The 72,089-nt window shown below is 41.3% G+C and overlaps 1 protein-coding gene across 1 annotated transcript; it reads left to right on the top strand.

The window, feature by feature from the left end:
• The first annotated feature begins 15,648 nt into the window (after nucleotides 1-15,648).
• SAMD5 (sterile alpha motif domain containing 5) lies at nucleotides 15,649-68,319 on the top strand. Its single transcript, XM_065889221.1, has 2 exons — nucleotides 15,649-16,113; nucleotides 68,257-68,319. Exons 1-2 carry the CDS (start codon nucleotides 15,649-15,651, stop codon nucleotides 68,317-68,319), a joined length of 528 nt encoding a protein of 175 aa, XP_065745293.1.
• The last annotated feature ends 3,770 nt before the right edge of the window (nucleotides 68,320-72,089 follow it).

Below are 72,089 nucleotides of genomic sequence, written 5' to 3'. Positions count from 1 at the left end.
GCTTCCCATCGTGTGCAGGGGCTCCGGGCAGTGAGTGAGTGTCTTTTACGTCCAGAGGGCCTTTCACAGCCCCTGGCACAGGGGTACTGAGTACAGTGTTGTTGACTCAAATAAACGGAGAACAGAGCATGAAGAACCAGTTTGGGAGGAAAGATGGTTCTACTGGGGGCAGATGGAACTACATGATCAATTTGATTGGTAGTGAGACATTCATGTACACTTGTCCTTCAGGAAATCTAGAACTTTGGATTTAAAACACAACAGAGAGTGTGGGAGCCAAGCTGCCGCTGTAGCTGTTGAGTCATGACCAGTGCTTCAGGGAACTGCGCGTAGAGAAGTATATTGAGAGGACATGGAATACCGGTTTATTTAGCAATCGGTGAAAGATGGTCGTCTGCAAAACTGGGGCAAGAGGACGAGGCTCAGTAAGACAAGTTTAGCAGCCGGAAGAAATCGGTGCAGTGTTAGCAAGGTCACGGGAATGACAGGAAGGACCGGTGTCCCATACTGCAAGGTACTAGGGTTAAAATGAGACTAAGCAGGGGCTGCTGGATCTGAAAATTCGTGTTTTACTGGGGTCTTTAAAGCCCATTATTTTGTACTGTTATGAAGAAGCATAAGACATTTTTTCTTCTAATCTACAGAGCATATTTTGAACTTCCTCTTGTCTTAACTTGATTATAGGATACTTGAGAAATCTATATGAAAGGGAAATTTAGAATGGGATATTATTACAGAAAAAGTGGAATTTTACTAAAAGAAGTCATGTTAAAATATTTTGCTTATAGATTACTCTGTACTGTATGAGATGCTTTTTAAAAAACCACTAGCTGATTCCTGTGGCTCATAATACCAGGTAAGAATTCCCTTGAAAGTGTTGGAGCTCTGTGTATTTCCGTACGCGGGCCTCTCACTGTCGTGGCCTCTCCCGTTGCGGAGCACAGGCTCCGGACGCACAGGCTCAGCGGCCATGGCTCACGGGCCCAGCCGCTCCGCGGCATGTGGGATCTTCCCAGACTGGGGCACGAACCCGCATCCCCTGAATCGGCAGGCGGACTCTCTACTACTGCGCCACCAGGGAAGCACCGCTGTGTATTTTTTTTTTTTTTCGCTGTGTATTTTTTAAAAAGGCACAACGCTGCGTCTTTCTACCACACACTAACATTGACACCATTTGCTTCAAAGAAATCTGCCCTTACCTAGAAATTCCATAAGGAACTAGGAGATACATAGACATAAGTCCCTGTAAAGATACATAATTTATCATTTTGTTCTTACTTATCATCTAGTATTTTCTTCATGGAATTTCCATTTTAATGGACACCCTAAGTATTTTGTCAAAAAAATTTAAACACTTTTTTCCCATTAATCTCACAGAACTTCTTGGAGAACATAGTTCTAAAGATCTTCTATTTCGATGTCTTCAGAAAAAGTCTACTTTTGCTTTTATATTTTATAAATCTTTCATGGTGACTTTTGTAAATTATTCCCACCTTCCTTCTACCAATCCAAAGCATAATCTTTCAGAATTCTCTGGAAAAAAATATTTGCCTTAAGTCATTTTCCATTATTTCTAGGTATAGAATTAAATTAATGCAATAAAATTTAAAGAAGAAACTCTTCCATTCATGTACCTTTTATACTCGCTTCTTTTATTTCCTTTGTACCTGAAATTTATGTCTTTTTGTGCTCACAGTGACTTGTAAATTGTCTTTTCCCATCTACACCACTGAACTCAGGCCCTGGAAAAAGGTTTTTGAGTCCTGATTTCCTTTCCTGCAGCATTTTCAGGGCAGTAGGTTATGCTAAGGTAATTTCAGTTAGAATGTAAAGTGGGTAATCTGGAATTCTATCAAATATAGTCATTCTTTCCTCTTCTCTCTAATATCAAGTTTAGTACTTCTTTCACTAGCACAATAACTGATGCTCATCATTATAATCCCAAGGTACCACGCTGTCCTCTGAGTCAAGAAGGTTTCCAGTATAGTTTTATTAGGTGTACTCATCCTTTAAAAATGTATAATCTTATGTAACATAGTTTTTTGTTAGTCAGATTATTTGATTAACTAACTCAATTCTTTCTTTGCTTTATGCAGGATAACAGAAAGACTGTCAAACTTCTAAGTTTGTTTGTTGGATTGTTTCAGGTTTCCATTTCCTATGTGTAAATCCTCTCTTGCATTGTTTTCTGGGTTTTTTTTTCTAAGTCAAGGTTTGGTTAAAGTGAATCCTCTGCCAGCTCTGCACATGCGCTGGAGCAGCTCCATGCTGCTGAAGGATAGCATACAATCCTGCTGACTGGCCTCATTCAGTTTATGACCATAAGCTGCAAATACGACCCCAGGGTTACCGGCATCCCTGCTCTAGTCGATTCAGTCTCCCACTCCCTAGGATGGCTGCTTCTACACCATCTCATACCTGCATGGCTTCCTCCTCTTTCTCATCAGATGACCTTGCCTTTGGTCATCAATCAGAACAGAACTTCCACGTCCTCCCATCCCCACATCTACTCATCTACCTGTGTCTGTCCCTACAGACTTGCTCTCCCACCTGTTAGAAATGAAACGAACCAGCTGGACTCCTACCTGAGGCCAGAGCCTCCACGCATGTCCCCATTCCATCCCCTCCCAGCCACCCAGGGGCTCTGTTTCTGCATCACCTGTTCCGCCCCTTCCTGGATCCTTCCCTTCTGCGGCCCCACATACAGAAATTTCTCTTGTTACTAAAAAAAGACCCTTCCTTTACCACGTACCGTTCTCTAGCCCTCACCCCATTTTTCTGATCCCTTATGGCTACACTCCCTGTACTGTCACCTCCACTTTCTCCCCTCAGTCTCTCTTGAGCCCACCCCTGGGCTGAGACTGTTCTGGGCAAGGCCAGAAACTGACCTCCCTGCTCTCAATCCAAAGTCAGTCTGGATCCCTCGGCAGCAATGGACACAGTTGCTCGTTGCCTTCTTGGAGTGGCTTTATTCACAGGTCCCGTCCCCACCTCACGGCCTGATCCTTCTGCTTCTCTCCTGTGCTTTTTCAGAGTGCCTTTCAGATGCTCCATGTCGCGGTGCCCTAAATTTTCATTTCTTGCCTGCTTTAATCTAATCTCACTTCATCCTGTGACTTTAAATACCAACTACATGCTGAAATGGCCAAGCTTATACTTCTGCCCTACTGTTCTCCCCTAGCTGCAGACGCCCCTTGACGACTCCACTTAGATAACTTTTAGGCGTCTGAAACTTGATATGTCTGAATGGGGACTCTTGCTTCCTTTCTATCCCCACTCCCCAAATCACTCCTGTCTCTCCATTATAATAGAATATGGCGACCCCATCCCTCAGTTGCTCATGCCAAACATTTAGGAGTCAACCTTGGTTTCTCTCTTTTTCACAGTCCACACCCAGCAAGCTCTACTAGTGTAATGGCATTCTTTGGGGATATGGCAGGGTTGAGTTCCAGACCACCACAATAAAGCGAATATCAAAATAAAGGGAGTCACACGAATTTTGGGCTTTCCCAGTGTATATAACAGTTATGTTCACACTACACTGTAGTCTGTTAAGTGTGCAATAGCATTGTGTCTTTAAAAACAATGTACACATCTTAATTAAAAGATAATGCTGTTGGAGAAATGGTACTGATAGACTTATTCAGAGCAGGGTTGCCACAGACCTCCAATTTGTAAAAAACGCAGTATCTGTGAAACTCAATAAATAAGACGAAGCACAATAAAGCGAGGTATGCCTGTATCAGACGTTCTGGATGCTCCTCACCACGTTTGCCACTATAGGTGCCAAGTCCAAGGCCTTGCTAGACCTACTAAAGTAGCTTTCTAAGTGGTCTCACTGCTTCTACGCTTGGTCCCTGTGGTCTCTCCTCCATGCAGCAGCCAGAATAGTCCTGTTAAATTACGAATTAGCTCACGTTCCCCTGCCAGGAATCTGAAGAGATGGTTTTCTATCACACTTGGAACAAGCTCCAACGCCCTCAAGGTGATTCGGCCCTGCCCCCCTCTCTGATTCCAATTGTTCCAACTCTCCCTCACTCTTACTTTTCTCCAAAACACAGGCCTTCTTACTTCTCCCCAAATGCACCACGCTTGGTGCTGCCTCAGTACCTTTGCATTTGCTGTTCCCTCTACCCAGAACATTCCTTCCCCCAGGTATTTCATGACATTTATTCTTCCTTTTAGACTTTATTTTTCTTAATATTTTTTATCTTCATCTGAAATGATACAGTTATTTATTTAAGCCCTATGAGGAAAGAAACTGTCTCTCTTGGGCACTGCTGTATCTCCACTCTTAGAACAGTCCTTGAAATATGACAGGCACTCAATAAATATTAAATGACAAAGAACTAATCAGTGACATACGCTATTTTCCAATTTTTTGGTTCTGTTTCCACCCTACTAACGCAATAGCCATTGATCATATTCTTTATATAGATATTTTTTTCACAGTTCTAGTTCTAGCCATCTGCAACTCCGGCCTCTACATAATCTCTCTGATCTCTGTCATTGGCAATCTCACCTCCTGTTCTAATTACGGTAGGCCACCTTGTGCCCATCTACAGGGTTGCAAGCCATCCCACAGAACAATGTGGAGCTCGCATCGCCTATATATTTGTTTAACTTGTTATTACGAAAATTTGAAAACGGGTACAATAGTAAAGAAAATAATATAATGAACCCTATTTAATATAATCCAGCTTCAATAATTAACTCAAGGTTAGGCTTGTTTCGTGTATTACTACCTCTTACTTCTCCAAATTACTCTGGAGCAAATCCCAGGCATTATATATTTCACCTGCAAAAATTGCATCTCTATGGAATTGTTACATTAAAAAAAAAAAAGAAAGAAAACACACATAACTACAATATTGGTATCACCCCCCCCAAATGATCAATTTCTTAATATCAACAAATATTTAGTCAGTATTTACATTTTTCTCATTTTCTTATAACAGTATTTAACAATGTCTGTTCAAATCAGGTTCCAGGAAAAGTCCATATTTTAAAATTGTTTGATCTGCCTTTTGTTTCTCTTGTCAAAGTCTCTGTCTCCCAATTCCTCTCCGCACCCACACCCTGACTTTGCCATTTTTGTTCAAGAAAAATGGTGCATTTCTTGTAATCTCATTTAGTCTGGATTTTGCTGATTGCATCTCCCACATGTTCATCTGTTGTATTCCCTATAAATTGGTAGTTTCTCATAGAACTTTGTTCAGTCAGGTTCAATATAACTTTTAGCAAGACTTCTTCATAGGTAGTGTCTACTTCCAATGGAAGTAATAATAATGTCTGGATGTCTCTCTTTTAGTGATGCTGTCAACCATTGACATACTACTAAGATCAACGGTTATCAAACTTTTTGCCTTATGAGTACATTACGCTCAAAAATTATTGAGGATCCCGCAGAGCTTTTGCTTTTGTGGATTTTATCTACTGGTATTTACTATATTAAAAATTAAAACTGAGAAAACTTTAAAATATTTATTTGTTTAAAATAACAATAATAAAACATTATATGTTAACATAAATAGCATATTTTATGGGAGAAACTATATTTTCCAAAATAAAAAATTCACAAGAAGAAGAGAATTGTTTTTCATTTTTACAAGTCTCTTTACCGTCTGGTTTAATGGAATAGAAGAGCACTGGATTTTTCTTTCTGCTTCTGTATTCAATCTGTTGCAATATGTTGCTTTAATTGAAGTGCATAAAAAAATCCATCTTCACAAAGATGTGTTGTTAGAAGTGGAAGAATTATTTTAATACCCTTTTCAGATAACTGTAGATATTCTCCTTGGACACTATACAGAACCTTGATGAATGGTAGTTTTCTAAAGGTTAGTTGTAGTGTGAAATCTAAAACCATGTCAGTGGACTTTTCCTATTCAATTAAGAATAGGCTTATCTTCCTCTTTGAATGGATCTCTCACCAGGCATGATTTTGTGACAATATTTGGAAAATATACTGATATATGTAGAACTTCCAAATGTGGACATATTTCATTATTCAATATCAAAAAACTACATTTATTAATAACCATTGGTTATTTTTTAAAAATCTGTAGGTGTTGGGAAGCTGTCGAGCTCATGGTGGCAAACTCAAGTTTTCCCAAATTCAGATTTTTATCGGAAAATCGGAATTTTACCACTGGCAACAGATACTGTCAGTTGTTTACTTGACGTGTCAGTGTCACTTCATTCATTTTCAGGAAAATACCTGCCAAATACCCAACTCTGAATAACCATAATTTTTCTGTCAATCATTCCTTGAAGTGAAAATTATGTTCCGTGGAAAAAGCAGTTAGTTCAGGGGCAACTCAATCACACAAGTGATTTTTAAGGAGATGACCACCAGAGGTCAGTAGTCAGCATAAGGGCTCTATGTGTATTTCTACCTTCTTTTAACATGGAAAAAAAAATTTTTTTTTTTGTAATCGGTCAAGATTTAATACAATTAATTACTTTTACTGCTTCATTAGGAAATTCTGAGGTGAAGTTGGCTTGTTTTTGTCTTGCAGTGTGTGTTGGTAGAAATACAACGGCTGCTAGTAAGACGGTTTGTGCCACCACCTTGACAGGTATTGAGGCCCCAGCAGTTTTGCCCACCATTACTTTTGTACCATTATTGTAAAAGTTAACACAGGGGGAAAGGCCAATAATGTCTTCATAGTGCCATGAATATAATATTGAACTTGTGGTCTCCCTAAAAGCTTCTTAGGGATTCCTATTTTGAAGTCTACTGGTAGATATATTACCTTAATAGGAGTCGCATTAGTGACATTTTAATTTTCGTAGCTGGGATGCTTCTATGAAGAAATTTCTCCTCATCAATGATTTTGTTTCCTGAGTTACAAATCATATAGGAAAAGCAGGAAAAGCGCTTGATTCATTCTCTTTAGGTACCAGTCTTTAAAATAATGAAGTGGTTCTCTAATATCCTCTAAAGGTTACCAAGTAGGGTCTTATTAAAATATCATAGGAACTTATGAGTTTAAACATATTTGATCAGTTTTCATTCATTACATTTATGATCCTAATTGATAATGCTCAAATTATTCCATCTTTGTCTGGTGGGAACTTGTTCAGGTTGGTGCCTGAGCCCTTTGGCATGCCTAGCAGTCTTTGATAGATACCTTGTCTTCTGCTATGACAACATTTCCCAGACTAATCTTGTTCATTTCCTTCCCCAAACCTGGAACCGGGCATTTTTTTAAGGAAGTAGTTCCCTTTAGTGGGAAATAGTATTTGAGATCAGAATTTGGGTTCTAGAGGTCTCATTACTATTGGGTCAATCATTTTTTCTAAACCTTTTTGTAGACAAAGCTAAGAAAAGGTGTTTTTTTAAGATAAAATATATTATGAGTTCATATTATTTCAAATTAAAATTTAGGACTACGGAGTTTTATTTTTAACTCATTGATCTTACAACTCTAGCTCCTTTTCAATAGTGCTTTCAAAAATCTTGGATCTCAACACCACCAACAATTATTATTTGATTTATACCACATTATACATGTAACAATGTCTTCCTAACAATCCAAATACTATTAACAACAGTCTCATTAGTAAACAAATAGTTTACTGTTTGTTGTTGCTGTTCTTTTTTCCTTAGGGTGATCCCATTGGGTTTGTATGGTCAAATTGCCCTTTTAAGTCCCTTAGATAGCTCTTCTCTGTGAGGTTATGCCACTACAGGGCAAATAGGTTTCTTTGTTTTGTTTTATTTCTAATTTGGGGAGGTTGATTTTAAAATTTAATTTAATTTTATGATTATTTAAAACTTTTTCATTGTTCCACAGCCAAATCGACAAAATATGTTTTAAAAAAAAAAGTCTAGGTCCTAACCCCATCTCTTCCACCCTATGCCATCTATCTCTTTTTGAATAATCATTTCTCAAATTGTAGGACATATATTCACACCTCCTCCTCCTTAAATTAAGTATAGAATACTAAATGTAAGTATTGAATACTTTCCTCCATCTTGCTTTTTTTTTTTCAAATAGTGGTATAGCCTGGAGCTCATTCCATGCTCATGTACAGAGGGAGTCCTCATTCCTTTTAACAGTTGCCAAGTACTTCACTGTGTCGTTTAACCAGAGCTTACTCCATCAGTCCCTTACTGATGGACATTTGGGCTGGTGCTAATATTTAGCTGTTACAAAAAGAACTGTGATTAACAGTCTTATGCATACTTAAACAGTTTAAAAAATTTTTTGCTAGTATATCTTTGCGATAGATTCACAGAAGTGGGAATGTGAAATTGAAGGATAAATGAACATGAAACTTTCTGGCTATCACCAAATCCCCCTCCATAGGTGTTATGCTGATTATTTGTTCATTTTTTCTCATCTCTCTACCCACCATTTCATCCTCCACTTTGAGATGCAGGTGCTGGGACTCAGCATTCCACCTTTCTGCTTTACCAGCTGGCTTTCTGCTAAGTTCTGGCAAAAGTGTGCTAGATGTAGGCTGCAAAGCAGGAAAAAGAATGAGGGACTTGCTGCTTTCTGCTTTGTTCCCTCTTCCTGTCAGAGTCACCCCTGCAATGGTGTTTCATCCAGTAGGGACAGGTTACGGTTTCCAGTTTTCTACACTCTTAGAACCCTCCCTAAGATTTCAGCCCCAGCTAGTAAGCAGCCTTCCTTAGAAACCTCAGCTCTGCAGGGGGACCTCCTTGGAACTCCTGAGGTACCTCTACCAGCCAGATGGTGTTCCTTCCTCAGAAGTCTGACCCCAGCTCCATGGGGTCCTTCCTCCTAACCAATCAGGCAGCACACCTTCCTCAGAATTCTGGGTCCCCGCTCAGCAGGGCTGCTTCTTGAAGTTTTTATATTCTAATAATTCCAACCTCTTTCCTTTGTTCCCTCAATTTTTAAGGATAAATAGCTTCTTCCTAAAGTTACTACATCTGGTATACTGCAGGGTTTACTTTTTGTCTTTTAGATTCAATACTTGGTTAAATTCTCTTTCAATTAAATAGATACTGTGAGTTTTATTTTCCGGAGTCTGAGCAACACAGAGGTTGTACCATTTTGCCTTTTTATTCTCAATTTTGAGAATGTTTGTTTCTCTGCGGTCTTGCCAACTGAGTTCGTTGCTAAACTTTTTTGCTAATCTGATAGGTAAGTTGTCGTCTCTAAGTATATTTTGAAAGTGCATTTCTTTTACCTTGAGGAAGGTAGAGAATGGTTTCAGATGAATATCCATTTGCATTTTTACTGGGAACTCTGGCCAATTTTCGTTTAGGTCTATTGCCTTTTTCCTTTTCTATTTTGAGATGCTTTTTTTGGTATTAGCTTTTCCAATCCTTGATTGCCACGTAAGTTCTAAATGTTTTCCCAGAGGGTGTCATTTGCCTTTTTACTTTGCTAATGGCAGTTTCAATTTTAATTTTATTTGTTTGCCATGCAAAGGCTTTTTATATTTATGTAATCGAAGGCATCAATCTTTTTTCCCATTGCTTCTAGAAGTGGATTCAAAATTAAGAAAGTCTTCCCTACTCCCAAGTTACAGAGGAATATACCCATATTTTCTTTTAGTATGTATATTGTTTCACCTTTATCTTTAAATTGTTGATCCATCTGGAATTTATCCTGATGTACAGTATAAGGAATGTATCATTTATATTTTTTCTGAGCAGGTCCCTGAAGATCCCGCTCTCCTTGCTCATGAAACCAGCAAGTCCTCGGAAGTCAGGACACATTGGCAGAGAGCATGCTGCCAAGACCATGGCCATGGTCCAAGCTGTGAGGGTCTGGGTTCACTCGGACAAGACAGATGAACAACCCCAAGAGTCTGAAATTTGGCTTTGGTGAAACTGATAGGCTGAAAAGGTTTAAAGATGTATTCAAAACATCTACTATTCCCGGGTTTGTCCAACACACTTCTAGGAACAGGGCTTTGCTGGTTTAAGAATCTGGTGCTGCACTCAGATAGGATGTTAACACACCCATAAATGAGGTCTGAGTTTGCATATGTATATCCAAAGTGACCTCAAAGGTCACAGACAGTCCACCTGCCTCTCTCTAAAGCTGGAAAAGGAACAAGGCCTCAGGTTTCCATAGGAGCCCCAATTACTGCGGGTTTCCTATAAGTTAAGGGTTCAAGAGTTTTAGAGTGTATATTCCAATAGCAAATTTGAACCAAATAAGGAGGAAGGAAGATTTGAAAACAAACACATAAAATTACTTTGTCTCAAAAGAGACCACGTACAACCTCTCACTCATGGGAGCCAAATGGATCTCAGGAAGTAGCCTCACCAAATCATTTGTCCTAACACCTGAATGGAAATGAACCGTTAGATGGGAACAGCTAGTATGTGTTCAGTTTTGACACCTGGTCATAAATGGAATGATTTCATTTTTGTGATTAGGTAGATAACTTGCACTTATCTGAAATAGTTTTTATCAATATCATTTCACTTGTATGAGATTATGTAACCTAACTTTCAGGTGGTAAGTTAACTTTGCTGATTTAGATTAAAAAAAAAAAAAGGTATTCCTAAGAGCTGCCTATCATTTAACAAAATACTTCACCTACCATCTTTACTTTAAGAAACACTGAACTAACCAATCCTTTCCTCCTCTTCTTGAGTGAATTTTAAAATACAGCATGTTTCGGGCTTACCAGAGGTAAGAGCGTAGATTTATTATTTTTTTAATGGATCTCATTTTATTTTCTATCACTATTAGTCTCTTGCTTGGCTTTTTCTGTTAGTGATCTCCAGGTCTCTGACTTTTTTGAACATTTTTTTTTTTTTACCCTTTCTTCCTTCTTTAAAGAAAGAAAGGGTTGTTATAATAGAAATGAATAAGCTAATGGAATCCTGCTGCTACTCTCTACTGCTTCGTGTCTCTCCTTCTTTCATATACGTGTTGTCACACACAAGTATAATGTACACAGCTCAGACATATTAACAGGTGCCCCCGCCCAGCCTGCCCCCAATTAAGTTGCCAACCCAACGTCTGACTCCCAGCCACCAGAGAACACATTGCCTATTACATCACTCAAGTCCATTATTCTCCTTTCTCCCTATGGCATCCGCTCCTCCTAGATGCTTTTTAGCTCATAGTTTAAACAGAGGCAAGACATATTCTGCATTTTAAGATTAATATTATATATCCTTGACTTCTACAAGCCTAGACACAATGGGGACTGATGTTTAATAGATGTTAATGGAAATTAATTTTTACACACCCTACGTGCAAACAATTTATTCCGAAAAAAAATGGTATGAAACCTTAAGTGGCACCGAGAAAATTTCAAAACAAATTGTTTTTCACTCTATATCCTTAGATCAGGTTACAGAGTCTGAGCAAAGTAGAAAAGCTGTCTTTTGAGATTTAGAATTTAAAACTTGAATATAATTATCATTAATTTATTACACTGAGTATCAACAGGCATTTTGCCATAGTTATTACCGTTACAGAACAGTTCTCAAAGAATGCCTACAAAGAAACGTTGTCTACAACCTATTTTCCCATTAATTTTCATCAGGCAAGGAGTCCTCTCTGCAGAAAAACATCTGGCTCCAAACATATTAAATAATAATCAGCATCATAAATGTTTTGAACATTTTTATAAAAAGAAAAAGATTCTAATAAAGCAATACCACTTGAAAATACTTGTAAAATTATAGGTACTCGACAATGTGTGTTGAGTAAATTAATTTGGTGTTCCAAGGCTGTGCCTAGAAGCATAATAGCCACTTGTTTTTTTAAATACATTTCTGTCTGGATGTAAAATAGTTTAATTACACATTTTGGCTAGTGTAAAGATTCATGGAATTTGAATAATTAATTAAAGATAGAAGAAAATATCACCTTTGTAATCTTCTTAATTCATGAACTCACATACAAAAAACTATGGGTTTATTCTCTACATATTTAGAATGCTGAAATCTTTCCAGTTCCAATTAATGAAGGAAATCTCATCTCTTTTTGCTTCAGTGCCTGGCACTGAAATGCCTACTTAATAATCGTTCGATGAGTAAATGAATGTTTTTGACAGTAGCCAGGCGCTTACAGCAAAAATGAGGTAATGCAGTGCATTGTGAAGAACATAGGAAGAAACAGATCTGGGTTCCTGTCCTAGATCTGTCACAAACTAGTGGTGTGACCTTAGGTAAGTAATTTGACCTTCCTGAGCTTCAACTTCCTTCATGTAAATATGGATGTTTGAGATGACCTTGAATGGCCTTCTAGCTCCAGAACAATACAGTTCTAAATCTTAAAACTGCCTGTTGTACTTTGGACTTTAGCCTTGTGTCTCTCCCTCCTGTTTAGCCTATAAAACTTTTGTATTTGCGATTATATGTAGTTGCCTCTGCAACTAAATCTATTAAGAGGTTCAGTATGCTAAGGCAAAGCAGAAGAAAGTAGCCTTGAGGGCTCACAAATAAAAGACTAGAGCAAGTGTAGGAAATAAGAGAAGTAGAAGGGAAAAAGTGTCTCAGTAGTTCAGACTAGTGAAGTCTCCACATAGCAGGCTTTCTCTACAGGTAACAGTAAGTTTTATTTATGACTGATTAACAACGATTGATTTATAAAAGCCTTCCATTTCAAAGAGAGCACCAGGATGCTTTATTTCCTAATTGGATAGTGGCTTTGCACATAAATAAAGGGAGAATCCCAGCCACCGGTTGGGAAGACACTTTGACATGGCAGGTTTCTTCTTGTCTCTGCCCTGATTTACTGTATGACCTTGGACAAGTAGTTTATCTTCCCCCAAACAAGTTTCCCTAATTATAAAACGGAAATGCAAATACTTGCTGCCGTCACTGAGGATTAATGAGCAAGGTGAGTGTCTTCAAGCTCCCAGAGGGGAAAAAGCTGTATATAACTAAGCAAAGAACCCCTCGGTAACACTGTTGGACTTTTCACACAACTGGGGAAAGAAAAAAGCCACAGCACTAAAAAACCCTGCAGCTTTCAGTTTCACAGTCTAAACACAAAAGGCGCTCCCCTCTTACAACCAGACCAATTTTTCCTGCACGTTACCCAGCACACTCTGGAGACGAGGAAGTTTCCTGGCTGGAAGACAGGCGCTGAATTTATTCCTCCAGGGTTCTGGCCCTTGCTCTATCGTGAACAGTGACATCTTTGGGGTGGGGTGGGTGGGCAAATTGGTGTTTCGGTGCCTCCATTTCTTCTTCTGTAAGATGCTGGATAATAATACGGCTTGCCATATATAAGGAGATATGTGTAAGTGCCTGGCGTATGGTAAATTACAAATAAATAACCTGCTGTAACTTCTGTTCTTAGCAGCATAGTTCAAACTGCTGGAGTCTTTTCCTCCTAAAAGTCAAAGGTCTTTATGAAACAGTGTCGGGGTACAAAGGTAAACCTGCTGTAAACATTTGTATTTTAAAAGGGGGCCGGGGAACTAATATAAAGCCTTGAAGCTCACTTCTTTGGCTGAGTAAGTTTGGGGGTAGGGGTGCTTGAACAACTCGTTAAAATTCGGCCGCGCGATCGATAGGGGGCACTGTGAGCCTGCTTTGGCGAGAGAGAGACGGCGAGCTGCGCCGGGCGGAAAGGGCTTGGTGCTTTCAGCACCCAAGCGCGCGGGAGAAACGCAACCTAGCATTGCCGGCGACCCTAGGGCGAGCTCCGTCAGGCGTGACCCGGGCGACCCAGCGGGGGTGGGGGACGGGCTACATGCAGCCCCACAGCTCTTCGCGCTCGACTCCCCACGCCCACCAGGCTCCTTCCTGGCAGATCCTTCCTGGCAACTGTTCTTAATGTGGTATCCGCGAGTCCGGAGGCTTGGGAACCCGGCCCACCCTCTGCCCCTGCCCCCAGCTATAGGCAATATTTTGGGTGCACCTAGGTGGGTTGTTTTGCCCGCCCAAAGGGCCAAAACTGTCATTTGATTCTTTAAGGGCTCTACGTCCCCAAAGGGGTTCAGCTCTTTTGATTTAGGAACGAGGACCCCCTCCCTGCCCTGAAGGCTAAATGAGCAGGTCTGGAAACGACACTGAAATCATCGTCGGGTCGGGGCTAGCGGCTGGCACGCCCCACGGCGACTCCAGGAAAAGTGTCCAGTTCAGGTCCTGAAATGGCTCAGGTGCGAAGTTGAAACGCCCTTCCGCGAAAAGAGTGGAGGCAGTGAACCTGCCTCACTGAGTACCTAGACCAAAATTCCCTTAGCCCCAAGAAGAGGTCAAGACACTTAAGGAAACTCCGGCGAGGCACTCGGCGGTTCCACCTGCTCCTCGGGTCCCCGCCCCAGGCGCCTGTTCAGGCATTGGGCACGAAAGGGAAAATTGGTAGATTGTGTTCTTCCCTAGAGAGAAAGTGTGGCGGGCGGAGGTTGGTGCGTCTCCTCTAACGCGAGCTGGGTGCTGGTGTATGGATGTCCACGCGATCCCGGGGCGGGAGGCGTAAACTCTGCTCCCCAGGCTCCTGGACTGAACGCCTCGAAGTGTCATCCCTGGGGGGCAGAGCACCCGAAGAGGCAGGGCAGAATGCTGGGTGTGTGTGGGGGGGGACCGGAAAGAAAGCACAGTGGAGACGAGGGTGAGAGGACCCGACAGAAAGTCGCCGGGGTGGGGGGTGCGGGGCGGCAGGGAATGCGCCAGCCGAGGGGAAATTTCGTACAACCCGTCCCAAACTTTCGCAGACCCGGGGGCCTAGGAAGGGAGAGCCAGGCAGAAGCACCAGCCTCTCCCGCCGCCCAGAGTGCCCAGCTGCAGCGAGGAGGGGCCGCACGCAGCGCCGGCTGAAACGGGCGGTCCCAGCGTCGCGCCCACCCGCCGAGCCAAAGCGCCGCGGCCGGGCGCCGAGCGGCCGTCCCTGGGAGAAGCCAGAACGCCGGGCTCCGGCCTTGCGCGCGGGCTCCGAGCAAAGGGAATCCAACGCGGATCGGGAAAGGAGAAGGGAAACTTAACCTCCCAGCCTCTCCCAGTCTGGGGAAGTGCCCGTGGGCGACCGGCGAGCGCGCAGGCTGCAGCCAGAGAGGTTCGGTAAGAAGTGAGCGCAGAGATTTCCACGAGCTAGAGAAAGCGGATTAAAAACAAATGTGAAAAGCAATCCAAGGCTTCCGCGGGAGCCCGGCAGTTTAGGAGAGACACCCCCTCTCCGCTAGGAGGACGACAGTGACTCGCACTCGCGAAGACGAGGCGCTCCTGGGCGGCCGCGGATCTGCGCCGAGGAGCTGCCTCCGCAGCGTGGGGCGCGCGTTCAGACGCCAACGGCGGCGGCCAGAAACTGAGATGCGGCGCGCAGCCCCAGGACGGTCCGGGCTGCGGAAAGTCCTGGGCGGCGCGACGCGCCGCTGACCCCGCGCGGGTCCGAGGGGTGTGCCCGGGCCCCGCCCGCCTCCGCCCCCTCGCGCGCCCCTCCCCTAGGCGCCGGCGGCGGCGGCGGCGGAGAATCTAGGGGCGGCGCGGAGCGGCTCCCCCAGCCGCCAGTGCCTGCGAGCTCCAGGCTGCTTGGGGAATTCACTTTGCCGCTTTTCCGCTTCTCCCTCTTCAGGCTTCTGATGGCTTTCTATCTCCGGCCCTATCCTTTTCTTTAAAAGGAAAACTTCACTGAGATTTTTTCTTTCCCTTTGGAGGAGAGGATTAAAAGTTCTCAGAACTGGTGCCGCCCGTGCCGCTCGGGCGCTGGGACGCCGTTTGCCGGCGGGGGTTCTAGTCCCACCATGTGCACCAACATAGTTTACGAGTGGCTGAAAGCGCTGCAGCTCCAGCAGTACGCGGAGTCCTTCGTGGATAACGGCTACGATGACCTGGAGGTGTGCAAGCAGATCGGGGACCCGGACCTGGACGCCATCGGGGTGCTGGCGCCCGCGCACCGGCGTCGCATCCTGGAGGCCGTGCGCCGGCTGCGGGAGCAGGACGCCGCCGCCGCCGGCCTCTACTTCACGCTGGAGCCGCAGCCGCCGCCTGCGCCACCCGGGCCGCCTGCGGTCGCCGTCCCCACTCGCCGCCGGGGGGAGCCTTGCGGCGGCCAGGCCCAGGGTCCCCGCGGGGACCCCCGCAGCCTGACGACCGCCCCTCGCGGCAGGGAGCTGGTGAGCTACCCGAAACTGAAGCTGAAGATCATGATCAGGGATAAGCTCGTCCGCGACGGCATCCACCTGAGCAAGCCCCCGTACTCCCGCAAGGTAAGGAGGCGGCGTGGGCGCGCGGCGGGAGGGACGCGGCCCGGCCGCTCCTGCCCAGGCTTGGCAGCCCGCTTTTGCCAGGAAACGACGGGAGACGAGGAGGCTCTGGGTATTTGGTATTCTCTTCTGGGTTCTTTCTGTGTTCGCTTTTTATTCCTTGCTTCCCGGTGCCACCAACGGTTGATAAGACAGGATCCCTCATCCAGGTGTTACTTCTAAACTGGGACCAAGTGTCCGCGTAGTCTCGGTCAGGAACTGGGTGCGCGGTGCTTCTCCAGGAGCACAGGACAGTCATGATATCCTCCGTGGGAGTGTTTGGGTCGGAAGGTACCAGAAGACTGGTTAAAACCCACATTGTTCTCGACCTTTCTTTTTCTCACCTTTCTGAGAAGCTCCCAAGGGAAATTGGCCGACCCTTTCCTTCAAAGAGTGAGAAATGATGCCCTGTTGCTCTCAATTCCATAGTCAAATCCCAGCTGCAGATTTGAAAAGTGAACGATTGACATGAGCAGTCTAGGGGAAAAGTTAACAAAACACAAGTCAGTCCGCTTGGGATAAGTTCCTTCAGCTTAAGTGTAGGGAGGTAATGGGTGCCAAGGACATTGGTGGTAATGGGGTCACTGAGGGCGTGCTGCTGTACTGGGTCACCGGTTTGGTTGATTGTTAATCCAGATGAGATGAAGCAGGTACAGCTGTGACTTCTAGAAAGCCTGAGTGGATTCTCATGTAGGAAAGGAGAGCACAGCACAAGGAAGTGAGATTTTCCGTCACCAGTGAGGACTTCCCTGGGGAGAAGCTGGGAACGTATGGCAGCTGATCTGTGAGGAAGGCTGAACTGTGGATTTGGGCCTTTAATAATTAACTACAGAAAGTCTTAATTTCTTACAAGAGCTCGGCCACCAGCTGAGTCTGTTCAGTTCAGGCTTCTGCAGCCATCCAGGTAGAGGGTCCTGACTTGAAAGGGAGAAGTAAACAGTATATGTAATCCTCAAGCTTGCCTGGAGTTGCCCAGGAAAAGGAGCACCTCAGCGGGAAAGTCAAGACATAGAGAGAAGCCCAGCGGTGAATGTGGCAAGGATGCTGTAGCTGGAGGGGCGTAGACACAGCACCGCAGCAGAGACATGCGGGTAATCCGAATGTTGTGTGCTTGTCTAGGGCACTTGCGTTGCTTTATAGTCCTAAATTGCGGTCATAACGTCTGGATTTAAGGAAGTTCAAGAGAAAACTTTGTAAAAAGTAGATAAAAATATCTAGGGTAGATGAGAATATAAGGTTTAATATTATCCATAGGTTATCTTGTAAGACAGGCAACTGAGATAACCTGCTTAAGAGTATAAATTTGTTTTGTATGAGCTATATAAAGAGGGCAAGTCCGGAGGACAGTTTGCCTCAAGTTAAACACATGTCCCAGTTACCCACTCTGACTGTGTTTCTGCAGTGTGCCCCAAACAGGGCGATGAAGGGGAGAACACAGTTTTCCCAGGCAGGTAGAGGTGGAGATACGTGTATACAGTGACTCTGACATCAGTGTAAAATAAAGGCTCGTTCCTGGAGATGGCAGGTCAAAGGAGTTCAAGGCCAGTCAGACTTTCGTGATTACATCCTGGGAAGTGAGGCGGGCTTAGGCTGAGAGAGTGTGAGCTCCTGGGCACCTGGTGAGGGCAGAGGTCAAGTCCTGGCCAGAAAGGGATGCCGGGTACAAGTTCATATCACTAGGGCTTGCTGCTTCTTCAGAAGAGCTGAGTACGGGGCTGGGTGGGTAGAGGAGAGTGTGGGCTGCGGGTGGGGATGATGTAACACATTTTGATTCTGATGCTTAAAAAGGCCTCGATATCAAAGTCAGAAGCTGAAAAGGATAAGTGGAAGAGGGTTCTAAGGACATGAATGTCTGGGCATTGGCTTTGGACTACGCATTCCTGCCTAGATCAGTGTGTGAGTTGGTAGTAGTGCATTTGAGTAAGTGCATTTTATCGAAGAAAATTTCGACTTACATTGTAGTACTGTTTACTTTTGTAAATAATACTTTCTGTCAACTTCTATATAAATCCCATAACAATAACGTTTGATAGTAAAAATATACCCTCATTCACTTTCTACACATATGTAATTTCTCAAAGTGATGAAGAATAAAATGGGGCCAGAAGTGTTTGTGTACCTCCCTTCATCGATGTTCCAAGTGGGGACCAAAAAAATGGAGCTGACGGATTTAAGTGTAAAAAAAATTCTGTCACTTCATGCATTTGTTACAAGAAAAGCACACACTGAAATAGAAACTAAGATACAAGTAATGTACCCCAAACTGAGCGTGCACATGTATAGTGCCAGATCATGTTGGTTTTTCTGAATCTGTTGCCTACGTATGCATTGCTTCTTAAATTTTGGATTTTAAATGCTCTAAGAAGTTGTTTTCTGCAACAGTGTTAGGACTCTTTTTTTAAAATTAATTAATTAATTTATTTATTTTTGGCTGCATTGGGTCTTCGTTGCTGCACATGGGCTTTCTCTAGCTGCAGCGAGCAGGGGCTACTCTTCGTTGTGGTGCGCGGGCTTCTTATTGCGGTGGCTTCTCTTGTTGCGGAGCCCGGGCTCTAGGCACGCGGGCTTCAGTAGTTGTGCCTCACGGGCTCTAGAGCACAGGCTCAGTCGTTGTGGCTCACAAGTAGCTGTGGGCTTAGTTGCTCTGCGGCATGTGGGATCTTCCCGGACCACGGCTTGAACCCGTGTCCCCTGCATTGGCAGGCGGATTCTTAACCACTGCGCCACCAGGGAAGCCCAGGACTCTTCTTTAAAGTGTGGTCCACTTTTTAATTTCTCCAGATTCCTTGGCTCTGTCATGATCAGAACACAGTGTTCGTTCTGTGCATTTGGAACTCTGCTTGTTAGAGAGGCCTCACGTCTCCTTTATAGTCTTTGCATGGCTGATCCTTGTAATTTTTTTGTACTTTGGTGAGAATATTAGATGGTTTGAAAGTGGATTTTACGTAGAGTGATCAAGGCAGGAATAGTGAATCTTTACAGAGGAAAGTAAGTTGAGGAATTTTCCCAGGAATTGCTTGAAAGGACTGCAGGATTGTGGTATTTGCCCCAATAACAGTTAATGTTACCAGGAACTGTGCTGCAGTGCTGTGTTCATTGTCTTATCAACAGTTGCCACTTTCCTCTTTTACATGAGTTAAAATGTAAGAAAAGTAAGTTTCCCTTTGTACCAAGGCAATCCAGCTTTGGAGAACCAAGAGCTTGGAAAGAGCGCTGCTTGAAATCTAAAAACATTGGATGAATCCCTCTTCTGCTCTGTCCTTGGCTTCTCCGACTGCTGTGATTTCTACCTTAATGAAGTGGGGGTATGTTTTCACAGAGTAAGGATTAGGAAAAGCTTTGTGTACATGTTCTCGATACTTTATCAAGCTTCTCTATGGTGAGGCTCTGCCAGGTTCCAGGTTACTGTGATTGGCAGGATGCAGAAGTCCTGCCTTCAAGGAACTTGGGATGTAGCGGGGAAGACATAAAATGGGATGAACAACAATGATAAAGTATAGTGATTGCTTCCAACCTAGTTTGCGGGGAGGGGGGATCATGGCAGACTTTCTAGAACTGGCCTTTGGTCTGAGAACTGAAGGATGGAGGGTTTAGCCTGAAGGAGAGGAGGGTCCTAAGGGAACAAGTGTTCTAGGTATAGAGAACAGTGTGTGCAAAGGGCCAGAAAGGGAAGAAGTGCAGCAGGGCACCGGGAATTTAAAGGAATTCAGTCTGGCTGGAGCACGGAATGCTTGGAAGAAGTGGCAAGAGATGGCGAGACAGGCAGGGGCTGGTCCTGGATGGCCTTGGAGTAATATGTAGGCGCTGGAGTGTATCTCGAGAGGGGAGCTATTGATGGATCCTGACCAGAGATAGAGGAAATGATTAGGACGAGGTTGCAGTGTCAGGAGAGATTTGCCGTCAGCCTGGACTGTGTGGCGACAGGCTGGGAGGCGCCATGGAGGTAACTGAGGGGTAGAATTGCCAGAACTGGATGATTGTTTGGATGACAGGGATGAGGGGAGAGAGGTTAGGATGACGTGTAGATTTCTGATTTAGGATTGCAATGCCCTTTCCTGAGCAGGAGACCCAGGAGAAGAGCAAGTTTGGAAACAGAGATGTTGCCTTCAGGTTTAAATATACTGATGCCGGAGGCATATTTGAACATATTTATCTAGTTGGCAGTTGGAAATACAGTTGTGGAGCAGAGGAGAGATGCTGGGACAAAAGATACAGATTTGGGAGTAGTCTGCACATTGAAGCCACAAATACGAGTGATCTGTAGAGGGAGAAGGGAGAAGGGACCAGGACAGAACCTTGGGGAACACCAGGATTTGGGAGATGGGCAGAGGATGAAGAACCTTCGAGGGAGGCAGAAAGGGTGAGTCAGTGGAAGCAGTGATGCTTCAAGGAGGAGGGACTGGTCAGGAGGTCAGAGACCGGTCAAGCAGGACAAGAACTGAATGTATCCATGCCATGGGAAGTAGCAGCCATGCCAGTGGGGACTTCTGAAATAGCAGGTTCAAGTGATGGACCAATGAGAAGACGTGGAAACAGGGAGCATAGACAACTTTTTTTTTAAGATTTAATTTTTTTTAAAGAGCAGTTTCAGGTTTGCAGAAAAATTGAGAGGATGGTCCAGAGAGTTCCTATATACCCCTGTCCCACACATGCACAGTGTTCCTCGCTCCCACCAGAAGTGGGACATTTGTTACAATTGGTGAACCTACCTTGATACATTATAATCACCTAAAGTTCATAGCTTACATTAGGGGGTCTCTCTTGGTGGTGTGCATTCTTGACTTTGAACAAATCTATAATGAATGACATGTAGCCATCATTATGGTATCGTGCAGAGTATATTCATTGCCCTAAAAATCCTCTGTGCTCTCCCCATTCATTCTTCTTTTCCCCCAACTCCTGGCAAGCAATGATTTTTTGCTCTCTCCACAGTATTGCCTTTTCTAGAACGTCACATATTTGGAAAGGCTACATAGTATATAACCTTTTCAGATTGGTTTCTTTCACTTGGTGATAGGCATCTATGATTCCCTTGTGTCTTTTCATGGCTTGATAGCTCATTTGTTTTTAGTGCTGAGTAATAGTCCATTGTCTGGATGTACTATAGGCAACTTTTTAATGAAGTCAGACTGAGAAGATAGAATTAAAGCTATAGCTGGAGGAAGAAGGGAGAATTTGAGTCAAGGGAAGAGTTTTGTGAATTTGTATTTTTTAAGGATGAGAGAAGCTACAGCATGTCTAAGTGTTGGTGGGAGGCAGCCAGAGAGAAGGAGCAGGTGAAGATGTGGGAGAAGGGAGACCACCCAAGAGATCAAGGAGGTGGGAGGGAATTGTGTCCAGAGCACTGGAAAAAAAAGGGGGACACACTTCCAGTGTGCGGGGGGGATGCCTTCTCCATGACAGAGGGGCGGAGAGGAAGGGTGGATGAGGAGACTGGGAACTTTGTGGGGATGGTGTTGAAGAGCCCTCATTTCTCTGTCTGCTCACATGATACCAGTGAGGGGGGAGGTGGAGAGATTAGAGGTTTACGGAGCGTATTGCGTTAATATACAAATACTAGGTATTATGCATCTGGTGTTTATAGCTATGCCTAAATGTAAACGTTATACAATAATGCTTGTAGGATATATATAGCTATACGTGAATAGAAAGTACTCTCACCATTCCTATGTTTGCGCTGCAGGTTACAAGCTATGTGTGATGTTGTATTGCGTCCTGTAAGTTTGGCAATGCTTGTGCATGGGGGTTGTGGTAGATGTGGATTTTATGGGACTGTAGAAATATCCTGTTTTCTAGCAGACTTGGAAAAGCGGAAGGCAGGCTCTAGGGTAGATGGTGGATGGGGAAGGTGTATAGACTTCTTCACTGAAAAATATCTCCTTGCCACACACTACCAAGTAGAGCTGAGTTAATATAATGTTATTTTAAAAATGCTGTAGGAGTGTTAAGCTTCATTCACGCCTCAGTGTGAATTTAATTACCGTAAGTAATAAGACTTTCATGGTAACAGGGTTATTCATGGATTTTGGGGAGAGATGGCTTGGGATGGAGGTGTTTGGAGAGACAGGTGGCATGAGGGCTTCTGTTTTTTGGGGCTGAAGGATATAGAAAGAATATTTAGAAAGGAAAGAGAGGTTGGCAGAGAACATGCTTACGTCCTTTGGAGCTGTGCCTTGGGTCCTGGCAGAAGCTGAAATGACAGTAAATATTCCTTCTCCCAAGAATGCCTCTGGCTTCATGGTGCTAATATCATTGTTTATTTTCAGTCTGTTGTTTAACTGATTCATGTAGTACCATGGGAGACATGACAACCTCTACAAACTTATTTTAGAAAATGACTCTTATAACCAAGTTTGTGGATATTAGCAGGCATTGAGCAAACAACATTTGCCAGAGGGGTAGCCTGGCTCCTGCCACCCCGTACCTGTCCTTGCCTGGACATTTCAGCCACCATCATAGTGGTCATGTCTTGGCTGTGTACAGAAAAGCCTGTTGGCCCAGGTTTTACTCCTGAGAATAGGGGGATTTGGTAATTAATCAGCAGTAAATTTTTAGTACCAGTGATACGCAGTCATTTCTGCAGGCCTGAGGATACAATAGTGAAAATTATTTGTAAAAACTTCAAAAATTAGATTTTCAAAGTTCGGTTGGAATGTTCAGAACTGTCACCTGGTAGTGAGAGATTGACATATATACTATTGATATTGTGTATAAAATAGATAACTAATGAGAACCTACTGTATAGCACAGGGACCTCTACTCAGTGCTCTGTGGTGATCTAAATGGGAAGGAAATCCAAAAAAGAGGGGATATACATATATATACACACATATATAAAAAAAAAAAATATATATATATATATATACACGTATAGCTGACCCACTTTGCTGTACAGTAGAAACTAACACAACATTGTAAAGCAAATATACTGCAATGAAAATTTTTTTTAAAAAGGAAGGTAAAGGGCTTCCCTGGTGGCGCAGTGGTTGAGAGTCCGCCTGCCAATGCCAATGCAGGGGACGCGGGTTCGTGCTCCGGTCCGGGAAGATCCCACATGCCGCAGAGCGGCTGGGCCCGTGAGCCATGGCCGCTGAGCCTGCGCGTCTGGAGCCTGTGCTCCGCGACAGGAGAGGCCACAGCAGTGAGAGGCCCGTGTACCGCAAAAAAAAAAAAAAGGAAGATAAAAAAGGAGCAAAAAAAAGAGAGAGGTTAAGCAACCTGCCCAAGGTCATACAACTTGCCCAAGGTCACACTCTTAACTACTGCCTCTGTGGATGGGAAGAAAAATATAGCTATTCCTTCTTGGTACGTATTATTATTTTCATATTTTTATTAAAATTAAAAAGGTCAAAAAAAAAGCAAGCTCTTTTCTCTGCAGTGGCATCTCCAGTCTTAAAGAGGCCTCAGTTGTGCTTCTTCTTCCGTCCTCACTGTTCAATGAGGAAAAGATGCTCAGGGCAGGGTTAGCAGTGCTAAGGGTGGCCTCATGCACCTTGGCTGCTCTTAGGTAGTTGTCTAACGCATGCCATGAAAAATAAGAAAGAAATTTTGATAAAAAAGCACATTTTTTCAGATTATGTAAGTAATTAGATTCCAGTTCACTAGAAATATGTTCTGAAATGAATTTTCTTGAAGTAAGGTAAGTCAGATGACACAGACTCAACCAACGCTGGTGCTTGAAATTAACAAGGGATATCCTAAGGTATTTGGAAGAACATTGCCCATGGTGAGGGAAAGTACACCCAGGACCGTGATCAGTATAACTTTTCAAGGTTATAGTCTGTGTAGAGCTAGAAACAGCATCGAGTCCTTAGCTATAGCTAAGGCTTATTATACTATTGCTAACACTTGAGTTAAAAAGTTTTTAACAGTTATTTTCTAAGTTTTATGAAAAATGCTATTTCAGATCAACAGCTGATTTGGACTTGAGGACGCCTAGGAGAAGTAGGAAGGGAATCCTTGTTTTCAGTCAATATAAAAAGTATTAAGGGCAAATAATTGTGGATCATGCCAAAAGACATTAAGCATACAATCCATCTTACATAGAGACTAAGTGACATCTAATAGTTTAAAGAGATTTCATTACTGCTTCTAATTGAAATAAATGGTCTGATGAGCTCTTAAAACCTTACTGTTATGTTTCCATAAAGTTATAAATACAAACAAAATAAGACCTACTTCATTTGGAACATGTCCGAAAGATGAGGAAAACAATCAGCATGTATTCTTTACCAAAATCCGAATTTTAAGATATTTTCCCTAGAGCATACCATAATTTTATAATAAGACTAGAAGTGTACCTGTTGTATTTGACACCCATGTTTTTTTAACACCCTACCTCTATTTGACAAAGCTATTTTAAGTAAAAGTCATGGAATAATACACAGCAATTATTTTCTTGATTTCTTCTGTAGTTTTAAACAGTTAACAGTTAAAATAAGGAATATATTTCAGTTTTAAAGAATTCAAATTTAATAAAAACATTTCATCTATAAAATAGAATTTGCACTTAACCAAACTAACATATTGCACCATGCAGTTTGTACTCTGTTTCACTGTATTGAGTTTTCAACACATATAAAAACTCTTAAGTGGTCATAATAATAATGGAATTGAACTAACTCAAGTTTCACGTTTTTCTGTTTTGTTTTTACAAATCACGAAGCTATCATTGTTTATTTTCAATCTACAGTTTAACTTATTCATGTAGTACCGTGGGAGAGACATGACAACTTTTACAAACTTATTTTATTTATTTATTTTTAAGTGTTTTTAAAAAATTAATTAATTTACTTTTGGCTATGTTAGGTCTTCGTTGCTGCACCCGGGCTTTCTTTAGTTGCAGCGAGCGGTGGCTACTGCTCGTTGTGGTGTACCGGCTTCTCCTTGCGGTGGCTTCTCTTGTTGCGGAGCACGGGCTCTAGGCGCATGGGCTTCAGTAGTTGTGGCGCACAGGCTTAGTTGCTCCACGGCATGTGGGATCTTCCTGGACCAGGGATTGAACCCGTGTCCCCTGCATTGGCAGGCGGATTCTTAACCACTGCACCACCAGGGAAGTCCTACAAACTTATTTTAGAAAGGACTCTTATAACAAAATTCGTGGGTTGGTGCCAACCATATAACCAGGAGTTCTGTGAATTAACTCCCAGGTAGGACACAATGCCTATAAAAGGACAGGTAATAAAAGATGCTAATTTGGGCTTCCCTGGTGGCGCAGTGGTTGAGAGTCCACTTGCCGATGGAGGGGACACGGGTTCATGCCCTGGTCTGGGAGGATCCCACATGTCGCGAAGCGGCTGGGCCCGTGAACCATGGCCGCTGAGCCTGCGCGTCCGGAGCCTGTGCTCCGCAACAGGAGAGGCCACAACAGTGAGAGGCCCGCTAATTTGAAGCGAATGTAAATGCCATTGAAACTCAACAGTAACTGTGACAGCTAGAAGTTAGGCCAACAAAAGGTTTTTTTCAGGGAGAAGTGTTTTATCACTGACATTGTTTAGAGTTTCTATAGGTCTTGTTCATAATTTAAAATTTCATTTTGTTTTAAGGGCCCCTTCTTTGCCTGCCCTTTCTCTCTGCCCTGTCCTTGGAAGACATAAGGAAATGTGATCTTTTTAGTTTAAGAAACGTTATTTCTTCTGTAAAATAATGCCAGTATTTATCTCAAAAGGTTGTAGTGTGAATTAAATGGGATAATATTTATGAGGTTGTTTTGTAAATTCTAAAAGAACTTCACAAATTTGAAGGGTTCTTACTGATAGTGAATAAATCATTGTTTCTAATACAATTTTGAAAATATTTCTGATTGAAAAGTAAATAGACTGAATTGAGAAAATTTGGAGAACACTGAAGCAGACTGAGAAGAAATTTAAAATGGTCTGTTTTACAGTTTTTAACACTACAGTGTATTTCTTTAAAAATCACCTATGAATTAGAATTTCTGTCTTGTACACATGCATAAATCTGGTATTGGATAAGAGTAAGGATAAGGCTAGTCCTATGTTGGCAGATATCATTTGAAAAATGATTTTAATGCTAAGACATATTCCATCTTAGTTTAGCACCATAATTAATTTAACCATTTTCTTATTGGGTTGAAACCTCACCCATGTTATTATTGATTATTTACATTTCTTCATAATTTGAAAATGTCATGTTTGAGAAATAATATTTCATCATTCTTTGAATGACATTTCTTAGATTATTGATTTACATAATTTCATGTTTGTGGCTTTTATAATTATGTATTGATTATTCACTGTACTTGCCTGTTTTTTCTGTTGGTCTTAGACCACTTCCAGTTGCTTGGCAAGAACTCTTTATATATTAAGGAAAATAATCATTGTTGCATAGAGGTTGCAGAGATTTTTCAGAGTGTGGTTTACCTTAGACTTTAATGATTTATTTTTGGATGTCGAAAAATTTTAAACTCCTATGTATTCCACCTTATCAATAATTTTAGTTGTTTCTTCCAGACTGGAGGAATATAGAGGGTACAGACTTGGATAGAATTGAAGTTACATTCTTTTTTACCATTTACTTGGACAAATTATTTAATCTTTCTAAAACTCAGTTGTCTCATCTATAAATGGGTATAATATTACCTACTTCTTAAGGGTGTTGAATCAGAGAGACAGTATATGAAAAGTGCCTCAAAGAATAACTGACAGTAATCAAAACATCTGGCTAATCTTTGTTGTATAATACAAAATCTTGTGATTATAAAGTTATTTTCAATATGAAGACCTATATTAAATTATTAGTTCATGTCCTTATGATTCTGTTGAGGCTAAATGTTCTTTCCATAATTTCAGAAAGCTGTTTAAATAACAATAACGTACATAATTTGTTTGTTATAATAATTGAAAATATTTTACTCAATATACCATTTGCCTTTTAGGTTTTCCTTTCTCTTTTTTTCAATTAATTTTTAATTGGAGAATGGTTGCTTTACACTGCTGTGTTAGCCTCCACTGCACAACAAAATGAATCAGCCATGCACATACAGATATCCCCTCCCTTTTGGACTTCCCTTCCATTTGTTACCACAGTGCATTAGGTAGAGTTCCCTGTGCTATACAGTATGTTCCCATCAGCTCTCTATTTTATACATAGTACCAATAATGTATATGTGTCTATCCTAGTCTCCCAATTCCTCCCACCGCATCCCTTTCCCCCTTGGTATCCATACATTTGTTCTCTATGTCTGTGTCTCTATTTCTGCTTGCAAATAAGATCATCTATACCATTTTTCTAGATTCCACATATATGCTTTATTATATGATATTTGCTTTTCTCCTTCTGATTTACTTCACTGTGTATGACACTCTCTAGGTCCACCCATGTCTCTACAAATGACCCAATTTCATTCCTTTTTATGGCTGAGTAATACTCCACTGTATATATGTACCACATCTTTATGCATTCATCTGTCGATGGACACTTAGGTTGCTTCCATGTCCTGGCTATTGTAAATAGAGCTGCAATGAACATTGTGGTACATGACTCTTTCTGAATTGTGGTTTTCTCTGGGTATATGCCCAGTAGTGGGATTGCTGGGTCATATGGTAGTTCTATTTTTAGTTTTTTAAGGAACCTCCACTCTGTTCTCCATAGTGGCTATATCAATTTACATTCCTCCCACAGTGCAAGAGGGTTCCCTTTTCTCCACACGCTCTCCAGCATTTATTGTTTCTAGATTTTTTGAGGATGGCCATTCTGACTGGTATGAGGTGATGACCCATTGTAGTTTTGATTTGAATTTCTGTAATAATTAGTGATGTCGAGCATCGTTTCATGTGTTTGTTGGCCATCTGTATGTCTTCTTTGGAGAAATGTCTAAGTCTTCTGCCCATTTTTTGATCGGATTGTTTGTTTTTTATGTATTGCACTGTATGAGCTGTTTGTATATTTTGGAGATTAATCCTTTGTCAGTTGCTTTGTCTGCAGATATTTTCTCCCATTCTGAGGGTTGTCTTTTCATTTTGTTTATGGTTTCCTTTGCTGTGCAAAAGCTTTTAAGTTTCATTAGATCCCATTTGTTTATTTTTATTTCCATTTCTCTAGGAGGTGGTCAAAAAGGATCTTGCTGTGATTAATGTCAAAGAGTGTTCTGCCTATGTTTTCCTCTAAGAGTTTTATAGTGTCTGGCCTTAACATTTAGGTCTTTAATCCATTTTGAGTTTATTTTTGTGTCTGGCGTTAGGGAGTGCTCTAATTTCATTCTTTTACATGTAGCTGCCCAGTTTTCCCAGCACCACTTATTGAAGGGACTGTCTTTTCTCCCTTGTATATTTTTGCCTCCTTTGTCATTGTTTAGGTGACCACAGGTGCGTGGTATCTCTGGGCTTTCTATCCTGTACCATTGACCTATATTTCTGGTTTTGTGCCAGTACTATACTGTCTTGATTACTGTTGCTTTGTAGTATAGTATGAAGTCAGGGAGCCTGGTTCCTCCAGCTCCGTTTTTCTTTCTCAAGATTGCTTTGGGGACTTCCCTGGTGGCACAGTGGTTAAGAATCCACCTGTCAATGCAGGGGACACAGGTTCGATCCCTGGTCCGAGAAGGTCCCACATGTCGTGGAGCAACTAAGCACGTGCACCACAACTACTGAGCTTGTGCTCTAGAGCCTGCGAGCCACAACTACTGAGCCCGCATGCCACAACTACTGAAGCCTGCATACCTAGAGCCTGTACTGGGCAACAAGAGAAGGTACCACGATGAGAAGCCCACGCACTGCGACGAAGAGTAGCCCCCACTTGCCACAGCTGGAGAAAGCTGGTGCTCAGTAATGAAGACCCAACGCAGCCATAAACAAATAATTTAATTAAAAAATTTAAACAACCTAAACTCACACCTAAAGCAACTAGAGAAAGAAGAACAAACAAAACCCAAAGTTAGTAAAAGGAAAGAAATAATAAAGATCAGAGCAGAAATAAATGAAATAGAAACAAAGAAAACAATGGCAAAGATCAATAAAACTAAAAGCTCGTTCTTTGAGAAGATAAACAAAATTGATAAACCTTTAGCCAGACTCATCAAGAAAAAAGGGAGAGGGCTCAAATCAATCTAAAAAAAAAAAAGATTGCTTTGGCTATTCGGGGTCTTTTGTGTTTCCACACAAATTGTAAAATTTTTTGTTCTAGTTCTGTGAAAAATGCCATTGGTTATTTGATAGGGATTGTATTGAACCTTTTTTTTTTAATGGAGAAGTGTAATCAATCTATTTTTGTGATTACTTTTATTCTTATAATAAATCCCTTCTTTAGTCCAGGATCAGTTAATATTTACCTACATCTCTAATTAATTTATTTGGTTTTAGGTTTACATTTAACTCTAATCATCTGAAATTTATTTTGGGACATGATATAAGATGGAGTTCTGGGCTTCCCTGGTGGCGCAGTGGTTGAGAGCCCACCTGCCAATGCAGGGGACGCGGGTTCGTGCCCCGGTCAGGGAAGATCCCACATGCTGCGGAGCGGCTGGGCCCGTGAGCCATGGCTGCTGAGCCTGCGTGTCCAGAGCCTGTGCTCCGCAACGGGAGAGGCCACAACAGTGAGAGGCCCACGTACCGCAAAAAAAAAAAAAAAAAGATGGAGTTCTAATGTTATATGTAATCATACACAGGTGATAATTTTATCACCTACTTTACAGGAATTACAGCTTTTATTTCTGTGTTCTGGTCCTACTGCATTGGCTAGAATTTATGTAGCATTGTTAAATAATAGTGATAATTAGATGTTCTTGTCTTATTCCAAATTTTAATGGACATGCTACAAGTATTTTGTTATTATTCTGCCATCGGCTCTCAGCTTAAGATACTCTTCATGAGGGAGACGCAAGAGGGAAGAGATATGGGAACATATGTATATGTATAACTGATTCACTTTGTTATAAAGCAGAAACTAACACACCATTGTAAAGCAATTATACCCCAATAAAGATGTTAAAAAAAAACAACCCCCCCCCAAAAAAAGATACTCTTCATGATGTTGAAAAGCATCTTTGTTTTCCTAATTTTGTAGGCATTTTTATTGGGAATGGATATTTGATTCTATTAAATATCTTTGTAGCAACTTAAAAATAATCGAAAGTCTTTTTCTTCCTGGGCCTAATGTTGTGATGTATTGCATGAACAAATTTCCTAATATGAAACCACCCTTAAGTGTTCTCTTTTGAAGCCACCTGAGTGTGAGAGGAGGAATTTTGTGATCTTACTCCCAGATTATTGTGACATCCTTTTCCATTACATAGCTTTTCTTTCATGAACGATGTTTGACATTTACCTTCAGTTTGGTAACTACTATGGCAGTTGTTGTCATGATGTTGTTACAGTTGACTTCCTGCCAGTAGCTTTTTGGAAGTTGCCGTCTCTGTCTAGACCAGCAAGAGAGGCAGCGACAGCAGTGAGATGTGGGGACCAGCCCCGCACACTTCTTGCTCAAAAGACAACAGCCACATAGTCGTGGGTAACGATTGAATTTTCTGGTTTTGCAGACATTTTGTTTTTGAACCAGAGGGCAGAGACTCTGAGGGGGGTGAGGGGTTAACTTGAATCTTTATTGATTTTACTGTTTTTACAGCCGAAATGGGCTTTTTTTCCCCCCTAAGTGTAGTTCGGGAAATTGCTCCCAGATTCTAGAATTATATTCTTTTCCTTCATCCTCCCACTCTCCCACTGCCCCCACCCCCTTGTACTCCCTCGTCAACTAGTCTGCTCCCTTCCTGCCCTCACCCTACCCAAGGCCTATTGGTGGACAATACAGATGGGGGCTGCTTGCCAGATGCCATGTTAAACTGAAAACCCTTACAAAAGAAATTGAAGTGGCGTTCATTTTAATTTGAATGTTTGGCTTTGCATAGAAGCAATAGCCCAATTGTAACAAAGATGAAGTTGGAAAACTCTGTAAGAAATATTGTTATAACAAATCCTTGATTTACATTTAAACATGTGTTGACAGGTCAAAAAGAATTACTTTTTTAAAAGGTCGTTGAAGCAAGGATTAAAGATGGGATACAGAATGGTATGTTTCTGGAAGAAATACCTACCTCAGGTGCTGAATTCAGCTCAGTGTGTAGAAATGGATGCACCCAACGCTTCCCAAGCTGGCCATCAGTCATGCAATAAATATATAGGCACTTTAAAGTAACCATATATCAATGCAGAATGGAACACTGCTGGATTAGGAGGTGCTCCTTTGGGAAACTCTTGATTGACAAAAGTAGTACTGCATTAAGTAGCAGCAATATTTTCATGGCCAGAAAGTCATGAAGCAGTAGATAATCTTTATGAAGAGGAAAATATTTTACATAAAAAACCGTTGAGCAATTCTTAGAACTTGCTAACTACAGGATCCAGTTAAGGTGAAAAATAGTTCTACCTAAATGTGAAAGAAAAAAACGATAATTCAGTGAATTGTTAATTGCATCCAAGTTCAGTGCTCTAGTCCCTGTCATTGATAAGGCATCTAAAGAAAAGAGGGAATTCGTTGCTATCTGGGATTGCACGAACCCCCTGTATCTCTGGTTTGCACAGGAGAAAAATTCAGGATATGTATATTGCATCCATTATAGATTAGAATGGAGCCAGAGGGTATGCAAAATAGTTTGCTCTTTTGAGACCTACTTCATTACGGAGAGGTGGTGGAGAGTTGGAGTTAGGTTGGTGACATTAACTTTGAGTTTTATTGTTGTGTCATTTTATTTTATTTATTTATTTATTTTGCAGTACATAGGCCTCTCACTGTTGTGGCCTCTCCCGCTGCGGAGCACAGGCTCCGGATGCGCAGGCTCAGCGGCCACGGCTCACGGGCCCAGCCGCTCCGCGGCATGTGGGATCTTCCCAGACCGGGGCACGAACCCGTGTCCCCTGCATCGGCAGGCGGACTCTCAACCACTGCACCACCAGGAAAGCCCTTTATTTATTTTAAAATATATTTATTTATTTTATCTATGTTTATTTTTGGCTGCACTGGGTCTTCATTGCGGTCCGTGGGCTTCTCATTGTGGTGGCTGGCTTTATCTTGTTGCGGAGCGTGGGCTCTAGGAGCGTGGGCTTCAGTTGTTGTGGCTCTCAGGCTCTAGAGCGCAGGCTCAGTAGTTGTGGCTCATGGGCTTAGTTGCTCCGCGGCATGTGGGATCTTCCCAGACCAGGGCTCGATCCCGTGCCCCCTGCATTGGCAGGCAGACTCTTAACCACTGCGCCACCAGGGAAGCCTCTTGCTGTATCATTTTAAATCAGAGTTTTCACCGGCACTTCTTGGCACAGCAGTTTGGGCCATATGTTTATCTCTGTTAATATGGTTCCTTGTATTGATATACTTACCTTGAAAATGGGGGTGAATTGAATCTTCTGATGGTTTATTAAAACATTGTGACAGTGACATGCTTGACCTGCTGAGGCATATTAGTCCTGCTCCCTGACAGGAAGCATGATCTTCTTTGTTATCCCCAAGATTGCTGTTTGGGGATGCACATGCTAAATTATATTAAGAGTGATTTGTAGGGCAATGGGGAGAGGGATGGTGTTCTTTTGAAAGCAGGCAAATTGAAAAAGCAAGAGCTTCCAAGAGTAGGGAACTCACCCTGTAGTCTGAACACCTTTCACTGTGCTTTGATTTCATTCACTGTGAAATTTAGACTTATTCTTGATTCAACCTTATATGAATTATTTATGGATACGTCTGATTTTCCTCTTCGCATCAGGGGAGGACTTCTTCCTCGAACCACCTCCCTTGTGCAGGATAATAATAGTGATAACAGTCTATATTATTTGCTAAGAGTGCTTTATCACATTATTTCATTGAATCCTCATCACAGGTCTCTGAGGAAGATGCTATTTTTGCTATCCTTGTTTTATATGTGGGAAAAATGAGGCATAGTTGTGGGGTAGGGAGTGGATATGTCCTAGAGATTTTTACTTTATTTTAAAAATTTAATCGCATACTAGTAAGTGTAAATTTCACAGACTTACAGTAGAATGAATCCATATTTCGTGTTTGATTTAAGATAAGGAGAATTCCTTCATTCTTTCCACATGCATTACAAATACTGATTGGCAAAAGGAGACTGGAAAGAAAGTCATATATAAATTAAATCACACCAGTTTGGTGACAAAAGTCCCTGTTAACCTTGAGCATCCACTGATGAAGTGAGTAGCCATCATTAACTATGTATGATTGTTACTGTGGTACATACACTGCAAAGCAAATATTGGTTTTCTTTGGTTCTGCTTTTCAGGAGTTTTTACTGAATTAATGTCTTTGCTAATAAACACATAACTTGTGATTTTAGTTTAAGATAAGTTCTTAAGATCGGGGCTTTTCTTCTTTTAGACAAAGTGGAGAATAGTATTGGAAGCAGGCATTTAATCAAATGATTCTTTTCTTTCTTGGAACACTTCTTGAAGTTAATTTGAGTTGCTTTCTTAGCCTCCAGCACAGTTTTTGAATATCCATAATAGCATATTTGGTGTTTGAGGTGGGATTTGGAAACAGTTGAAAGTCATTTTGGTAAACAAGTTAGTTAGTGGGGTAGTCCTATTTTAGTCCCAAATACCAAACAATCAAATAAAAAGTAAGACAAAACAGAAATGTGACTATCACGAGACAAGTCTGATTTTCTTAGAACTGTGCATTTTTCAGGAGAAACGATTTATTAATATCTTGATCATGTACATAGCTCTACTGTTTTAATAAGCATTGTCTCCCAACAAAAATTATTTTAAAAACATTTCTTACTTTAAAATTTTTTAAAAAATTTAATTCTATTGGGTTATAGTTGATTTACAATGTTGTGTTAGTTTCAGGTGTACAGCAAAGTGTTTCAGTTATACATACAGGTATATATTCATTCTTTTTTAGATTTTTTTCTCATATGGGTTATCACAGAATATTGAGTAGAGGTCCCTGTGCTATACAGTAGCTCTTTGTTGTTTTTTCTTTTTTTTTTTTCTGTACGCGGGCCTCTCACCGTGGTGGCCTCTCCCGTTGCGGAGCACAGGCTCCGGACGCGCAGGCTCAGCGGCCATGGCTCACAGGCCCAGCCGCTCCACGGCATGTGGGATCTTCCCGGACCGGGGCACGAACCCGTGTCCCCTGCATCGGCAGGCGGACTCTCAACCACTGCGCCACCAGGGAAGCCCTACAGTATCTCTTTGTTGGTTATTTATCTTATATATAGTAGTGTGTGTATGTTCATCTCAAGCTCCTGATTTATCCCTGCCCCCTTTGGTAACTCTAAGTTTGTTTTTGATATCTGTAAGTCTGCTTCTGTTTTGTAAATAAGTTCATCTGTATCTTTTTTTTTTAAATTAGATTCCACATATGAGTGATATCATATACTATTTGTCTTTCTCTGTTTGACTTCATTTAGTATGATAATCTCTAGGTCCATCCATGTTGCTACAAATGGCATTATTTCATTCCTTTTTATGGCTGATATTCCACTGTATATATGTGCCACATCTGTATTCATTCCTCTGTTGACGGACATTTAGGTTGTTTCCATGTCTTGGCTATTGTAAATAGTCCGAAAGGATACATGCACCCCCATGTTCATTGCAGCACTATTTACAAAAATTACTTTTAAAGATACCTTTTTGGGTCATATGTAAGTCTTGATTTGTTTGCTTAAAAAATCTATTTAATCATTTGTAATAAGTATCCCCTTTGCTTAGGTTCATGTGTTTTAATGGTCTTATTTTGCAATTGAAATTAAGAATAGATATTTGAAATTGAGTAGCAATTATAAACTTGGAGAAGCAGGCTGTCTTCTAGGCCTTAATTATAAAAGAGGGAATTAGCCTCTTCTGAAGAATTAGCTGACATATTATTCAATTCCTGTAAGACTCAGCCCATGTTACATCTGTGAACACTGTGTCTTAATGGGAATATTCCTAGGATACCTTCATAACATTTGAGTCTGAAAAAAGACTCACATACTGAATATGAGGCTTAATTTTGTTGGAAAGAAGGAAAGAAGTTTCAAAATAATGAGAAAGCCTTTGGTTATACTGTAAAGTCCTATAGGACCATTAACTTGTTTTAAATAATATTTAACTCTGGAGCTCTGCTTTCATTTACAGTGTAGAAAGCCACAGGAATACACTGGTCCCACATTAACCATGAGAAAAAGGTGGATAATGTACAGTGTTGTGCCTATTTTTGGTCCCATCAGAGACCTGAGTTCTAAAGGTAGTCAGATGATCTAAATTCCAAGGAGAGAAGGGACACATCATTGTTTTGTCTTTAGCAGGGCCCGAGAAGGAGGGTTAGCAGCCATCAAAGCAGATGTGAAGACAACAAGTAAAATTTTTGTGAATTTTTAAAAGCTAGTATGGGCTAACATGACAATTTTAAATTGTCAGGGACGCCAGATTCAAAGAGGACCTGTATCTATCAGTACTTACCACTTTTTACCATAGGCCTTCAACTGAATACTCATGAGAAAGAATGAGTGGGGCAGGAAACCAGAGGAAGCTTGTCAGTGGTGCAGGCATGTAGGTGATGACGACCTCTACCCCTTGGAGACAGGTGCAAAATCCACCAGTGTCCCAGAACTTCTGTCATAGGACACAAAAGCTGTCATAGGCAGGGGATGGGCAAGAAGCCTGCCCAAACCTGAATCCAGGCAAAGTTTGGCACATTGTTGGAATAGTGATAGAAAATATACTGTCTCAGCCCTGCACTGATGCTGGATAAAGCCCATCAGCTGGAGAGGAGCAGGCTTGGATTCATGAGCCACTGATCCACCAATGGTGCAAGGTAGAGACTGGCTGTCATTCATAGGGAGAAGAGGAAGGGATGCTGAGAAAGCCTCACTTCTGAAGCTCAGGTGCACAAGGTCTGTCAAAGACAGAGGCTGCAGCAGGAGAATAAAGAAAACTCCTTTGACCCCACCGTGTATTGGTGTGGAACAGGAACTCTAAGAAAAACCCTCTGTTACCCCAGATCTCACATTAAACATAAGGTGGCTGGAATCCACTGCTAGAAGAATTCATAGTTTTCGCTGTACCAAAAGTTACTATAGCATCAACAAAACACACACCCACCTCAGTACTCTTAGATTAACTCAAGCACTCACATAATAGCCTGACAACAGAAGAGATATGCCCATTCCAGAAGTAAATTCATTTACCTCAGTCTCAGCTGCTTTTCTGTATACAGTGTTTTGTGTTTAATCAAAATCTGTAAGATATGCAGAATAAAAAGGGAAAAGAAAATTAACCTACCAAAAGAAAAAGCAGTCAATAGAACCAGACCCAGGAATGACCAGGACGTTGCAACTATCAGATAGAAACTTAAAAAATGGCTATTAATTATAAAAAATGTACCATAGTAATGTAAGATGTTAAAAACGGGGAAGCGGGTATGGGGTTATATGGGAACTCTGTACTACCTTCTCAATTTTTCTGTAAATCTGAAACTTCTAAAAATAAAGTTTATTAAAAACTATATTGTTAAGGAATACATTTAAAATATATTATTAAGGAAATAAAAGTTCAAGCCAGAGACTGAGAGAAAGAATTTGCAAAGTGCCTGTCTGCTTAAAGAAAGAACTCTAACAACTCAGTAGTAAGAAAATCATTTCAACAGGAAAATGGACAAACATTTTGACCTTCACCAAACAAGATTTATGGATTGCAATTATGTACATGAAAAGATGCTCACCATCATTGGTCATTAGAGAAATGCAGATTAAAACCACAGTGAGATGCCATTAGAATGGCTAGAATTAAAAAGCCTGTCAAAACCAAGCGCTGTTTAGAATATAAAGCAAGTAGAACTCGCATACGTTTCTGTTGAGAATGCAGGATGGTCCAGCCTCTTTGGAAAACAGTTCGGCAGTTTCTTATGAAGGTGCATGTAAGCTTACCCTACAGCCAAGCAGCCCCACTCATAGCTCTCTACCCAAGAGACATTAAACGTATGTCCATACAAAGACCTATGCATGAATATACATGGAAGCTTTACTTAAAATAGCCCCAAACTGGAAACAGCCCAAATCTTCATCTACTTGTGAATGGATAAACAGATTGTCATATATCCATACTGTGAGATACTACCAAGCAAGAAAAAGGAACAAATTACTGATACTTGGCAACAACATAGATGAACCTCAGAAGACTTATGCAAGATGAAAGAAGCCAGACACAGAAGACTATGTAGTGTACGATTCCATTTGTGTGATATTCTAGAAAAGACAAAACTACAGTGACAGAAAAAAGATCAGTGATTGCCGTGGGCTGGGCATGACTGCAAAAGGGCACGTGGAAAATTTTTGAGATGATGAAAATGTTATATATTTTATTGTGGTTGTGATTTCATGACTGTATACATCTGTCAAAACTCATTGAGCTGGGCTTCCCTGGTGGCGCAGTGGTTGAGAGTCTGCCTAACGATTCAGGGGACACGGGTTCGTGCCCCGGTCCGGGAAGATCCCACATGCCAGGGAGCAGCTGGGCCCATGAGCCATGGCCGCTGAGCCTGAGCGTCCGGAGCAGGAGAGGCCACGGCAGTGAGAGGGCTGCGTACCTCAAAAAAAAAAACAAACAAAACCTCATTGAGCCAAATAGACAAAAAGGGTAAATTATTGTATGCAAATTATATTTAAAAAAACTTGTCCAAAGACACTATTAAACCATAGACGAACATATAGTAAGTTCTCAGAAAATAATTTAAAATGTAATTTTAAGAACTTTTGGTACTTTCTGTCTACAAAAATGCTGTGCTATGTGAGGGGTCTTGAACAAGTTACTTTACTTCTTGGGTCCTTATTTTCCTTATCTATAAAATGGGATAGCAGTCCTACATACCTTATATGAATTTTTTGTGAGCATTTAAATAATACTCATAAAGGACTTAGAAATATTCCCAGAACATAGTAAATACTCAAATAATGTTATTTCTGTGCTGCTTTAGCTTCTGTGTATAATAGGGGACTGAAAACTTAGATGTCCATGTGTTGTTGGTAACCTTAAGTAAGGATTTAGAGAAACATTACTATCGTTAACTGAAAAAATTGCGCAACCTAAAAGTTGAGGGTTCTGTTTTATTTGATGGACTTACTGAGGACTTAAACCCCGGATATAGCCTCTCAAATAGCTCTGAGGGACTGTTCTAAAGAGGTAAGAGCAGAGCCAGGATATATAGGAGTTTTTGCCAAAAAAAAAAAAACACCCCAAAACCCCCGTAGTCAGAACATCAAAAGATTACTGTTACCTAAAGAAAAAAGAGACATCTCAAGTTAATGAGTTTAATGCTTTTCTATGTATGGGAAGATGCAAGAGTCTGAGCTTACTGAAATTATTCCTTTGATGTGCACCTTAACTATGTAGGGCCAGTATCCTGTTTTTCTCCACCCTGAGTTCCCCTCAGGTGCACCGTCAGGGGTGGCTGCAGTGGCTGACGACTTGATGGCTGCAACATCCTTTGTTTACTGAAGTGGCAGGTGACATTCTTTGTCCACACAATTTTACTTCAAAATTGATGTTTGCTTGTGCTATTGCATAGACTCATTTCTGCATTCATTTGAAATTTTTTAACTGGGCACTCTCTCTCTGTTAGACATTGTTTGTCTTGAAGAATAAGACTCAGTCTGTGTCCTCAAGAACGTATTGTGAAAACAGACCACTCAGTAGGGGATTACAATGCTTTGACTGAGATAAGTGCTATGAGTAGGCATGGGAGCCTGTTATGGGACTCTATGGAGTGGGTATCTGATCTGGAAAGCGGGAAGATTTTATGGAGGAGGTGATGATGTGGCTGACCCCTGATGCAAGCTGGTCATCAGTTGGCCTGTTTGGGAGTGGAAATACATTTTTAAAGGTCCATGGAACACTGATACAGAAAGAAAAGAAACTTAAAAAACAGAACTGGATCTGTATAAATAGTATGACCTTTTAGTAAAATCAGTTGATATCCAAAGTTTAGGTAGCTAGAGGTCACAAAGGATCAGATTCTAACTTTTCCCATCTGTGACATGGCATTGTTGTTAGTCACAATGGGAATGTCACATTAAACCACAACCATCAGATTCCTGAAGAGAGCAGTCAAGGTTTTTAAACTGAGGCGTGAACCATGGTGGTGGGTTCCTGCATGGGCAAAATCATCTGAAGCCTGTGTCTCAAAACCTGATGGCGAGAGAAACATCTGTCAGCCTGTGTTAGAGAAGCACTGTTGATTGTTAATGTCCCCGAATATGCTTTAGAAGGATCAGTCTGTTGATATGCTTTACCTACAGGTAGAAAAACACAACTAAGAAAGCCAGTATGCCATCTGCAAAGCTAGACGGTTTATGATATGATAAGCATCAATTTCTAAACCGATCTTAGGTTCCAGCAAGCAGGTACAGGTCCAACCTTTGCGCCATTATCCTTGGATATACCACAGAGACCATACCTGGCTGGCTTTTGTCATTTTGTTAGTGTCACCTACACACCACACTCTAGATGGCCTGCTAGAGATGAATTCCTGGGGCAGAGTCCAGGCATCATGAAGTGGGCTGTGGCAGTTCAGCTCATAACAAGTAAAAATATTTGCAGGGGGAATGGGCAACAGTGTTTTGCAGAGAAAACATTGTAAACCTAGAAATTTGGGGGCCTAGATTTGGTGAGTTTCATATTTTTGTTTAGTTCTGTACCTTAGCATATTATTGATTATTGTTCATTAATATTTAAAAATTAATTGACGTTCAGCAGATATTTTTTGAACACCAAGAATGTGCAAAGTACTGTTAGGTGTTATGTGGGGAATTCAAAGGTAACTAAAGTATAAATTATGCTCTAATGGAATTTATAATCTAGAGGACAATCTATATAGATCTATCTGTTTCTGTATTGATATCTATGTACACACACAAATACATCCACAAATCCATACATAGTAAATATGTGCATATGTAAGTATACGTAATATTTCAGTATGATATGAATGCCAAAATGAAATATAAACAGAATTTTGGGGGGTACCAAAGAGAAAGCTGTCCATTTTGATTGGAGGTTGGGAGGATCTTTGGAAAGTAAATGGTAGCTTTCACTAGGCAGAGCTACAGTGGGGACTAGGGACTGGAAACTGAGGGAAATAGACTGTCCATTTTATAACTTGTCCATTTTATAAACTTTTGAATATTCAGCACCTTGCTACACAACATTTGTTGAATGAATGCATGCATGAAACATCATCACCCAAATTTCAGAGTAGAGCGGGGAATAATGTAAATTGGTGAGTGGTCCGCCATGGGTGGTGCTCAGCTACGGGCCAGGGTTTATATGGTTTATTTGTTTGTTTGTTTTGCGGTACGCGGGCCTCTCACTGTTGTGACCTCTCCCGTTGCAGAGCACAGGCTCCGGATGCGCAGGCTCAGCGGCCATGGCGCGTGGGCCCAGCCATTCCGCGGCACGTGGGATCTTCCCGGACCGGGTCATGAACCCACGTCCCCTGCATCGGCAGGTGGACTCTCAACCACTGTGCCACCAGGGAAGCCCTGGGCTGGGTTTTTGAGGGACTTTGCTATAGTGCTAAGGAGTTCCGAATTTATTCCGCTGTCTGGGACCTGTCAGATATGTTTGACCTGGAGAGTTACCTAAACTTATTTATTTTACAGAGCTCCTTCATGCTTTCACCATTCTTTGTTTTCTTTCCTGTTATCTCCTCAGGAGTTCTGAATCTCTTTATCCACAAGCACCCAGTTTATTGGGCTCCACCCTACCCCCATCTTTGGGGCTTTGTTTTAAAAAAACTATCTCCTACATTGCTCTAATGGTAATCAATTAATTTTCCTATTTTATTGGTGAAAAGCATGTAATTCAGGAACAAGGTATTCCTGCAGAGGTTGAACATGGATTTAATTGCTGACTGTATTAGTTACCTGGGACCGCCATAACCAAATGCCACAGGCTGGGTAGTTTAAGCAACAGAAATTTATTTTCTCACAGTTCTGGAGGCTGGAAGTCCAAGATCAAGGTGTGGACAGGGCTGGTTTCCTTCTGAGGACTCTCTCCTTGGCTTGCAGATGGCCATCTTCTCACTGGGTCCTCACATGGTCTCCTCTCTGTTTGTTGTCTGTGTCCTAATCTTCTAATCTCCTCTTCTTACAAGGACACCAGTCAGTCATACTGGATGAGGGCCCACCCATATGACCTTATTATACCGTAATTACCTCTTAAAGGCCCTATCTCCAATACAGTCACATTCTGGAATACCGGGGGTTAGGACTACAACACGTGAATTTTGGATGGGACGCAGTTCAACCCGTAACACTGACCTGAGAAGTTACATCCGTACTCTACCACCTGACAGGAGATCATACTGTTGGGGTTCAAGGCAATTTGTGTCACATGTGGTTGGGATCTAAGCTTGAATCTAAGTAAGTGGCTAGTTGCTCAGAAGCTGATGGAGCTCGGTTGTTGCCTAGTGAAAGCGATCCCTTCCGAAGTGCTCAGTCTCTACCAAATCCATTGGCAGTCCATATTATAATAGTTTTAAGTTAAGTTTGGACAGGATGAACATAAATCCAGAGCACAGTTGTATGACATTTACTAGAGCATCACCAACTAAGCAAGTGCTAAACAGTACACTTGATGAGATGAGTCAAGTCAGGTGTACTGGACTCCATCATTTTTGATCTGTGTGACCTCAGGCAGATGGCTGAATCTTTCTCTGCCACTCTTTCCTTATCTATAAATCAAAGATAATGCTTCCTACCTCACAGGATTGTTCTGAAAGGTTAAAGGAGAAAATGTAGGTCAAGCATTTAGCACAGTGCTTGGTACATAGCACTCAGAAAGTTAACTAATCTAATATGTATTCAGTGCTGGCTGCTATTAAAGATGAAAATGGTGGATCTATTCATCGGCATGTTAGCAATAGAACTATAGCAAAATATTAGTCTTTGTAGCCATATTTATATAAATAGCAGAAATAATTTTTAATGTTTTATATATTTTAAAAATATCATAAATATTCTGATACCCTTATTAAATAAACGTACTTCTTATTCTTGTGTACACTATAGTATTATTGAAAAATAACTTTCCTTGGCCTTAATCCAACAATTTGAGGAATACCAATTTCGATGTAACTTAGGTCGATTTATCTTCTAGAATTGAACATTGGATTCTGTTAATAGTATAAACTTTAATTGTCTTTGGGGTATAGATACAAATAAGTTATTTCTTTGTGTTGTTAAGGTACACAAAACAAGTGGACATCATTATCATTTCATTACAGATAATGTCATAGGAAGCCTTCCAGGAGGTTTGCATAAAGGAAGGGTGGCACTCGTAGAAAACGCTGAATAAACTCATCAGTAATGATTTTCTCGGACCTTTTGTACTTTCTGCCTACTTCTTCCCACCTTGAGTAAAGCAGTTTATTATTAATGCTTTTCATACCACTTATTTTGCTAGTCCTATACTTGTTTTAGAACATTTTGAAATGTCCAATAAAAATGAGTCAGGCACTTATAAATACGTTGTAATATATGGCTGTTTTGAATATTATCATAAAATAATTCTTTCAGAGGTTGCCCAGTTTATACAATACAAATGATAACTGAGATACTTAAGATTTGTATTGCGTGTTTAAAAGAATAAAGTTAGTGGGAAAGGTTTGTTAGTTTTAGAGATGGGTTGAAAGGACATTTAAAAATATTGTCAACAGTTGGGATGCTTCAGCATCTTTTCTTTTGGTGACCTTTCTTTTTTCTTTAAAGTGGGTTTTAGTCTTTACTACATATGGTGATGGTACTTTTCTAATATTTAGGTTCTGCTTTAAAAAAAAAAAACAAAAAACTACAAGCAGAACTATCCAGCAAACATATTAAGAGGTTCTGCCACAGGAACGGAAATATTTGTTATTTGTGTTTGGGATTTCTCTTTAGTAATAATTAACCTTCCCTTTTATACTATAAACAGATGCGACCTGGACAAGAAATACTTCAGTATTAGTGGAGGAATGTTTTCTGGCGATACGGTTAGTTACTACCATGTTGTAGCCACGTGTGTGCACACATGTGCACATTTTTCTTGTTGGCATTTACCTTGGAGCAGGGCCCGTGGGCAGTGTGCAGGAGGCAGGTGCAGACGGCTTTTTATGAGTGATAGGGCATGTCAGTTCTCATTTCCTTCTGCAGAGAAGTGTAAAGTGAAGCAGCCCGTGGTGCCCTCTGGGGCCAGCCCACTGCTTCCTTGAGCTGGCATCCTGGAGACACGCCGTCCAGCCCCTACCGCCACCTTCTCAACCACAGCTGGCTTGTAGTTTTTGTTTTTGCTTTGTTTTGTTTTTTAAATCTTTGTGGTGATTGTTGAAGATCGTGAAATTAATTTAATAAGCAGAGCAAACTTTACAGAGGATTGGCTGTAAACGCTAAGAATCAGCAACTGAAAGGCAGAGAGCTGGGGTGCAGAGTGGCTTGGGGTGGAGTTAAGGAACTAGTGAGATGCATGGCCAGGCCACTATTTCCCAAACACTGGGAGAAAAGTCCTGGGTTCTGAGCCCTGGGCATTTTGCATCATCAGCCTTCTTTGCAATTTCTGTCATCGGGTGTCTTCATCTGTTATTCTTAGAACTACCAAATTGTGTTACAGAGATCCAGGTTAATCCAAGTTACCCTCTGAACTTGACCTACTTTCACTTAGAATTAGCCTTATTTAAAATTGTAAACTACTGTCATGACTATGGCACATTAAACAGTGTTCTGTTTATAAAACATATGCCTTTTTTCCTACTGTAGATCCCTTCTGGCTCGAGAAATCTCTATAACAAAACCAGAATATGTATTTCAATTACCCCAGGACATTTAAACTTTCAAGGATTTAAAAATAATCGTTTTTTTTTTTCTTTTCAATTTTGGAGATCAAAGAGGTTCCTTAGGCTCTAAAACTCTCAATTAATTTTTGTTCTAATGTTTTAGAGAAAACACTTTAATCTTGTTTATGTGAATAAAGTCCAGTCCACATGAAATCTACACTCAAGTCATAATAGTCAGTTATGATTATGTAAATTGTAGAAGTGAATTTGGCTCAGCATTTAAACTATTCTGCCTGAAATTACAGTATTTAATTGTAATCTTAGATGATTAGCAGGATAATTGCTGTTTTAAGTCTTTTTCGTTCCGTAAGATGTGAAGGCAGTACCGTGACTTATTTACTTCTTCAGCCCCAAGGCCGGACACCATGCCTAGTGCTTGGCAGGCACCCACTCCATGGAATGTGCACCAAGAGGACACTTGCCGCCATTTTCATCTTGCTCATTAATTTAAACAAACATAGCAACCAACATTCATGTCAGAACTCTATTCTTCTAATACGGGTTGGCTTCCAATGCAAGAGTTCAGCCAAAATCAACAGAAGCATTCTATGAGAATCAATTGGGTATTATGGAATTACAATAAGGGGTATTACAGGGTTTATCTTTTTGTAAATTGTGTGCTACACATAATTTATATCAGTAAAATGTATAATATATTTATGAATGTGTATGTATGTATACATTTTTTCCCCCTGGGGAGCCGGTTATTAAATATTAACAGCACAGCACTGAGGAGGCCTTATTATTAGAGTTACTTCTAAGATTTTGGATAGTCAAGGTTAACTTAAGTTCTTCTGAGCTGAGATTTTACACACCTGCCATGCAGCCTAGTCCCAGGAATGGTCAGGCCTTGGGCAGGGTAAGAGTCCCGCAGCTCTGCCAGAGGCGAGGCAGGCAAGTTCAGAGCTCAGACTCCGACATAGGGACCCAGGCCCACACGTCCGTGGAACCCAGGGGTGGAGCCACGTCTTTTGGAGATGAGGTTTATCAAATTGAGAGGACCCTTTTTAAGAAACAAAATACACAATTAGGTAAAAGGCCTGGGAAAAGCCCAGGTAAGAAGCCTCGAGGCTTCTACTTCATGGTATACCTGCCTTTGATCAAGCAAAGGGAACATTTTAGAGATGAGGCAAAGCTTTCAGGCTGAGATCAGGAAGATAGACAACAGGATTGCAAGACAAGGATACACAGGAAGCTCAGTGGTGGCAGAAGACAGTGAGAGACTTACTGCAAATCCAGCAGGGTGAATATCCTGTATTAGAGGATCAGAATCAATAGGGTGTGTGCATGTGGTGTTGTGTGTGTGTGTGCGTGTGTGTGTGTGTAGGTGTATGTGTAGAGAGAGAGAAGGAGGGAGTGAGAACGATTTATTTTAAGAAATTGGCTCATGTGATTGTGGGCGCTGGTGTGTCTAAATCTGCAGGGCAGGCTGGAGACTCAGGGAAGAATTGATGTTATGGTCTTGAGTCCAAAGTCAGTCTGAAGGCAGAATTTCTTCATTCTTGGGGGACTTCAGGCTTTTCTCTTAAGGCTTTCACCTGATTGGATGAGACCCACCAACATTGTACAAGAAAAGCTGCTTTACTCTATTATCTATTGTTAAACACATCTAAGAAATATCTTCACAGCAACATCTAGACTGTTTTGGGGCACCATTGCCAAGCCACACTGACACAGAAAATTAACCATCACAAGCCCCAGTGCAAGTTCTCAACCTGGACCACAACAAGGGGTTGGGGAGGGCAGGTCACCTCCTGCCACAGTGTGGAGATGGCCTGCTACACCTAGAATGCAGCAGAATGACTGCAAGTGGAATATGGGGGTCCAATCCCTGCTCTGCCATTGGCTACTTTAGTTTGGGGTCCTGAGGGAGGTGAGCCCTTTAGCCTTTCCAGCCTGCATTTTTTTCCATATTAAATGAAAGCATTTGTAGAGGCATGCCACGTCAGAGGTGAAAGGACTGGGGTTTTCAATTTTTTTTTTCTTATAGTACTTTAAAAATTTTTTTAATTTATTTATTTTTGGCTGCGTTGGGTCTTCGTTGCTGCGCGCGGGCTTTCTCTAGTTGCGGCGAGCGGAGGCTGCTCTTCGTTGCAGTGTGCGGGCTTCTCACTGCAGTGGTTTCTCTTGCTGCAGAGCACGGGCTCTAGGCATGCAGGCTCCGTTGTTGTAGCTCGTGGGCTTCAGTAGTTGTGAAGCATGACCTTAGTTGCTCCACGGCATGTGGGATCTTCCCGGACCAGGGCTTGAACCCGTGTCCTCTGCATTGGCAGGTGGATTCTTAACCACTGCGCCACCAGTGGTTGCCTTTTTTGAAGCAAAAATCTTCAAAAAAGTGATGCCTTTTTTGAAGCAAAAATCTCATAAGGAATTCCCAAACAGAGTTAAAAGGAGCTTGTCTGAATGAACAGTTAGGGCAAGGACTAAGAGTCAGATAACAAACACACAGCAGACTGGGTAATTCAGTGGTCTGAGAATCACTGATCCATGTCATTCTAACCCTACTTTCCCATCCCTGTTTTCTAAACCACTGAATCCACATCCCAAGCTTGTAGAATGACAAAATCAAGATTTGAAGTCACATTCCTTCTGGCTGCAAAATTATTTTCTCTGTTTGAAAGCTGTGTCATTTGGCCTGACTTGCATTGATTTGCTTAAACACATGTATACATTCTGACATCTAGAAACATTTTTATGGTTTCAAATGAGAACATCCTCTGTTCACTCCTCTGGAGAAAGTTCGAGTGAGAGCAAGGTCAGAATTATAGAACTTAGTTGAATTTATCTAGAAGTGAGAACATTTTAATTAAAAAAAAATTTTGCCATTTGTGTGTTTGATTTGCTTGGAGCCAAATCAGATATAGTGACCAGAATATACAATATTTAGATCTAAATAACTTGAGAAAGAACATCTAGTCCTAAAATTATAGAACTCTTGAGTGTTGAGAATTATGGACAATTTTCAAAAAATACTTCAGTACTAAGGCATAGTTTCTGTTGATGAACTTATAGTTCATAAGAAAAGACAGAAATTTGTGAAATGTTAAATGCATAGCTTAAGGCAGCAAAGATGGGAAAGCAGGATGGCTGCTAAATGAACTAAGAGTTTAGAATAAGGAGAATGAATTCTTCAGGATGGGGTGATCTGGGGATTTATAACATAAAGGATGGAGTTTGAGTCAAGTTTAGATATGGGTCGGGAGGAGGAGAGGAGGCATTCCAGGAGAACGTAATAAAATATAAACTACAAATAGAACTACCATATGACCCAGCAATCCCACTACTGGGCATATACCCTGAGAAAACCATAATTCAAAAAGAGTCATGTACCACAATGTTCACTGCAGCTCTATTTACAATAGCCAGGACATGGAAGCAACCTAAGTGTCCACTGACAGATGAATGGATAAAGAAGATGTGGCATATATATACAATGGAATATTACTCAGCCATAAAAAGAAACGAAATTGAGTTATTTGTAGTGAGCTGGATGGACCTAGAGTCTGTCATACAGAGTGAAGTAAGCCAGAAAGAGAGAGACAAATACCATCTGCTAACACATATATATGGAATCTAAGAGAAAAAATGTAATGAAGAACCTAGGGGTAAGATGGGAATAAAGACACAGACCTACTAGAGAATGGACTTGAGGATCTGGGGAGGGGGAAGGGTAAGCTGGAACAAAGTGAGAGAGTGGCGTGGACATATATACACTACCAGATGTAAAATAGGTGGCTAGTGGGAAGCAGCCGCATAGCACAGGGAGATCAGCTCGGTGCTTTGTGACTGCCTGGAGGGGCGAGATAGGGAGGGTGGGAGGGAGGGAGACGCAAGAGGGAAGAGATATGGGAACATATGTATACGTATAACTGAGTCACTTTGTTATAAAGCAGAAACTAAAAAAAAAAAAAAAACTGGATTAATAAAGGGTAATAAATATGAAAAAATATATATATAAGCGAACACATATAAGCAGTGGGCAAGGACTGTTCAAGGGAGAGCAAGATCCTCTCTTTTGAAAGGTAGTAGAAAAGTATATTCAAAAATAAGATACTCAGAGGAGATTAAGGCCCTTCAGATGCCAGTACACTGTGAATAGAAAATTACAGCGCATATAATTTATAAAAAGGCTTTCTGTGGTGGCACAACCTCATTGAAAGAAAATTGTTGGTCTTTCAGGGCTGTAACGTCCATTGTGGATATCAGGCAAATGAGTAGGCGTTAGTATGTAGGAAATTTAATTTTAATAGAACGATTACAATGCCTACTCAGCCATGTGATGTAAATAGTAAATACTGTATCTACATAGATACCTACATTCCTGTGAACTCCAGCATTTACGGAATATATTTAAGAGGGGGGTATTAGATCATTAGCTATTAAACTTACGCGTAAAGTTATATTTATAGTATCACCATCCCTCTCGGTGGCTTGGTGGCGGATCCTGTGTTCCTTGCTCATATGCACACAAATAACAATGTTGTTGTTATTACCTTTTTGTAAATGTCCTGACACCCCCTGGTCATTTGAAGTAAGGGGATTGATGCTGATGTTGCCGGGTCTCTTGTAGCCCCCATCACATCCCATTGGGCGAGGGGGGCTATGGAAGTGATTTGGGAAGGGATGCACCATTTAATATCCTTTCGTGGATGGTAGATTCTATTTGATTCTTCTATTCTGTTTTTCTTTTTGCATGTTATGGTTTGCTTTAGAAATGTAAAATCCTGAGTGCTTAAGAAACCATCCACATAGTTTTGCTCCGAAATCAACGCCCCCAGTTTGGCAGTGTAAAATGCTCTTACTTATTGCTCTAGACAAAGCAAACGCTTTCAAAGTTATTTCTGAATAGCTGAAATTCTTTGGCAACAAAATAATTCTGAATACTAGCAGAAAATTTATGGATTTCAATTCGAGTTTGTAGCGTATCATAATTCCAGTTTTATATTCCATGCAGTTCAGTGTTCTGGATTTTTAATGGGGCCAGTGCAGTAATAATAAAAGTGATTCAAAATGCACCCAGTAATTACAGAGATTTGCTGTTGCCTTTGCATTAAAAATGATGATGATTTATGCTCAGTGAAATTGCGGTCTGTGGTTCTATTAGGGTGTTCTTGCTATTAGTTATGGTCAGTGATTTAAAGCTTAAGAGCTGTATTAGAGGGCTGTAAAATTATTTACTCTTTAATAGATAACAGTAAATTTGAAACAGACTTTGGGTTCATTATAATCTTGTACATTAGAGGAATATGTGTTAGCCCTTTGTCTCTTCTTAGGTCTTTTGAAATTCATTTCAAGTAAATGGCAAAATGGGTGATTGGGTTAGAAGGCCTGGTATATTCACTTCTGCCTCCTGGTTTATAAGTGGTTAACACCTTTTCTGAATGTTCAGGAAAAATAATTTGACTTCTCATTGTGAGTCCTTCTGCCTGCTAAACAAATGCTAGTTTTCACTTTAAACTTGTCTTTGTTCCAGGTTGACATTGGTTGCTTACATTAGGCTGAAAAGATCAGAGCGCTGGGCCCATCTTCTGAGCGGGGGTGGGGGTGGGTGGGGGGGGTGGGGGAGTGTGTGGGGGGTGGGGGGTGTGGGGGGGGTGGGGGGTGTGGGGGTAGTGGGGGATGGAGATGTGGTTAAGGTTAAGTGTACTTTTTTTGTTGTTGTTACACTAGTTTTATTTTAAAAGTCTTGTTATTGCATAACTAAGTCTCCACGAGGTTAAGTATACTTTAAACTGGCATTGCAGGAAGGAGTTTGTCATTATTCCTGTTATTAATAATTACATGTATATGTGTACATTTGCATGTATATGTGTGCACCTCATTGTAGTTTTACGTTAAGACAGAAATTATCCAGTGTAAATATCAGATGTGTCGGAATGTGAGTGTCTTTTAACAGTAATTAAATTTGATATTCAAATTCCTGTGTTAATGTCCTTGTGTAATGCTTGGGTGTTACACTAAATCAAGAAAAAGTCTAAGATAAAGAGATTCTGTCTAAACCTGTTAATAAATTAAATCCAAGGAGAAAATATATTTTTATTATTTAGGATAAGTGAATATTATTAAGCTGTGCTGTAATAAGAATATTACCCTCCCCCCACCACCAAATCTGACAACCTTAACAGATACTTATTTCTGGCTCCAACAAAGTCCAGTGTACCTTGGTGGAGGCTCTCTTCCATGCAGTGACTCAGAGATCCAGGCTTCCTCAACACGTGGCCTCTTCAGGGACAAGAGAACTTCAGATTGGTTCACGATATTTTTGAAGAGGGTGGCCTGGAAATGACTTTGTTATTTCTACTTACATCCCATTTGCCAGAACTCCATCGTATTCCCAACATATTTGTAGGGGAGCCTGAAATGGTAGCCTTCCTTTGTGCCAAGGAAAAGGAAAGGGCATCAGGTGAACACACAGTGTTTCCTCTGCTGCAATATGTAAATACTTCTGAACTCTGCATATAATCATGTGAATTTATAATTGGAAAAATGCCAGAAAGGCATGACATCATTTAAGCAATTTCATCATCTCCCCTCTCTCCCCCACCCCATGTACTAAGAATTGACAAGAAAAACAGTTGGTTGTACCCAGTTTCCTGTCACTTTGTGCCATGGCACATTTTAGTTTATCCTAGCTGTTCTGCCTCTTTCCTTCCTTTAGAGTACTGTAGTTGGTGGCCCAGCACATGTTACACTGCAGCCGGACAGGGTAAGTGATACAGTGTTTGCCATTAGTCTGTCCCACATTGGGTCCTACTTCTCCATCACTAACCCTCCTCCCCCTTTTCTCCCAGACAATTCCCCTCGTTTCATTAGAATTAATGGTGCATATTCTGAAGGTGGGAAAGAGTCGTTATTTCGCTGTTTAACAATAGAACCCTCAGTTGATAAATCTGGTTACATGCTGTGTTAGTTTTCTCTTGCTGCATGACAAATTCCTACCAACCTAACGGCTAAAAATAATACCCATTGGTTACCTCACAGTTCTGTAAGTCAACACTCTGGGCAAGTTGTCTGGGTTCTCTGCTCAGGGTCTTATAAGGCCAAAGTCAAGGTATCAGCCAGCTTGGGCTCTTATCTGGAGGATTTGGGGGAGAATCTGCTCCTAAGGTGGTAGGTTGTTGGGAGAATACAATTCCTTGCAGGAAATTCCCTGGCCGTCCAGTGGTCAGGACTCCACTCACAGCTGTAGATTCGAGGTTCCCAAATCTTTGCTGGCTGTTAGCGGTGGGCGTCTGGATACTGACTGCATTCCTTCTCCTATTTTTTTTTTTTTTTTTTTTTTGCGGTATGCGGGCCTCTCACTGTTGTGGCCTCTCCCGTTGCGGAGCACAGGCTCCGGACGCGCAGGCTCAGTGGCCATGGCTCACGGGCCCAGCCGCTCCGCGGCATGTGGGATCTTCCCGGACCGGGGCACGAACCCGTGTCCCCTGCATCGGCAGGCGGACTCTTAACCACTGCGCCACCAGGGAAGCCCTCCTTCTCCTGTTTTAAACCAGCAGTGGTGAGCCAAGTCCTTCTCATGCTCCCAATTTCTCTGTCTTCCTGTCTTCTAGCCAGAGAAGCACTATGCTTTTGAATGACTAGGATTAGATTAAGCCAACCTGAAGAATCTGCCTTTTGTCATACAGTGTAACCTAATCATGGGAGTGACATCGTGTATTCATGGGTTTCACCCTTACTCAAAGGGCAGGGACTTGGACAAAGGCAAGAGTCACTGGGGCCATTCTTAGAATTCTGCCTCTGGTATGTGTTTCTGCCCGGGACAGGTAAGAAAGGAATTTTTTGTTTAGCAGAACCTGTATTTTTGCCCAAATCCAGACTTGAAAGGTACGAAATCTTTTTACCGCCAGAATTAAATGAGGTAGGAGAAGAGGGGGTAACAGGGTGGTGAGGAGGGAGGATGAATTTTCTTTCAAAGGCTTCATGATGTATAGAAAATACTTAAAAAGCAACTTAATTTGGGTAATGGGAATATAAAATAGCTTACTTCATTTTTAAATTGTCTGTAATCATAAAAGTGCATTTAATAAATAAAACAAGAAAAATATAGTAATGGGCAATTAAAAGAGAGATTTAGTGGGGAATGGGAAGTGGAGGGAAAGTACAGGGGGTAAAATCCATTCAAAGATGTTACTAGAGTAACAATAGCCCTTAAAGGATAATGTTGCTGATTGTTACTAACAACCGGGTTGTGATTTTACATAAATAGCGTCATAATTTTCTTACATGATTCCTGCTCAGAGACCACCACTTAACAGATTGACATCCCACCTCTCACCATCAAACCACTGTTTTACTGTCCTTAAAGACTACCCTAATTTGAAGTTATCTTGGTTATTTACATGTCTAATGGTTTATTCTCTGCACCCCCCACCCCCTCCCCAAAGCGTACACTCCATGAGGGGAGCACATTGCTGCCTTGCCCTTCACTGTCAGCCCAGTGCCTAGAACTGTGCTGTGCACAGCATGGGTGCTCAGTAAAAACGGATTGAATGAATAAACGGATGGAGTAGTTTGCCACGCTTTCATCATTGGCCTCTAAGGCAGATCAAATTAGGTAAAGGCTTGGAGGTTACAGTTTTCTCTCCCAACTAGGGACTCCCTTTATTTAAATGAGGCTCGTCTAACCTCTTCCCTCTTCCCTCTTGGTGGTTTCATCTGACAAAATTCTGATGGTTCTTAAGTTTGTACAAAGGACGCGATATCTCTGGTCAGCAGGCTGGTAAATCAAATGCTCTAACTGTAACATGCTTCCTTTAATTTATTAACAAATTAAATTGAATTTTGTCTTGTCAGTGTAGTGCTCACCTCGCTGTTTTAAATTGTTTCATTATTACATCAGGTTGTTAACTTTATAAAAGAAACAGATATGTTCTGTAGATGTATGTACTTTTCAGGTAATTTGAACAGAAAATGATGACTAATGTTTTCTATCAACTCTGTCCTGGAACGGGAATACAGAGGATGGAAGCCTAGTCCCAGGTCTGTCATTAACTTCCTCAGGAGCCACTTTATTTGGGATTTGAACATCTGTAAAATGAAGGAATTCACAAAACAGGAAGTAGACGGTTTCTTACCCTTCCCCATGAGGTATCCCCCATGCTTTTTTTTTCTCATTGGAAAAACATTTGCTTTCTTTGATTGAGACTTAATATTCCTAAATTATTTATTTATTTTTTTTTTTTGCGGTACGCGGGCCTCTCACTGCTGTGGCCTCTCCCGTTGCAGAGCACAGGCTCTGGACGCGCAGGCTCAGCGGCCATGGCTCACGGGCCCAGCCGCTCTGTGGCATGTGGGATCTTCCCGGACTGGGGCACGAATCTGTGTCCCCTGCATCGGCAGGCAAACTCTCAACCACTGCGCCACCAGGGAAGCCCTGGCTATTTTTTTGATGGAGACTGATTTGTCAGCTTTGGTCCTGGAGTGAAGAAAATGGCCCAGAGCCATAGCAGACCCACCTTGGATTTGTAGCATGAGTAAAAAATAAACCTTTGTTGTTGTAAGCCATTGAAATCGTGGGGTCATTTGTTACTGTGGCATAACTGGCCCATCCTGACTCATACACATGCCCGATGCTTGTGTGCACCAGTTCAAATCATCTTAGCCTTGTTTCGTATTCCACCCACTGCTGAGTGAACACTTCTGCACAGGCTTAAACAGGTAGCACATAAGTGTAGCCTAACGGCTCATTGGCTCAAGCCTGCGCTTCTTGCTTTATAGCCAGGAGCTTCTTTGATTTTGTCATTCACTCCTATGGGAGCTGACTAGGCTCTCACCGTGTGTAAATACAAAGTGCAGAAAAATTGCCACCCACCAGGAAAACCTTGACAAGTGGGTAATAGAAGATGAGGTCTAAATGTTCCTCCTTTCTTCTTTCACATACCTGGTTCCCTAAGGTTCCCCTGAAGGTCTTACAGAATTGAACAGCACATCACTGAGTGGCCAACTCCAGATGCATCCTTGTGTTGGCTTTCCCTTCTTTATTTCACTCTCCCTGGCCCCTACTTCTGCTCTCTGGGATCACATTCCCAAATAAACGACCTGCACCTAAGCTTTTGTCTCAGGCTCTGTTTGGCGGGGGAACCAGTCAGACCTTCATTTAATTGAACCAATCAGAACATTATCCACCACCAGAGTGAATTATTTAAGTAATTCAGCAGTGTAAAGGATTATACTATGCATTTATAGAAACTTGCAAAGCATAAACACTTTGTTACTCAACCTGAAAATTATTGTTAGATTTGCTGATCCAAAAATAAGACTTTCCCCTTCCCCCCTACAGAGGTTAATTTCCTGTTATTAGTTCTCAGTCCATTCTGATGCCTTGACACAGACCCTAGTTGGGAGGAATCCATGTTTTTTTTTTTTTTTTTTGAGGTTCAGTGATTTATTGAATGGCATATTGTTAGGCAGATGTTTATTTGTTTCATTTTTATTTACTTATTTTAAAAGCCAATACTCCGTTGAATATTTTGTTTTTTAACAGGTGTCATAGAGATCCTTGCATTAACCATAGAATGGATTAAATAAAGTGTGTAGGCAGATGTTTAAATGTTAATGTGGAGTTGAGGTTTTGGTGGAACTGTTGTTCTGTGGTAGCTTCGAGTTGCCAGTCCACTGACAGTGCCCAGTGGGATGTGTGTCTGCATCATGGGAATTACTGCCTTGTTTAGGAACTGAATTGGCCGAGTTCCCATAGCATCTTGGCTCTGTTTCGCCTTTGCCTCCGCATCAGACTGTTCCCTAGAAATCTTAAAATCACAGCATGATAGAACCAGAGGGTATCTTAAGATCATCTAATCACACTTGTTATTTCCTAGGTCAGAAAACAAGCCCATAAAGGTTAAGAAGAATGACCCACTTTGGTGACGGGGGAGGAGAGAAATTGATGGGGATGCACTTCTGGTTGTTACAAAGATACCGTTCTTTTTTTGACATAATTAAATTCTTGATTGTGATGCTCTTAAATGAACCATGAAATTATAAGTGCTTCCAATGCAAGTGTGATTTTTAACTAAGGCTTTTCTTCCCCCCAATCTGAATGTTAAGGTGGCAGATGCATAACTAATCTTAGCTGAATCTATATTAAGAAATCAGCAAGGTGTCTTTATTTAGCTTGCATGACCTGTGAATATAAGGTAATGTCAAATAACATGATTTTGCACGTTACATCCTAAAATAAAAACAACTCTGCCTTTAAAGTGATAGCAAAATGCAATTATGTGAGAGGTTGTTTTACATTTGCTCTCAAAGGGAATGAGAAGCACAGAAGAAAATAACTTGTTCCTAAACGTAATTTCAGCAGGCGTTTATACCTATTTCAAATACTATTTTGTCTGAGGGACAAAAAGTCAGCTCTTGGGATTGCGTTCCATGTCATACAGAGCAAAGTCCTATCAACAGTAGGGAGCTTCTAAAATCTCTTGTTATCCTAGTTTTGAATTGTCTGAAAAATGTCCAGTCCACTGGGCTTCTCTGTTTTTGCCTGGGGATGTTTCCATGGATCTGTATTAGTTCCAGGAAATTTGGGTCCTTTCTATTATCTCTGGAACCAGGCATGTTTCCTGTAGAAACTACATGGTATTATCTGTTTCTCTGTTTAACATCTTTGCCGCAGAGGGTCAGATTCCTGAAGGAGTAAACAGTGAAAAATTGTGAGGCTCAACTGTGGAAGATTGTGTGGAGAGGAAAGCAAGCTATTCTGATTTAAGTCATAAAAAATGTTGGCCTTTAGCTTCTTGGAGTACTGCTGTATTCAGATGTACTGAAATACTTCTTGCCTGCCATATGCTAACCAATGCAAGCCTGGGGTGACCCCTCCGTGTTAGATTAAAGTCGGGATCCTGGGGTTTGACTTTCACTTGGTTAATCAACTTTTATTTTAGTATATTTGAATTTCTTCAAGAACACGATCTTAGTTTCTGATGATTCCATTCCTCTGTGAAAGCGACTTCTGATCTGAGAAACCCAGACCCTTGAGGAATTAATACAGGAGTCTTGGAACCAAGTTCCCTGGTGGCCTACTGGTTAGGATTCTGGGCTTTCACAGCTGTGGAATCCCTGGTTCAATACTTGGTTGGGGAACTGAGATCCCACAAGCTGCACGGTGTAGCCAAAAAAAAAACAGTTGGAACCTACTTGGGTGCTAACTACCCTCAGTGGATCTGTACATAAATAATCTGTTTCATATACATTTATTTGAAGGTATTCTTACATTCTTGATCACTTTTAAAGCAACAGTTTTTCTCAAAGAGTGGTAGGAAAGTAAGAAGAATTTAATAGTGAAGTTACTCTCTTTTGTGCGTGTGTGTGTGTGTGTGTGTGTGGATGCGTGCACTCACACACGCCCTGTGGCGGGGGGTGTGTGACTTACGTTTTAAAACAATTAAAGGGGTCTTTATGCTTGAACAAGCTGAGAACGACTGCTATGGCGGTTATGTCCTATAGGGCATGCTTCACAAAGCTAAATGAAATTTTTCAAACTTAATGGCTAGACAGTGCTTAAAGCATACACACTATTCATGATTTATTCTAATAACATTTGTGGATGACTAACTTAATAATGTTGCCGCACATCCATTATGTTTTTGTTCTGAAAATGTGCCTAAGTATCTATGCCTCCTTAGGGGTGGGTTTATATCACTCAGTGATTGAATGAAGAAATAGAATTCCATGCCTTTTATGGGGTACGTGTTAGAAGAAACATCCACTTATATAGGCTTACACTGTGCCAGATACTGTTCTAAACAGTCTTGCAAATGTTAACTCGTTTAATCCTCATAACAGCTCTCTGAAATGGTACCACTGTTGTTCTCATTTCAGATGGGAAACTGAAGCACAGAGCAGTTAGGTTAAGTAATGTGCCCAAGGCCACCCATCCAGAAAGTAGTAAACCTGGGGTTTCCTTCCAGAGTCTGAGGATGGGTCTCTAGCCCTGCACTGCTTCCCGCCAGGGGCTTTCACTTCTGTCCTGGCAGGAAGGGATGCACTGACTGCTGAGGATACCTGGAGGATAGGCTGGTTTGGTTTGAGGAGGTAGACCCAGGTGTCCTCCATTCCCCACCCCCAACCCTCAATGTCTCTCTGTCTCTCTGTCTCTCTGTCTCTCTCTCTCACACACACACACACACACAAAGAGTCACTCTGGGCTCACTCTGGACACAGTGACATTAGGCTACCTTGAACTGTAACCATGTGAAGGGCTGCGATTTGGGTTTTGCTCCCAAACCTTCTAGAAGTGTCACTTCATAACAGCAAGTGTGTGTGTGGTGAAGACCTTTAGTGTATGATGAAACTCAGTCCTATTTACATATTTTGCTGCTTCAGGTAACCCATTTACACGTCCTCAGAGTTTATTTGGACAAGGCCAGCATCTTGAGGATTATTCAGATGACTTCATAAGTACTGTTTCTTTCTTTCTTTCTTTTCTTTTTTTTTTTGTTTTTAGCTGCATTGGGTCTTCGTTGCTGTGTGCAGGCTTTCTCTAGTTGTGGCGAGCGGGGGCTACTCTTCCTTGCGGTACGCGGGCTTCTCATTGCGGTGGCTTCTCTTGTTGCAGAGCACGGGCTCTAGGCGCGTGGGCTCCAGTAGTTGTGGCACATGGGCTCAGTAGTTGTGGCTCGTGGGCTCTAGAGCGCAGGCTCAGTAGTTGTGGCACACTGGCTTAGTTTCTTGGTGGCCTGTGGGACCTTCCTGGGCCAGGGATCGAACCCGTGTCCCCTGCATTGGCAGGTGGATTCTTAACCACTGCACCACCAGGGAAGCCCAGTGCTGTTTCTTTAAAGCAATTAGCTGATGGTCCTTAAGACCCAGAATGATGGCATCAGAGCTTGTGGCTTTCTTGAGACATTTAAAAATGTCCCTCTTGGGCTTCCCTGGTGGCGCAGTGGTTGAGAGTCCGCCTGCCGATGCGGGGGACGCGGGTTCGTGCCCCGGTACGGGAGGATCCCACGTGCCGCGGAGTGGCTGGGCCCGTGAGCCATGGCCGCTGAGCCTGCGCGTCCGGAGCCTGTGCTCCGCAGCGGGCGAGGCCACATCGGTGAGAGGCCTGTGTAACGCAAAAAAAAAAAAAAAAAAAAAAAAAAAAAATGTCCCTCTTTTCCCCTGCCAAAACCAGAGAAGAGGTAGAGTAATGGAAAACAGCACAGATCCCCTGGGTAGTGCTTCACTCTGGCTGCCACTATACATGCAAATGTGCTTTCCAAGGAATTGCTAAAAAGGATTATGACAGTTGTCTTGCTTCCCTGCCCATTCCAATTTGGCAGGTGAGGTTAAGGCCCAGTGGAGGCCACGCTTCAGTGTTCAGGGGTCTGGGACTGGATGCCAAGAGACCACGGGTTATTTTTGATCAGAATTGCCTAAGTCACATGAAAAGCCCTTGCTTTCGTCAAATCTGGCAAGCACTGTCCCTCCGAGAAGGATTTCCCCCCCTAGCCAGCCCAGCTACCTTTGCAAACCCTCTCCTGACAGGAGGAGAGTCAACTCACCTTCATGGCAGGAAGGCTACAGACTTTCTGGTTTCATGGGACTGAGGCAGGTGGGGAGCCAGGAGGGTAAATACAGAGCGATTGTTAGGAAGGAGTTATTTCAAAGGGAAGAATTATATTCCAGACTGATGAGTTGGTCTGAGATCTCCTGGTGCTGATTTTGTGGCCTGTACCATCTAGAAGTGGTTTAGACAGTGGTTCTCAAAGTGTGGTCCACAGATCCTTGGGGGTCCCAGGGGTCTTTGAGATAATAATTATTTCATAACAATACTGTAACATTATTTGCCTTTTTCGCCTTGTGGACATTTGCGTTGGTGGCACAAAAGCCACAGTGGGTAAAAATGCTGGCACATTAGTGCCAATCAAGGCAGTGGCATCAAACTGCATTAGTGCTTATGGCATTCATCACCTGCACACATGCCAAAAAATAGCTGTTTTCCTTAAAATATCCTTGATGAGGCAGTAGAAATTCGTAAGTTTATTAAATTCTCAACCTTTGAGTACATTTTTTTTTTTTTGATATTCTGTGTGACAAAATGAGAACTACTCACAAAGACTTCTGTTGCAAATGGAAGTGCATGTGAAACTTGTCTCCTCACTAACCACTTCTGCTGTTAAGTTACTAGCTGAACTAGCTGCTTTAGTCATGGAACAGCATTTTGCCTTAGAAGAACAACTGAGGAACAATTTGTGGTTACTTATTGGGTATTTGGCAGCTAAATTTCTTTCTTTTTTAATATTTATTTTATTTTATTTTTGCCCACACTGCGTGGTATGTGGGATCTTAGTTCCCCAACCAGAGATTGAACCCGCACCCACTGCATTGGAAGCCCAGAGTCTTAACCACTGGACTGCCAGGGAAGTCCCAGCAGCTAAATTTCTTGAAAGTGAGTAAAGTGAACCTAATATTTCAAGAAAAGTAATGGATACTATTTGTTAATGGTAAAATTTGAATATTCAAGTAAAAATTACATTAAAAAAAAAACTTGTGTCTGCCACAGTGAGCTTGACAGTTTCCCAAGACTTGAAGGCTTTTTTGATGAGCTGGGTGGTGATAGTAACAAATGTTACTTTTTTGATATTGAATGACAATATGTGTTAACATTTAGAAGATCTGTATAGCTCAGGAACCTAATATTTTCCAAATGATTAATGCATGATGTTGCCAAATCACGTATAACAAGAGATCTGTTAATAGTAGGAGACAGACCAAAGATTTTCATGTAGTTGATGGAGTACAAAAAGTTCATTGATACGGTTTCAGATTTCACATGGTAACTGACTTAAGAATCTATATGTTGTCAAATTTTGGCATGGTAGCAAAAGAATATCTACAATTATCTATCTTAAAAAGCTATTAAAATATTTTCCTTTTTCTAGTGGCACAGATTTCCTTTATGTATTTCAACTAAGACAACATATTGTCACAGTTCAAGCGTGGAAGATATGAGAACTCAGTAGCCTATAAAACTAGCCATTAAAGAGATATGCAAAAATGCAAAACAATGTCATGCTTATTATTAATTTTGGGGGAAATAGATTTATTTTTAATAAAAATGTTATGTTAACATGGTACATGTACTATTTTAATTTTTAAATGAATTAAATAAGTATTTTAAACATTTCTCAGTTGCAGTTTCAAATAGGTAAATGTCGATAATTATAACCCTTATAAACAAAAGCTCTTTGGAATCTTCAGTGTTTTTTTAAAAATGCAGTTTGCTCCTGGAAACAAATGTTTGAGAACTGCTAATATAGAAACTGCCATGTTATCTAGCTGGAGGTTTCTGAGCTGTCAAAAGAGTCAAGAAAGTTTTCCAGGTTGGGAATAGTAACTGTTTCATTATATATCTTCAAGTATATCAATGAAAATTATTTAAATATTTTCCTCTGTAAAATGAGAGCTTCATTAGAGTTCAGATATGCTTACATTACACATTAAACTCACATTCTTCAATAACTGATATCAAAACAGAAAAATACTGGTGTTTACATTCAATTTTAACTTATTGGAAATAAAAATGTCATGTATATAGCGTGTTATTTGTAGAGAAATGCTTACAGACAGTCACTGTAACCTTCCCTCTGGTCTTGCAACTTAAAGCAAATCATAAATATTCAAGTAAATAAACTAGTGGACATCAAGCAAAATGAAAGCAATCATCCCAACTGCTGATTATTTTCTTTCATTTTTTTTTTTTTAAACATCATAAGCCAATCTTTTTATTTATTTATTTTTTGGCTGAGTTGGGTCTTTGTTGCTGCGCATGGGCTTTCTCTAGTTGCGGCGAGGGGGGCTCCTCTTCGTTGCGGAGCACGGGTTCTAGGTACGCGGGCTTCAGTAGTTGTGGCTCGCAGGCTCTAGAGCGCAGGGAGACTCAGTAGTTGTGGCGCACGGGCTTAGTTGCTCCACGGCATGTGGGATCCTCCCGTACCAGGGCTCGAACCCATGTCCCCTACATTGGCAGGCGGATTCCCAACCACTGTGCCACCAGGGAAGCCCTGATTATTTTCTATTTTTGATGCTGTAGGAAATAGTTAAATCTCAGTCTGCATCTTAATATACATGGAGGATGCATAAACACAGCATATAGTTTTTAATGTATTTTTTACAAATCATATAACAGTTTGCATCATTTATTTAATAGGACAAAATTAAAATGTTCTTATATATTATGAATGACATTAGATATAATGTCTAAGTAAGCATTATGGCAACATTTTGTATCCTGAATAAAAATAAAATACCTTTTGCCTAAAATCACATTTGCATGTATTGCTAAAAATGATGGAGTGATTAAAAATACTCCCAAGAGCATTTGAGAAATTAAGTATTTCTGTGAAAGGATTCCATATTAGTTTATGAGAGCTGCTGTACAAAGTACCACAAACTGAGTGGCTTCAAACAACAGACGTTTACTCTCTCACAGTTCTGGAGTCCGAAGTATGACATCACAGTTTGGGGGGGCCATGCTCCCTCTAAGGGCCCGAAGGGAGAATTCTCCCTTGCCCCTCCCAGTTTCTGGTGGTTCCTGGCATTACTGGGCTTGTAGCTGCATTACTCCGCTCTTGGCCTCTGTCTTCACGTGGCCTTCTTCTCGGTGTGTGTCTGTGTCTTCTCCTCTTCTTAAAAGAACACCAGTGGCTGCATCTAGGGCCCACCCTAAATCCAGGATGATTTCATCTCCAGAGTTTAAACAATCTGCAAAGGCTGTATTTGCAAATTCACATTCTGAGGTTTCAGGTGGATGTGAGTTTTGGAGGATGCTATTTAACTACTATACATTCACAGTCAAAAATGATGGGGGGAATTCCCTGGCAGTCCAGTGGTTAGGACTCTGCGTTTCCACTGAAGGACGCACAAAGTTCCATCCCTGGTCAAGGAAATCCCGCATGCTGCACGGACCAAAATAAATAAATAAAAACAAAAATGATGGGGAGTGCAGACATGCTTTTACAAGGTTGGGCATTGCTGTGGGACAGGACTGCTCTGCCACTGATTAGCTCTTTGACCCTCTCAGGGTATCTACACTTTAAAGCCTCAGATTCCCCATGCGTAAAACTGAGTCCATGATAGCCATCATGCTGGCTTGTGGTAAGCAGTAAAGGAGATTATGTTTAAATATACCGTGTCCTTAGCACAGTGCCTGGCACAGAAGAAGGTCGCTCAGTTACTGTTCGTAGCTGTTTACTGTTGGCGGGGTAGGCATGTAGTAATAATTGTAATATGTACTATAAACCTACAGTGGATGGTAATTACATTAATGATAATTGTAATCAGAGTTAGCAGGTTAGTGTTAATGGTCGTTTCAAGCACCATTAGTACATAATAAAGGATGATTTTACTGTGAGTATGTAGATGAGAGAGAAGGAGACAGGGAGGGACAGAGAGGTGAGAAACCCTTAAATGGGTAGCCAGGGAGCCTGGTTAGAGACAGATGATGCTATAGACTGAATGTCTATGTCTCAAAATTCATATGTTGAAACCTAATCCCCAATGTGATGGTATTTGGGGGTGGGGCCTTTGGGAGGTGATTAGATTATGAGAGTAAAGACCTCAGGGAGGGATTGATGCCCTAATAAAAGAGACCTAAGAGCTCTCTTGCCCCTTCCTCCTTGTGAGAACCCAGTGAGAAGGTGCTGTCTGTGAACCAGGAAGATGGGCTCACCAGACACTGACCCTGTGGGCACCTTGACCTTGGACTTCCCAGCCTCCAGAAGTGTGAGAAATAATTCTGTTGTTTATAATCCAGCCCATCTGTGGTGTTCTGTTACAGCAGCCCAAACAGACCAAGCTAGTCATCAACGGCACTGTTTCATTCAAAGGCATATCGAATATGCCTTAAAGAGCTTTACTGGAAGACAGAACACTCATATACAACACACTGTAGCACTTGTCATTATTTCTATTCTGGACTTGTATTGCGCATTTCCAGGCCCGTGTCTTGATCCCTATTTTGGGTAGTATTTGGAGACTTTGAAGCACAATACAGAAAAACTCTAAAAGCTCATTTCACTGTAATTCTATGCAGGCCAGCCCAGCTGAATCTGCCCTCCTGCAGCTGTCAAACTGATTTCATGTCCCAGTTCAGGCCTCCCTTACTGCCTCTGGGCACCTTAAAACTGTACCCTTGCTCCTCTCTCACCTCCCCTTCTGCAGATGACCTTGGCTAGGTCGTTCCTGAGAACTGCAAGTCAGTTGCACGAGCTACCTCCCTCCCTCTCTCCTTCATCTCAAAGTATGTTGACGTCCTTGCCCATCTGTTCTTCTTTCCCTCTGTTTCTGATGAGGAATTGCCTCTCTCCCCTCTAAGACTAATCCCTCCTCTGGGTATCTACCCTCGGCCCTAGTCATAATTATGGTCCATAATTATGCCTTTATTTTCTTGCATTTGGTCTCTCTCCATGGAATCCTTCCACTCCATCTGTAAACATGCTCGGAATCCCTCTTTGTTCTTAAAAGCACTGTCCCCTCCAGCTACTATTTTGCCTCCGTAACAGTACTATTAAACTTCTTGAAAGTGTGGTGACCTAGCCCCAGTTTCATGTTGTGACCAGCTGTTAATTATTGTAAAATTGTTGAATGAAGAATTCAGAATTCCCAACAGTTAAACTCCTGATCATTTCTTCCTGGTAGAGATAAGACATGACCCAACTCTGGGCAGTGAGGAGGTCCCGGGCCTCTGAAGCCTGGTCTCCTGGAGTTTGCTGCCACTGGCCGACCACAGCCCTTGGGCTACCCTCCGCGTGGGGGGAATTTAGCATATTCAGAATATGTCAACGATGACTATAACAAAGGGGTTTTAAGAAATCGGGAATTTACATAGCTATTCAGTTGGAAAAATTATAAAATCGGTGAATGCCCTGAGGAGAGCATAAATAAAGACGCTTTTGTCTTTTAACCTCTGAATTTGTTCCTGAGAGTTTTCTGAATAATAAGGGGTAGGAAAATTTCCATCCTCTCCAGTATACTTTCCATTTGCTTAAAACCTGCAGATTCAGTCCTGAGTGAAGCTTAGAACTCTTGTGGGTCCAGAGAAGGTGGCGAGAAGCTGTTCAGTTTATTATAGCCTGTTTAATTTGTTCCGGGAATTAGATAGTAAATCAGTACTTACCAAGTACACACCATAGATGGAGGCAGGATAGTTGTACAGAATGGTTTATAATGCGTCTGGGTACTTGTGTTTAAAGTCAGAAAAAGAAAATATACGTGGATCATTCTGGAGCAGGCCAAACATTTTTCTATAGAATCCCTGGAAACCTACCCTGTAAAACCCCTGTAGAAAAAAAGGACATATATGCCAGCTCATTGTGTAACGTAACATTGCATCCTCCAGCCTACTGGGGGCTGGGAGGCAGCCTCAGCCTTCCCAGCAGCTGAGAGGTGCCCCCCCCCGCCCCCAGAGGCCTTTCGACGAACTGAAAGATGACTGTGAAGATGCAGAAGGGTTTAGTGAACATATTGCTATTTTATTCTCTGTTGTGTAGGCAAAGGAAACTATACTCCTATCTGACTTGCTAGACTAACATTTCTCAATAGCAACTTCGTTTACTGAGAAATTGTATGTAAAAATTATACTGTGGACAGTTGAATCAATCAGCAGTAGAAGTGTGTGACACGCTATATATAATATTCCCGAGGCAGATAGAAAGAAGTGTAAAATGTGGTTTCTGCCTTTGGAGAAATTTACAGCTAAAATGAGGCTGTATTTACACCCGCCCACCTCCCTGGTCTCTTATCAAATTACCAACCTTCCTTGGTTCCATAACAATAAGTAGTGTGACATGGCTGAATGTTGAGAAAGTTAGGTGTTAAAAAATCTTGTCTTATCACCAACCACCCAAAGGTTCAGATTTGTGTGCCTTGTGCCATCCAGGAGGAGAGAAGGCAGCATTTGCACCACTGTTCTTTATTAATTCTTTCCTGTGAGAGAGTCGTCCCCCTCCCTCCCCGCCCCCCCAAGGGAATTGCATGGCCTGTTATTGTACAGTCACCAGTTTTATTTTTTTTATCTCAGCCACCACATGTGGAGAATTTATTGGTTCTACATCTGCAATGGAGCTACATCCTTTAACCTAATATCACAATAGAGAAATAACTTCTAAATGGTTTAGCCTGCATATAACTCTGATTGCCTTTTAATTAGGGGGAAAATCACAAGCTGAAAAGAGCAACAGACTGGAAGCCAGTTAAAAATCAGAATAATCAACTGAGAAAAAAGAAAACGTAATCTCGTAACATTTAATTTTTAACCACAGGATAATAGTTTCTTTATTCCTTAAATAACTTTTTCTGCACCCCTGCCCACCCCTTCTGTTTCTCAGATTGGAACTCTAACATAGATTAGAATTGCCAAGTATCTGTGAAATGAAAGACTGTCCCTGTACCCCTCCCATCCCCCATAAGAGCTTAGAGCAAATAAAAGTCACAGTTCAGCCCAAGAATTAGGTTTGTATGGCCCTGATGTAGGACTATCTGAGAGTGGGCTCAAAGGCAGATTGGGGAAGAATTAGGCCAAACCAGAGTATAAACCTTTTAGTAATGTTTCCGTAGACATAGATAATAATTTGGCATATTACAAACTGCTGGCATTCAATTTTTACAAACTTTAGAAACAGGAAAACTTCAGGAGCATTAGTAGAACCAAAAATATAACTTGCTATTTATTGGTCCAGAGGTTGACTTTTATGAATTTTGAGAAAGGACCAGGTTTGAGGCAATTCCTTTCATGATTCGTTAAGTCAGCCTAGTCATATCCAAAGAAGGCTGTAAACACATATAAACAGATTGTTATTTTTCTTGGTGGAGTGAAGAAAGGGCTTTTTTCTTTGTAGGATTATGCCGGATTATTTAGGGGGGAAAATGAAAGGAAAAAATGTGAGGTGGTAGGAGCAGCTCTGTGAAATGATGCTTGTTTGCCCATAAGACGTATTTCTAGCAGTTATCTCCTTAAAGCTAGTCAGAGTTGTGAACATCTGTTCATTTCTATTCGGCTTGAGGACTGTGGTCTGTAAGGAAAAGGATCTGGGATGTCACAATGCATGCCAGGCGCCAGAGCTCCAAGGAGCCTTCCTAGCATGGAAATTACTCACGTTTCCTATGATCACGAAGCACCATGTGCTCAGCTAATTACTGTTCTCTGCGACTGCTGTCACATCTTGAAACTCTCCATGACCCAACTGTGGAAATCCTGTTTGCCTCCCACCCCCTCCCCAAAGAATGAAAAGTAGCAAATTGCAAGGCTGGGCTTGTTTAATGAATGCGATTTATTTTTGTTGAACCAAAGACACAAGAGGTTTCCGAGGCTGTTAGGTTGATGCTAGATTTGTGAATGACTTCGTGGTCCACATCCTTAGATAAGTTTAAGGTGGAGGGTGTCTGCCCGTTTACTAGATGATAGTCTGTACAAAGGCGTTTTCTTTATTTCCACAGGTTCCTGGAATAAAATGACCTTTAACAGTAGACAAGGTCATCTTGCTGACTTCAGACAGAGCCTGTCAGGTGCCATGCAGACATCTGAGAATCATTTTAATAAGAATGTCCTCAAGATGCTGCCTCCTTCCTTTGTGACCCCTTCAGAATTCAGCTGTAGTCTTCCTGAGGTCTTAGTAACCCTAATGCTGTAACCTGAGGCTCTTTCTGGTTTTTCAGATAGAAATAGCAAGTTAGCTTGCACTCTATAGCAAATACAATTTTTGTTGCAATGCTTTTTCATTCATTCATTCATTAGAGCATTAAAAATGAAACAGTTTTGCCTTCTTCATGTTAAGGTAACTTTGATCACTCCCCCCTCAAAAAAAAAAAAAAAAAACTTAGTTTGTCAAGACAGATTGAACATTACTTTTACATAGTTTATAACAGGAGTTTGGTTTTCATGGAGGCATTGATTGGCTTGGGTATGGGTTTATCTGAGTGACTATGTGAATATATTAGTGAGTAGTAAGATATTATTACTTGGTCTTACAGGGGCGAAAAAGGCCTGAAAACAGCTTGATTTTCTGGAGAAAAAAACTTCCTGAGCATGGCTAGTAATACTTCCTATCCATTTAGATGCAACTGCCGAATGATATTACCCAAAGTAATTAATGGTGACATATTAGTTAACATATTGCCATCGGCAGGTTTGAGCAAGGGTGAAGATGGCATATGCTAAAACAAATTATTATGCCCTAGAGAAATATGCAGAATTGTTTCTTAAAAGTCTTAATAATGCCTGCAATATGATTTTTTTTGCAAGAGATAAAACTGGGGGTACCACTGGAGAGATATAGACTAGAAAAACAAAACAAAACAAAAACAAAAGAGAGCAAAATTGATTCAACCATTTCCAGAAGCTTTTCCAGTTAAAAAACAGCAACAAGAAAATCGTTGAATCCAAGCAGCACAGCCTGCCTGTCATATCAAAAATCATAGGAGAGATCCAGGCATCCTCATTCTTCCTTTGCACTCTTCTTTTTTCCTTCTTCTCCTTTGTCCATTCTCGATCTGTCAAGGGATTCTAGGCCCAGGGCATAACTATGACAGATGGGCAGGAAACTGTAATCTGTTGCTGTCTTTCAATTTTGGAGGAATCATGGTGACCACGAAGGGGTTAAAACTGTCAACACGGATCAGAGCTTGGAGATAATGAGTGTAATATCAATCCCAGAACACTGGTGCAGATGACCACACAATAGCAGATGAATTCAACTAGGTTACTGTTTGTAAGAAATCCTTCTTCATCTCTTTCCAGTTCATGCACAACTATGCTTTTTAAATGCCTATGTGTTAAAGTTACGTGCATACAAATCATGATTAAAGATGATTGTGAATCTTTTTTTATTTTGGAAGGTACATTTTGAATTAGCACTTGCAAAGACAAGCTGGATAGATATGTACCCTCTGAGCACGAGCTAGGTAGCCTTTGAAATGTTTAGCAGTATGTTGACTGTTACCTATGACTAAGGCTGCCAGAATGTAGAATTCAGTGATGTGATTTAAGGAAGGCAAACTATTACAAGATATACTTTTATTTATTTATCGCTCTTTAACTTTCCTTTTCTTATAAGAAACATGAAAGGAAAGAGAAGTAGACCTTTTTTTTTTTTAAACAAAACATAGGCTTGAGAAGAATAAAATACATTTTTCTCTTATTAGCTTCAAAGAGAAAATTGACAGATAAAAAGCAGAGACTGAAAGCTAGTTTTCAGAAGTCCATGTGGTAACCAGAAAGGGACAAGTATGACTTAAAAATTGGAGCAGGAATCCATGATGGACTAGGGGAAGAATGGGTAAAGGAGAACTTAAATAACCCCGATATGTTCAAATCCACAGGTCCCAATGGCTGCCATCCTAGAGTTCTTAATGAATGGGCCGAAGTCATCACAGAACCGCTAGATATCATTTTTGAGAACTCGTGGAGGACTGATGAGATGCCTGAAGACTGGAAAAGGGCATATTTAGAGCCTTCTTTCAAAAAGGGAAATGGATGATGACCCTGGAAATACTCATCAGCCTAACTTTTTGCTTGGAAAAATTCTGGAATAATCAACTTAGTACACTGGGTAACGAACTCATAATAGCTAGACAAAAGGCAGTGAAATATCACACATAAAGAAGTACTGAGTTCATTTTTTAAAGACACACCATTGTGAGATACAGTCTTCTACATATTTTGGGATTCTGCCCTCGGTACTGTGAATTCTTGCTGCAAATAAGTGAGGTTGGCTAAGGCATTTGGGTACTGACTAATTTTAAGTGGTAATACAAGACGAAAAGATTTCTGGCAATAGCTAGAAATTACATCATTTCCAAATTAGCCTTTAACGCGGGCCTCTCACTGCTGTGGCCTCTCCCGTTGCGGAGCACAGGCTCCGGACATGCAGGCCCAGCGGCCGTGGCTCATGGGCCCAGCCGCTCCGCAGCACGTGGGATCCTCCCGGACCGGGGCACGAACCCGCATCCCCTGCATCGGCAGGCGGACCCCCAGCCACTGCGCCACCAGGGAAGCCCGAGAATAGTCATTTTAATTTTGTATTTTAACATATTTTTTCGCTTTATATAGGACTGTTTTCATAGGTGAAGTATTTTATATAATTCTCTATAGAATAGTTTGGTGAAGGAATTCTTATTTTAAGGTGCTTTATATAGTTATTTCATATGTAGGTACAATGATAAAGGTGACAAATTCAGGAACATCTGCAAAGGAAGAAACTTTTTTCTAACTTCTCTTTTTAAGTTTCATCTGGCTGAATTTGAGTGTTAGGACCTGTAAGAGTGTCTTACTCTGATGTACATGGAGCAAGGGCCAGCTGTGTGACTGGATGGCCAGTTTTCCTCAGCCCTGGACACTGCCATGGCCCAGATTCCCTCCCCAGATTCTGATTTCAGGCCTTTGGTGGGGGGGGAGGGGGCAGAGAGGTGGGCCGTGGCAGTGGACATTAAGAGCCCTGTATAACCACAGCCAAAAAGGAGAGTAGAAGGAGGTGGGAGGAAGAAATTAAGATGAATCTGGAGTTCTTCTAATTCCTATTGTTTTTGCCTTTGGATGTTGGCAGTTTTCTTTTCTGCTTAGAAAATGCAGTCATGTTGACCAGACACCAAAACTTAGTTAAAAGGAGATCATCAAAAGAGATCTAGACATGCAGCAAGCTCCATGGTCAGACAGATTCTGAGAGCAGCTAGGCAGTACTGTATTCCAGAACCTTCCCTGCACTACTTAGAAGTACAAAAGAGGTTGAAGCTTACATCACATTGTAATGCTCAAGAGTAGGAACCCTCGGAGAAAAAGAGGTAGATGTACATTCATTTCTTCCTGGTGCATATGGGAATGGGTAGGCAGTTAAGGTCTCCAAGGGCTATTTTAATCACAATACTGCTTTAAAAATCTAAGGTTGACATGGTTTAGCTACTTCTAGAGATTAATTTAGATACCGGGTAAAGTCAGTCTCATTCTTAAGTACAAATGCAAGGGAATTAAGCTCTAAAAGCATGTATACGTTGTCTTTTAAACTACATGTTTAAAAAAATACTGCTTGCAGTTTTGTAAGAATTATACGCCGATCAACCTTTCATCATTTTTTTTTTCCCAAGTGAGTCTTTATAATTTCCAAGTTAGGTTTTTTTTTTTTTTTTTTTTTTTTTTTGCGGTACGCTGGCCTCTCACTGTTGCGGCCCCTCCTGCTGCGGAGCACAGGCCCCAGACGCACAGGCCCAGCAGCCATGGCCCACGGGCCCAGCCGCTCCGCGGCACGCGGGATCCTCCCAGACCGGGGCACGAACCCGTGTCCCCTGCATCGGTAAGCGGACTCTCAACCACTGCGCCACCAGGGAAGCCCGGTTTTTTTTTTTTTAAGGAGTGGGGGTCTAAATTATAGATATAATTTATTGTGATAATAAATGGCTTCCTGTTCGAGACCTCATTTCCAGGTGCAGGATCTGTGGCAGGTTTATTTCACAGATGTACATTTACATGCATTTGTTGAATTGTTGCTAGAGAGGACCTGATTTCTGAAAAATCTAGTATTTTCACTGTGGGCATTATGATGCAATCTACTGCAACCAAAAAGGGGGCTCTTTGGTCATTGCAAGTTTTATTTTCTATTTATATAATGTCTAGCTTCAATTATTTTGCCAAATTTAAATCTTCTCTTTGTGTTTGCTATTGGAATTTGAAAATAAACAATCCTCTATCACAATCTAGAACGGTGAAATAGCCCATGGATTTTAAAGACTTCTTACGTAAAGCTAGAGGAAAGCTTTAAAATCAGCAGAGAAATATTAAAGGAAGCCCATTAATTCTTTTGCATTAAATGAAGATGAGTTAAGAGTTAGAATATAAAACATAAGAGAAAGGAAGTAATCTTACCATGAATTATATTTGGAGATAATTAAGCTTAAGAAGAGTAATTTTTTCATAGTGTTTTTTTCTTTTATCTAATATTCATGATATCGTTAATTTTTTAAGGTAAAGGAAATAGCGGAGGGACAAATAAATATATTATGAAAACTAGAGGATTATCTTGATTTGTATTTCCTAGAACATCAAGAGAGGTTAATTACAGACTTTTACTTCATAATATTGAGGAAATGGGAGGATTATAGCAACACTTTCTTCATTTCATCTTAAAACAAAATTTTTAAGGTGAGGAAAGAAAGATTTTACGCACATATTCTTGGCATAGGGAATGCATGATTCTAAAGGCTCTTTCCTCACAAAGGAATTTACAGCAACATAGAATGGCTGTACTCAAGCAGTTTTTCAATCCAGAGAAATTCACAGCATCTTGGTGTTGTGAAATTAATAACAGAAACAATAAGCATTGAGTTTTTATTTTGGAGTTCCTCAGATCTGAGTTCAAATTCTAGAATCACGTTGATAGCTTTTTCCTGTCATGAATCTGTTAAGAACATAAGCTAAGAATGTAGCATGAGAAATGATCTTGAACAATTATTAAACTCATCAAAGCTTTTTATCCTTGTCCATAAAATGGGAAGAATACATACCCTCCCTTAGTTCTTAAGAGGCTTAAGAATTCTGCAACATACACCCACACAGTTCTTGGCTCGGTGTTGACACATAGTAGGTGCGCAGTGCCTTGCTCCTTTCCCTTCTTTTTTTCCTCTTATGTTAAAGAGATTACCTTAAAACTGACTAGAACACTCAAGAATAAATTGACTCAAGCACAAATTGTCCTTATTGATGCCTTAAACCCACTGAATAAGGCCCTTTGCTTTCTTTTAGGAAGGATAAAGGAGAGCTACAGTGCCTGCCCATAGTGGGTGTCGAGTAAATGTTTATTGATCGAATGAAAAGAATGTGATTTTAAAAAACAATGAGCGAATAGCTAAGGCCAACATTTTTCAAGTCTGGGGAAATTGTCACATAGACACATATAAAGGTATTCTTTAAGTTGCCCCTTTTTAAAACAGCTTTAGATTTATAAATTTTGTGTGCAAATTAGGGACGGGCAGATATGCATTTCCTCTGATTTTATGACTGTGATTTACAAATTAAGAGTGCAAATGGGCATTCCCCCATAGCCTTTTCTGGGATAAATCCAGCCAAGACATGAAGCAGATGATGGTGGATGGCAAACTCTTTTCTATGCAAAGAGAAACCAGATGCGCAAGTGACTGGGATGCACCTGCCAGCAAACTGAGATAAG

The sequence above is a fragment of the Phocoena phocoena genome, chromosome 12, assembly GCF_963924675.1.
Source record: "Phocoena phocoena chromosome 12, mPhoPho1.1, whole genome shotgun sequence".
NCBI classification, from domain to species: Eukaryota; Metazoa; Chordata; class Mammalia; order Artiodactyla; family Phocoenidae; genus Phocoena; species Phocoena phocoena.
The sequence above is the reverse complement of the archived record's forward strand: the minus strand, read 5'-3'. Positions and strand labels throughout refer to the sequence as shown.

What these genes read in the sequence shown, in the direction of transcription:
- SAMD5 (XM_065889221.1), top strand. Translation starts at nt 15,649, where the DNA reads ATGTGCACCAACATAGTTTACGAGTGGCTGAAAGCGCTGCAGCTCCAG. An exon ending in AGCCCCCGTACTCCCGCAAG is followed by an intron (nt 16,114 to 68,256) that starts GTAAGGAGGCGG and finishes TCAAATCCACAG; the next exon opens with GTCCCAATGGCTGCCATCCT.